This window comes from Rhinoderma darwinii, chromosome 7, assembly GCF_050947455.1.
Source record: "Rhinoderma darwinii isolate aRhiDar2 chromosome 7, aRhiDar2.hap1, whole genome shotgun sequence".
In the NCBI taxonomy this organism is placed as follows: Eukaryota; Metazoa; Chordata; class Amphibia; order Anura; family Rhinodermatidae; genus Rhinoderma; species Rhinoderma darwinii.
In genome coordinates this window covers 31,878,982-31,951,070 of record NC_134693.1, presented here as the reverse complement: position 1 = coordinate 31,951,070, position 72,089 = coordinate 31,878,982, and positions in this window count along the sequence as shown.

The following is a 72,089-nucleotide window of genomic DNA, read 5'->3' as shown; positions in this document are numbered from 1 at the left end:
TTCAATGCAAAAATACATACATTTAATTAAACAAAAAGGCACCAATGGTGTTCGCAGCCTTGAAATGTGTGCTGTTAGTTTTCTTATTATTATAAAGCAACCAAAATAAAGGTGATATAATACTGTCAAACAAATAAGCAGTTTGTTTTTATATCTAATTGTAGCTTAAAGGGAATCTGTCTGCAGTTTTGAGGCCTCAAAACTGTTAACAAAGCAATATAAGAGAGAGGGAGAGCAATGTAAACCTTGTTTTGGTCATGCATGTTGCATGACTGAGAAACAGACATTTAACACCTTCCCGCACCTTGACGTTAATGCACGTCGAGGTGAGCAGTAACTTCGCTCACCTCGACGTGCAGATACGTCTGTGCTTTGACAGTTAACCGTCGCGCGGCGCTACACCGCAGCGGCGGTTAACTGTGCAGGGTGTCTGCCCTGCATTCCCTGTTGCCGATCAGCGGCCCATCGCCGCTGATTTTGGCAGTTAACCCCTTCGATGCAGCGGTCGATTCCGATCGCCACATATAAGGAGTTTAGCAGAGATCGGCAGCCCCCACGTGAAATCACGGGGGCTGGCGATGGTGCCCATGGCAACCGGACGCCAGACAATGCCATGTACAGAAGCCTATGAGGACCAGCTGTAGGGTGGTCGTCGTAGGCTTCCTGTCAGTGTGACTGTCACATCACAATGACAGTTGGAATGCATTACACTATGTAGGTAGTGTAATGTATTCCAGCAGTGATCAGAGCCTCAAGTCTAAGTGTTCCCTAGTGGGACAAGTAAAAAAAGAATAAAAATATTTTTAAAAAAAGTGTCAAAATAAAAGTTATAAGTGACATAAAAAAGAACTGCTTATTTTCCTATAATAAGTCTTTTATTATAGGAAAAAGAACGAACACGTAAAAAAAAAAGTACACATATTTGGTAACACCGCTTTCGTAACAACCCCATCTATAAAACTATAATATTATTTTTCCCGCACGGTGAACACCGCACATAAAGTAAATTAAAAACAATGCCAGAATCACTATTTTTTTGGTCACCACCAGTCACAAAATATACAATAAAAAGTGATAAAAAAGTCGCATGTACGCCAAAATGGTACCAATACAAACTACATCCCGTCCCGCAAAAAACAAGCCCTTACACAGCTTTTTTGACTGAAAATTAAAAAAGTTATGGCTCTCAGAATATGGTGATACAAAAAATAGTTTCTTTTATAAATAAGTTATTTTATTGCGCAGAGCAGCTAAATGTCAGATGCCCGGAAGTCAGTGACAGCCTGGAACCCTGAAGAGAAGATGGAAAAAACTTTCACTGCTTCTATGTTCTCTGATCGTTTGTACACAGCGCTCAATGAGTACTGTGTATAGAATAGAGGCAGCGACTGGTCACATGATCACTGAGATGCCATTCCTGGAAGACTGATTATGGGTTAAACTAGTCCCAGCACAGCCCTAATAGTGACAATATACACTAGAACAGGGCAGATTTCTCCTGTAACTGGGGCTGCTGTGCAGCCCTTGTTACAGTGGAAATACAAGGTGTAAAAATAAAATAAAACTAAAGTCCCCCAAAGGTCTTTTCTGCTCTTTGAGGGACAGACCATCATAATAAAAAAACATTAAAGTAAAATAAAATGCAAAAAAGTGAAATAATAAATACACATAAAATTCCAACCCAAAAATAAACCTTCCCCACGCCAATCATTGTTGTAATGCTAGCCCTGACCCAATTTGCCAATCATTGTCTTAATGCTAGCCCTGACCCAAATAGCAAATCATTATCGTAATGCTAGCCGTGAACCAATTACCCTAAAAAAGACGTGTAATCAAAATTTACGGTTGACAATGATGAAAACAAATAAAACTTCTATTTTAGGGTAAAACTATATTATTTCCCAAAAAATTAGCTGAAATAAATAGAAGCATATTTTTTAGTATTATTTTTAAACTATGAGCCTAAAAATTCTAAAATATCATACGGGATGTATATAAAAATGATTTTAAAAATACCTGCATTGTCTACAAAAAAACATTTGCTAAAATCACATCGCTATAAAAAAAACAATTATAAGCATTTAACTAATGAGTGCTAAAATTGGCTAAACGATGTCTGGTCCGAAATGCTCAAACTAGCCCGTTCCTAAACCGGTAAAATTAAACACAGCAGTGTCTCAGAATATATAGCAAGTTATATAAAGGTTTGTTTTCATTCTTATATTGTGTATATATTTATTTTAGAAAAACCATCCTGTTCATTAACTGCACTGGAAGTGAAAGAGCAAGTTGCAGAGTAAGGACTGTTTCCTTTTTTATTCCATATCTTTAATTAAACTCTTAAATATTTTTTAATAGTTTACGAACATGCATGGTGTAATAAAGTAGTTTACATACCCAAATCAAAATTGATGTTTTTTATTTTTATAATTCTTTTAGAATCATATGTCCTCCTAACTGTCTGAAGGATAATTCTGTGGTTTATGGATCTTTAATCTATGCATCGGTAAGTTCACATTTTTAGTGTTAACATAAACAAATTAAAAATTGCAGTTGTATTTTCACTAATATATTTGCAAAAAAACAACTATTAAAATAAACAAGCAAAAAAAGGTAAACCAATATAAAAAAAAGTTGTATTTATTTGCTTAATTCAATTTGGCACTCATTAAAAAATATATTTCTACTTTTTTCTATAGCCGTCCTCAATTTGCAGAGCAGGTCTGCACACTGGAGTAATAGACGATAAAGGAGGCAGGCTAATATTTGAAAAAGTCAAAGGGCAACCAAGTTATGAAGAAAACACAAGCAACGGAGTAAGGACTTATAAATATGGCTCTTCTATGGCATCCTTTAGGGTTCACAAACAAAGGAATAAGCCTCCATCTGAACACCCAGATAATCCTTCTGTTAAGAAACCTGTAGGGAAATCTGAACTTACTGAATTCTCAAAGACACTAGAAACTTTGGAACCCAACAAAGATACAAAATCTTTATACCCTACAAAAGAATCAGAAACGACTAGACCCGGTGAAAATAAACCTAAGAAGCCACCAGGTACATGTATTTCTAAGAAACAGTTTAAATATGTACTTTGCTCATCATGATAAAAGAAAGTACTCCATACTCAGAAGAACTGACATTTATTGCCATATGAAATCAAAATGTAAGAGGATACACAAATTGTAGGAAGATCACTTGGTCACCAACCGCTTGGATTTACTACTTATCCAACTATGTTCATGCAGTAAATTATCTGCTAGAATGTTCTTTTATTCGACAATATTAACTTTACTTGTTTTCTCGATAGATATAGAATACATTAGGGAAGCACTAGTATGATCTCCTGGTAACACGTGATTTCATGAAAAAAACAGAGGAAAATGTGATTACTTTTCATTACAATTTTATTTATTTCAATATCTAACAAGAGAGTAAAATAAACAATATTTTTAAAGCATTTATTCAGTAAGGAAAATACGAGTGCACATAAAAGAAATAGAAACACTCAATAAACAGATTTCTGTACAGGTAAAAAAAATGATGATTGATTTTTCTCTCTCTTTTCTAAACAGTTAGGAGTCAGTGCTTATCAACTGCTAAACAGTTGGCTGATTCCGTTTCAGAGTAAGTTCAACAAGAGGCTTTATGTTTCTGACTTGTATAGTTTTCTTTTTGTACAACTCTTCTTGTCTGCTTTCTACTTACATTTATATGCACACTTTTCTAGAGTAATGTGCCCAGCCAACTGCAACAGACATCCAAACATGGTGTGGGGCACCGATACCTACAGCTATGTAAGTCGCCCCTGAAACAGAAATTGTATTCTTCGATGACATTTGGTTTGCAACAATCTAATTTATTATTAAACGTCATAGAAGAATACCATGATTAATTAGTCTTGTATTTGCCTTTAGGATTCATCAATGTGCCAAGCAGCAATACATTTTGGAATAATGAATACAGGCGAAAGTAAAATGATAAGAGTGGAAAGAGTTCCTGGTCTTAAAAGTTATAAAGGATCAACCAGAAATGAAATCATAGCAAAACCGTTTGGTGCTGCTCCTTGGTCATTTAAAGTGAGATTACCAAGAGAAGTACCAGTGAAATCAACTCTAGACCCATCTCAAGGTATTCATTTCTGTCTGTTATTTTTCTGGAGCATACACAGTTATATTTTCAGAATAATGTGCTAATGTAAAAAATTGCTAAAAACTCACATAACGTAGAATGACAATAAAGGACATTTGCAGTAAAGGGTATTTGCAGAAAAATATCAATACAAGAATTCACAGAAAAAAGTTTTCGCAACATTAAATACAGTGCAAACATCATGTCTCTAAAACGATACAATAATAAAAAATATAATAATGTATTTAGTTCCCTATCCATAGAATGCCAAAATATGGCTAGGTTTATACTAGCATTATTGTTGCAGCATGTCTTCTTTAAAATTTTTGTACAACTCATCCAAAGTGATTGGACACATTATTTATAAAATTGTATTAGTTTATATAATATTTATTGATATCAGAATATATACATGTTACTTTCGGCATACTGTGGTTTTCCTTTTTATCTGGTTCCCGACTGCCCACTCTATTTATACGGCCGATGGTCGAGGTCCTTAAAACCTGCGTCATACTAGAGCTACAGTGCAAGTTTTAGCTGGCTGTCTGAGCGATAGAGCAGCTAAATGTAAGATGCCCGGCAGTCAGTGACAGCCGGGCACCCTGAAGAGAAGATGGAAGCAGCTTTCACTGCCTCTATGTTCTCTGATCGTTTGTACACAGCGCTCAATGAGCGCTGTGTAAAGAATAGAGGCAGCGACTGGTCACATGATCACCGAGATGCCATTCCTGGAAGACTGATTCCGGGTTAAACTAGTCCCAGCACCGCCCTAATAGTGACAATATACACTAGAACAGGGCAGATTTCTCCTGTAACTCGGGCTGCTATGCAGCCCTAGTTTCAGTTAAAAAACAAGCTGTACAAAGAAAAAAAATATAAAGTTCCCCAAAGGTCGTTTCTGCTCTATGAAGGACAGAACATCCTACAAAAAAAATTAAACTAAAAGAAAATGCAAAAGAGTGAAATAATAAATACACATAAAATACCAACCCAAAAATAAACATTCCCCACGCCAATCATTGTTGTAATGCTAGCCCTGACCCAATTTTCCAATCATTGTTGTAATGCTAGCCCTGACCCAATTAGCCAATCATTATCGTAATGCTAGCCCTGAACCAATTACCCTAAAAAAGACGTGTTATATATCAAAATTTAAGGTTGACAATGATGATTACAAATAAAAGTCTGTTTTAGGTCAAAACTCTAATATTTCCAATAAAATTAGCTGAAATAAATAGAAGTATATTTTTTGGTATTATTTTTAAACTATAAGACTAAAAATTCTAAAATAGCATAAAGGATGTATATAAAAATGATAAAAAAATACCTGCATTGTCTACAAAAAAACTGTTGCAAAAATCAACTTGCTACGAAAAAAACAATTATTGGCGTTTAACTAATCAGTGCTAAAATTGGGTAAACAATGTCGGGTCATAAATGCTCAATCTAGCCCGGTCCTAAACCGGTAAACTTAAACACAGCAGTGTCTCAAAATTCTAAAATATATAGCAAGTTATATAAAGGTTTGTTTTCATTCTTATATTGTGTATATATTTATTTTAGAAAAACCATCCTGTTCATTAACTGCACTGGAAGTGAAAGAGCAAGTTGCAGAGTAAGGACTGTTTCCTTTTTTATTCCATATCTTTAATTAAACTCTTAAATATTTTTGAACAGTTTACAAACATGCATGGTGTAATAAAGTAGTTTACATACCCAAATCAAAATTGATGTTTTTTTATTTTTATAATTATTTTAGAATCATATGTCCTCCTAACTGTCTGAAGGATAATTCTGTGGTTTATGGATCTTTAATCTATGCATCGGTAAGTTCGACTTTTTAGCTTTAACATAAGCAAATTAAAAATTGCAGTTGTATTTTCACTAATATAATTGCAAAAAAACAGCTATTAAAATAAACAACAAAAAAAGATAAACCAATATAAAAAAAAGTTGTATTTATTTGCTTAATTCAATTTGGCACTCATTAAAAAATATATTTCTACTTTTTTCTATAGCCATCCTCAATTTGCAGAGCAGGTCTGCACACTGGAGTAATAGACGATAAAGGAGGCAGGCTAATATTTGAAAAAGTCAAAGGGCAACCTAGTTATGAAGAAAACACAAGCAACGGAGTAAGGACTTATAAATATGGCTCTTCTATGGCATCCTTTAGGGTTCACAAACAAAGGAATAAGCCTCCATCTGAACGCTCAGATAATCCTTCTGTTAAGGAACCTGTAGGGAAATCTAAACTTACTGAATTCTCAAAGACACTAGAAACTTTGGAACCCAACAAAGATACAAAATCTTTATACCCTACAAAAGAATCAGAAACGACTAGACCCGGTGAAAATAAACCTAAGAAGCCACCAGGTACATGTATTTCTAAGAAACTGCTTAAATATGTACTTTGCTCATCATGCTAAAACAAAGTACTCCATACTCAGAAGAACTGACATTTATTGCCATATGAAATCAAAATGTAAGCCGATACACAAATTGTAGGAAGATCACTTTGTCACCAACCGCTTGGATTTACTACTTATCCAACTATTTTCATGCAGTAAATTATCTTCTAGAATGTTCTTTTATTTGACAGTATTAACTTTACTTGTTTTCTCGATAGAAATAGAATACATTAGGGAAGCACTAGTTTGATCTCCTGGTAACACGTTATTTCATGAAAAAAAACTGAGGAAAATTTAATTACTTTTCAGTACAATTTTATTGATTTCAATATCTATGAAGAGAGTAAAATAAACAATATTTTTAAAGCATTTATTCAGTAAGGAAAATACGAGTGCACATAAAAGAAATAGAAACACTCAATAAACAGATTTCTGTACAGGTAAAAAAAATAATGGTTGATTTTTCTCTCTCTTTTCTAAACAGTTAGGAGTGAGTGCTTATCAACTGCTAAACAGTTGGCTGATTCAGTTTCAGAGTAAGTTCAACAAGAGGCTTTATGTTTCTGACTTGTATAGTTTTCTTTTTGTACAACTCTTCTTGTCTGCATTCTACTTACAATTATATGCACACTTTTCTAGAGTAATGTGCCCAGCCAACTGCAACAGACATCCAAACATGGTGTGGGGCACCGATACCTACAGCTATGTAAGTCGCCCCTGAAACAGAAATTGTATTCTTCGATGACATTTGGTTTGCAACAAACTAATTTATTATTAAAAGTCATAGAAGAATGCCATGATTGATTAGTTTTGTATTTGCCTTTAGGATTCATCAATGTGCCAAGCAGCAATACATTTTGGAATAATGAATACAGGCGAAAGTAAAATGATAGTAGTGGAAAGAGTTTCTGGTCTTAAAAGTTATAAAGGATCAACCAGAAATGAAATCCTAGCAAAACCATTTGGTGCTGCTCCTTGGTCATTTAAAGTGAGATTACCAAGAGAAGTACCAGTGAAATCAAGTCTAGACCCATCTCAAGGTATTCATTTCTGTCTGTTATTTTTCTGGAGCATACACAGTTATATTTTCAGAATAATGTGCTAATGTAAAAAATTGCTAAAAATTCACATAACATAGAATGACAATAAAGGACATTTGCAGTAAAGGGTATTTGCAGAAAAATATCAATACAAGAATTGACAGAAAAAAGTTTTCGCAACATTAAATACAGTGCAAACATCATGTCTCTAAAACGGTACAATAATAAAAAAAATATAATAATGTATTTAGTTCCCTATCCATTGAATGCCAAAATATGGCTAGGTTTATACTAGCATTATTGTTGCAGCATGTCTTCTTTAAAATTTTTGTACAACTCATCCAAAGTGATTGGACACATGATTTATTAAATTATATTAGTTTATATAATATTTATTGATATCAGAATATATACATGTTACTTTCGGCATACTGTGGTTTTCCTTTTTATCTGGTTCCCGACCGCCCACTCTATTTATACGGCCGATGGTCGAGGTCCTTAAAACCTGCGTCATACTAGAGCTACAGTGCAAGTTTTAGCTGGCTGTCTGAGCGATAGAGCAGCTAAATGTAAGATGCCCCGCAGTCAGTGACAGCCGGACACCCTGAAGAGAAGATGGAAGCAGCTTTCACTGCCTCTATGTTCTCTGATCGTTTGTACACAGTGCTCAATGAGTGCTGTGTAAAGAATAGAGGCAGCGACTGGTCACATGATCACCGAGATGCCGTTCCTGGAAGACTGATTCTGGCTTAAACTAGTCCCAGCACCGCCCTAATAGTGACAATATACACTAGAACAGGGCAGATTTCTCCTGTAACTCGGGCTGCTATGCAGCCCTAGTTTCAGTTAAAAAAACAAGCTGTACAAAGAAAAAAAATATAAAGTTCCCCAAATGTCGTTTCTGCTCTATGGAGGACAGAACATCCTACAAAAAAAATTAAACTAAAAGAAAATGCAAAAGAGTGAAATAATAAATACACATAAAATACCAACCCAAAAATAAACATTCCCCACGCCAATCATTGTTGTAATGCCAGCCCTGACACAATTTTCCAATCATTGTTGTAATGCTAGCCCTGACCCAATTAGCCAATCATTATCGTAATGCTTGCCCTGAACCAATTACCCTAAAAAAGACTTGTTATATATCAAAATTTACGGTTGACAATGATGATTACAAATAAAAGTCTGTTTTAGGTCAAAACTCTAATATTTCCAATAAAATTAGCTGAAATAAATAGAAGTATATTTTTTGGTATTATTTTTAAACTATAAGACTAAAAATTCTAAAATAGCATAAAGGATGTATATAAAAATGATAAAAAAATACCTGCATTGTCTACAAAAAAACTGTTGCAAAAATCAACTTGCTACGAAAAAAACAATTATTGGCGTTTAACTAATCAGTGCTAAAATTGGGTAAACAATGTCGGGTCATAAATGCTCAATCTAGCCCGGTCCTAAACCGGTAAACTTAAACACAGCAGTGTCTCAAAATTCTAAAATATATAGCAAGTTATATAAAGGTTTGTTTTCATTCTTATATTGTGTATATATTTATTTTAGAAAAACCATCCTGTTCATTAACTGCACTGGAAATGAAAGAGCAAGTTGCAGAGTAAGGACTGTTTCCTTTTTTATTCCATATCTTTAATTAAACTCTTAAATATTTTTGAACAGTTTACAAACATGCATGGTGTAATAAAGTAGTTTACATACCCAAATCAAAATTGATGTTTTTTTATTTTTATAATTATTTTAGAATCATATGTCCTCCTAACTGTCTGAAGGATAATTCTGTGGTTTATGGATCTTTAATCTATGCATCGGTAAGTTCGACTTTTTAGCTTTAACATAAGCAAATTAAAAATTGCAGTTGTATTTTCACTAATATAATTGCAAAAAAACAGCTATTAAAATAAACAACAAAAAAAGATAAACCAATATAAAAAAAAGTTGTATTTATTTGCTTAATTCAATTTGGCACTCATTAAAAAATATATTTCTACTTTTTTCTATAGCCATCCTCAATTTGCAGAGCAGGTCTGCACACTGGAGTAATAGACGATAAAGGAGGCAGGCTAATATTTGAAAAAGTCAAAGGGCAACCTAGTTATGAAGAAAACACAAGCAACGGAGTAAGGACTTATAAATATGGCTCTTCTATGGCATCCTTTAGGGTTCACAAACAAAGGAATAAGCCTCCATCTGAACGCTCAGATAATCCTTCTGTTAAGGAACCTGTAGGGAAATCTAAACTTACTGAATTCTCAAAGACACTAGAAACTTTGGAACCCAACAAAGATACAAAATCTTTATACCCTACAAAAGAATCAGAAACGACTAGACCCGGTGAAAATAAACCTAAGAAGCCACCAGGTACATGTATTTCTAAGAAACTGCTTAAATATGTACTTTGCTCATCATGCTAAAACAAAGTACTCCATACTCAGAAGAACTGACATTTATTGCCATATGAAATCAAAATGTAAGCCGATACACAAATTGTAGGAAGATCACTTTGTCACCAACCGCTTGGATTTACTACTTATCCAACTATTTTCATGCAGTAAATTATCTTCTAGAATGTTCTTTTATTTGACAGTATTAACTTTACTTGTTTTCTCGATAGAAATAGAATACATTAGGGAAGCACTAGTTTGATCTCCTGGTAACACGTTATTTCATGAAAAAAAACTGAGGAAAATTTAATTACTTTTCAGTACAATTTTATTGATTTCAATATCTATGAAGAGAGTAAAATAAACAATATTTTTAAAGCATTTATTCAGTAAGGAAAATACAAGTGCACATAAAAGAAATAGAAACACTCAATAAACAGATTTCTGTACAGGTAAAAAAAATAATGGTTGATTTTTCTCTCTCTTTTCTAAACAGTTAGGAGTGAGTGCTTATCAACTGCTAAACAGTTGCCTGATTCAGTTTCAGAGTAAGTTCAACAAGAGGCTTTATGTTTCTGACTTGTATAGTTTTCTTTTTGTACAACTCTTCTTGTCTGCATTCTACTTACAATTATATGCACACTTTTCTAGAGTAATGTGCCCAGCCAACTGCAACAGACATCCAAACATGGTGTGGGGCACCGATACCTACAGCTATGTAAGTCGCCCCTGAAACAGAAATTGTATTCTTCGATGACATTTGGTTTGCAACAAACTAATTTATTATTAAAAGTCATAGAAGAATGCCATGATTGATTAGTTTTGTATTTGCCTTTAGGATTCATCAATGTGCCAAGCAGCAATACATTTTGGAATAATGAATACAGGCGAAAGTAAAATGATAGTAGTGGAAAGAGTTTCTGGTCTTAAAAGTTATAAAGGATCAACCAGAAATGAAATCCTAGCAAAACCATTTGGTGCTGCTCCTTGGTCATTTAAAGTGAGATTACCAAGAGAAGTACCAGTGAAATCAAGTCTAGACCCATCTCAAGGTATTCATTTCTGTCTGTTATTTTTCTGGAGCATACACAGTTATATTTTCAGAATAATGTGCTAATGTAAAAAATTGCTAAAAATTCACATAACATAGAATGACAATAAAGGACATTTGCAGTAAAGGGTATTTGCAGAAAAATATCAATACAAGAATTGACAGAAAAAAGTTTTCGCAACATTAAATACAGTGCAAACATCATGTCTCCAAAATGGTACAATAATAAAAAATATATAATAATGTATTTAGTTCCCTATCCATTGAATGCCAAAATATGGCTAGGTTTATACTAGCATTATTGTTGCAGCATGTCTTCTTTAAAATTTTTGTACAACTCATCCAAAGTGATTGGACACATGATTTATTAAATTATATTAGTTTATATAATATTTATTGATATCAGAATATATACATGTTACTTTCGGCATACTGTGGTTTTCCTTTTTATCTGGTTCCCGACCGCCCACTCTATATATACGGCCGATGGTCGAGGTCCTTAAAACCTGCGTCATACTAGAGCTACAGTGCAAGTTTTAGCTGGCTGTCTGAGCGATAGAGCAGCTAAATGTAAGATGCCCGGCAGTCAGTGACAGCCGGACACCCTGAAGAGAAGATGGAAGCAGCTTTCACTGCTTCTATGTTCTCTGATCGTTTGTACACAGTGCTCAATGAGTGCTGTGTAAAGAATAGAGGCAGCGACTAGTCACATAATCACCGAGATGCCGTTCCTGGAAGACTGATTCTGGGTTAAACTAGTCCCAGCACCGCCCTAATAGTGACAATATACACTAGAACAGGGCAGATTTCTCCTGTAACTCGGGCTGCTATGCAGCCATAGTTTCAGTTAAAAAACAAGCTGTACAAAGAAAAAAAATATAAAGTTCCCCAAATGTCGTTTCTGCTCTATGGAGGACAGAACATCCTACAAAAAAAATGAAACTAAAAGAAAATGTAAAAGAGTGAAATAATAAATACACATAAAATACCAACCCAAAAATAAACATTCCCCACGCCAATCATTGTTGTAATGCCAGCCCTGACCCAATTTTCCAATCATTGTTGTAATGCTAGCCCTGACCCAATTAGCCAATCATTATCGTAATGCTTGCCCTGAACCAATTACCCTAAAAAAGACTTGTTATATATCAAAATTTACGGTTGACAATGATGATTACAAATAAAAGTCTGTTTTAGGGTAAAACTCTAATATTTCCAATAAAATTAGCTGAAATAAATAGAAGTATATTTTTTGGTATTATTTTTAAACTATAAGACTAAAAATTCTAAAATAGCATAAAGGATGTATATGAAAATGATTAAAAAATACCTGCATTGTCTACAAAAAAACTGTTGCAAAAATCACCTTGCTACGAAAAAAACAATTATTGGCGTTTAACTAATGAGTGCTAAAATTGGGTAAACAATGTCTGGTCCTAAATGCTCAATCTAGCCCGATCCTAAACCGGTAAACTTAAACACAGCAGTATCTCAAAATTCTAAAATATATAGCAAGTTATATAAAGGCTTGTTTTCATTCTTATATTGTGTATTTATTTATTTTAGACAAACCATCCTGTTCATTAACTGCACTGGAAATGAAAGAGCAAGTTGCAGAGTAAGGACTGTTTCCTTTTTTATTCCATATCTTTAATTAAACTCTTAAATATTTTTTAATAATTTACGAACATGCATGGTGTAATAAAGTAGTTTACATACCCAAATCAAAATTGATGTTTTTTATTTTTATAATTCTTTTAGAATCATATGTCCTCCTAACTGTCTGAAGGATAATTCTGTGGTTTATGGATCTTTAATCTATGCATCGGTAAGTTCACATTTTTAGTGTTAACATAAACAAATTAAAAATTGCAGTTGTATTTTCACTAATATATTTGCAAAAAAACAACTATTAAAATAAACAAGCAAAAAAAGGTAAACCAATATAAAAAAAAGTTTTATTTATTTGCTTAATTCAATTTGGCACTCATTAAAAAATATATTTCTACTTTTTTCTATAGCCGTCCTCAATTTGCAGAGCAGGTCTGCACACTGGAGTAATAGACGATAAAGGAGGCAGGCTAATATTTGAAAAAGTCAAAGGGCAACCAAGTTATGAAGAAAACACAAGCAACGGAGTAAGGACTTATAAATATGGCTCTTCTATGGCATCCTTTAGGGTTCACAAACAAAGGAATAAGCCTCCATCTGAACACCCAGATAATCCTTCTGTTAAGAAACCTGTAGGGAAATCTGAACTTACTGAATTCTCAAAGACACTAGAAACTTTGGAACCCAACAAAGATACAAAATCTTTATACCCTACAAAAGAATCAGAAACGACTAGACCCGGTGAAAATAAACCTAAGAAGCCACCAGGTACATGTATTGCTAAGAAACAGTTTAAATATGTACTTTGCTCATCATGATAAAACAAAGTACTCCATACTCAGAAGAACTGACATTTATTGCCATATGAAATCAAAATGTAAGCCGATACACAAATTGTAGGAAGATCACTTGGTCACCAACCGCTTGGATTTACTACTTATCCAACTATGTTCATGCAGTAAATTATCTGCTAGAATGTTCTTTTATTCGACAATATTAACTTTACTTGTTTTCTCAATAGATATAGAATACATTAGGGAAGCACTAGTATGATCTCCTGGTAACACGTGATTTCATGAAAAAAACAGAGGAAAATTTGATTACTTTTCATTACAATTTTATTTATTTCAATATCTAACAAGAGAGTAAAATAAACAATATTTTTAAAGCATTTATTCAGTAAGGAAAATACGAGTGCACATAAAAGAAATAGAGACACTCAATAAACAGATTTCTGTACAGGTAAAAAAAATGATGATTGATTTTTCTCTCTCTTTTCTCAACAGTTAGGAGTGAATGCTTATCAACTGCTAAACAGTTGGCTGATTCCGTTTCAGAGTAAGTTCAACAAGAGGCTTTATGTTTCTGACTTGTATAGTTTTCTTCTTGTACAACTCTTCTTGTCTGCTTTCTACTTACATTTATATGCACACTTTTCTAGAGTAATGTGCCCAGCCAACTGCAACAGACATCCAAACATGGTGTGGGGCACCGATACCTACAGCTATGTAAGTCGCCCCTGAAACAGAAATTGTATTCTTCGATGACATTTGGTTTGCAACAAACTAATTTATTATTAAAAGTCATAGAAGAATATCATGATTGATTAGTCTTGTATTTGCCTTTAGGAATCATCAATGTGCCAAGCAGCAATACATTTTGGAATAATGAATACAGGCGAAAGTAAAATGATAAGAGTGGAAAGAGTTCCTGGTCTTAATAGTTATAAAGGATCAACCAGAAATGAAATCATAGCAAAACCATTTGGTGCTGCTCCTTGGTCATTTAAAGTGAGATTACCAAAAGAAGAACCAGTGAAATCAACTCTAGACCCATCTCAAGGTATTCATTTCTGTCTGTTATTTTTCTGGAGCATACACAGTTATATTTTCAGAATAATGTGCTAATGTAAAAAATTGCTAAAAACTCACATAACGTAGAATGACAATAAAGGACATTTGCAGTAAAGGGTATTTGCAGAAAAATATCAATACAGGAATTGACCGAAAAAAAGTTTTTGCAACACTAAATACAGTGCAAACATCATGTCTCTAAAACGATACAATAATAAAAAAAATAATAATGTACTTAGTTCCCTTTCCATAGAATGCCAAAATATGGCTAGGTTTATACTAGCATTATTGTTGCAGCTGCAGCATGTCTTCTTTAAAATTTTTGTACAACTCATCCAAAGTGATTGGACACATGATTTATAAAATTATATTCATTTATATAATTCTTATTGATATCAGAATTTTTACATGTTACTTTTGGCATACTGTGGTTTTCCTTTTTATCTGGTTCCCGACCGCCCACTCTATTTATACGGCTGATGGTCGAGGTCCTTAAAACCTGTGTCACAGTAGAGCTACAGTGCAAGTTTTAGCTGGCTGTCATAGCAATAGAGCAGCTATATGTCAGATGCCCGGCAGTCAGTGACAGCCGGGCACCCTGAAGAGAAGATGGAAGCAGCTTTCACTGCTTCTATGTTCTCTGATCGTTTGTACACAGCGCTCAATGAGTGCTGTGTATAGAATAGAGGCAGCGACTAGTCACATGATCACCAAGATGCCGTTCCTGGAAGACTGATTCTTGGTTAAACTAGTCCCAGCACCGCCCTAATAGTGACAATATATACTAGAACATGGCTGATTTCTCCGGTAACTGGGGCTGCTGTGCAGCCATAGTTACAGTTAAAAAACAAACTGTACAAAGAAAAAAATAATAATGTCCCCCAAAGGTATTTTCTGCTCTATGGAGGACAGACCACCATACAAAAAAAATTAAACTAAAATAAAATGTACAAAAGTGAAATAATAAATACTAATAAAATAACAACCCAAAAATAAACATTCCCCATGCCAATCATTGTTGTAATGCTAGCCCTGACCCAATTTTCCAATCATTGTCTTAATGCTAGCCCTAACCCAATTAGCCAATCATTATCGTAATGCTTGCCCTGAACCAAAAACCCTAAAAAAGACGTGTAATATATCAAAATTTACGGTTGACAATGATAATTACAAATAAAAGTCTATTTTAGGGTAAAACTCTAATATTTCCAAAAAAATTCCCTGAAATAAATGGAAGGATATTTTTTGTTATTATTTCTAAGCTATAAGACTAAAAATTCTAATATAGCATAAAGGATGTATATAAAAATGATTAAAAAATACCTGCATTGTCTCCAAAAAAACTGTTGCAAAAATCACCTTGCTACGAAAAAAACAATTATTGGCGTTTAACTAATGAGTGCTAAAATTGGGTAAACGGTGTCTGGTCCTAAATGCTCAATCTAGCCCGGTCCTAAACCGGTAAACTTAAACACAGCAGTATCTCAAAATTCTAAAATATATAGCAAGTTATATAAAGGCTTGTTTTCATTCTTATATTGTGTATATATTTATTTTAGACAAACCATCCTGTTCATTAACTGCACTGGAAGTGAAAGAGCAAGTTGCAGAGTAAGGACTGTTTCCTTTTTTATTCCATATCTTTAATTAAACTCTTAAATATTTGTAAATAATTTACGAACATGCATGGTGTAATAAAGTAGTTTACATACCCAAATCAAAATTGATGTTTTTTATTTTTTATAATACTTTTAGAATCATATGTCCTCCTAACTGTCTGAAGGATAATTCTGTGGTTTATGGATCTTTAATCTATGCATTGGTAAGTTCAAATTTTTAGTGTTAACATAAACAAATTAAAAATTGCAGTTGTATTTTCACTAATATATTTGCAAAAAAAAAACAGCTATTAAAATAAACAAACAAAAAACAAGGTAAACCAATATTTAAAAAAAAGTTGTATTTATTTGCTTAATTCAATTTGGCACTCATTAAAAAATATATTTCTACTTTTTTCTATAGCCGTCCTCAATTTGCAGAGCAGGTCTGCACACTGGAGTAATAGACGATAAAGGAGGCAGGCTAATATTTGAAAAAGTCAAAGGGCAACCAAGTTATGAAGAAAACACAAGCAACGGAGTAAGGACTTATAAATATGGCTCTTCTATGGCATCCTTTAGGGTTCACAAACATAGGAATAAGCCTCCATCTGAACCCTCAGATAATCCTTCTGATAAGGAACCTGTAGGGAAATCTGAACTTACTGAATTCTCAAAGACACTAGAAACTTTGGAACCCAACAAAGATACAAAATCTTTATACCCTACAAAAGAAGCAGAAACGACTAAACCCGGTGAAAATAAACCTAAGAAGCCACCAGGTACATGTATTTCTAAGAAACTGTTTAAATATGTACTTTGCGCATCATGATAAAAGAAAGTACTCCATACTCAGAAGAACTGACATTTATTGCCTTATGAAATCAAAATGTAAGCCGATACACAAATTGTAGGAAGATCACTTGGTCACTAACCGCTTGGATTTACTACTTATCCACCTATGTTTTTCATGAAAAAAAAACTGAGGAAAATTTGATTACATTTCATCACAATTTGATTTATTTCAATATTTAACAAGAGAGTAAAATAAACAATATTTTGAAAGCATTTATTCACTAAGGAAAATACGAGTGCACATAAAAGAAATAGAAACACTCAAAAAACGGATTTCTGTACAGGTAAAAAATAATGATTGATTTTTCTCTCTCCTTTCTAAACAGTTAGGAGTGAGTGCTTATCAACTGCTAAACAGTTGGCTGATTCCGTTTCAGAGTAAGTTCAACAAGAGGCTTTATGTTTCTGACTTGTATAGTTTTCTTCTTGTACAACTCTTCTTGTCTGCATTCTACTTACATTTATATGCACACTTTTCTAGAGTAAAGTGCCCAGCCAACTGCAACAGACATCCAAACATGGTGTGGGGCACCGATACCTACAGCTATGTAAGTCGCCCCTGAAACAGAAATTGTATTCTTCGATGACATTTGGTTTGCAACAAACTAATTTATTATTACAAGTCATAGAAGAATACCATGATTGATTAGTCTTGTATTTGCCTTTAGGAATCATCAATGTGCCAAGCAGCAATACATTTTGGAATAATGAATACAGGCGAAAGTAAAATGATAAGAGTGGAAAGAGTTCCTGGTCTTAATAGTTATAAAGGATCAACCAGAAATGAAATCATAGCAAAACCATTTGGTGCTGCTCCTTGGTCATTTAAAGTGAGATTACGAGGAGAAGAATCTGTGAAATCAACTCTAGAACCATTTAAGTTACCTGCAGGTAATCTTTTATAGCTACAGTTGTTTTTTTCTAGAGCACACAGTGTTGTATTTTTGGATCAATGTGCTTATACTTATAATTGTTTAGCAATTACTTTGGGTCAAAGAACATTAAGAAGCAGTAATAAAAAAAATCTTCACAGACATTTATGACTATCTTAACTTGAATTAATTATAATTTGAGACCATAATTTAGAAGAGAACTTTACATTTACTATACCAGAGAGCCTCTCATTATATTCATTTTTTCTAGGCCATGCAGGTGGATAGCGGTTCAGTCCCTACAGATCCCAGCCTGTGCAGATTGGTCCTGCAATCACAATGCTGGAGGAGTGGAAGGAAGAGTTAGGGCACACTCAGAATTGCTGTTGAATTACGCTGTGGACAGTCCGCAGTCCGTTTTTTATATGTTTCTATATATTTTTAGGAAACTTAGTTCAGACATTGCAGAAAATAACTGTGCGGATTTTAGGCTGCAGTGCAGAATTTTCCCTCCACAGCATGCACATTATGTTGTGGAGAAGCAGCTGAATTTCACTGTGGATTTTTGCCTTTGCAATGCAAAAACTGAAATCTGTGGCAAGTCCGCTGTGATATCTGCAACGTCTGAATTACCTGTCAAATATGAAAATGTTGCTGCAAATCTCAACGAATCTGCAGCAACATTTGCAGCGTAAAAAATTCTGCCACGTCTGACCATGCCCTTGTATGATTGACGATAAATGGATGAACTATGGCGCCTCTTAGGCCATGTTTACACTCTGCATATTTTTTAAAATTTAGCAAAATATTTTTCTCATAATTACTGGTCTACCCTTTTGAATTTCCTTTGTGTGGAGTCGAAGGTTATTTTTGCTGCTAAATTTTCACTATAAGTGAGGACGCCATTTGCATTGACAATTTTATCTCTGTCATTCTGTTCCACTTTTTATATAGAGACACATGGAGACACATTTGTGTTTATGACCCCATAAATTTTAGTGATGTTCTCCTGATGGCAAATGCCTAAAGTAGGCACCAATTAGCCTCTGTTTTATTAAGCTTGAGTTGCAGTTGCTGGAAAAGTAGTTCAGTCTGCTATATTTTTTTAAGCTGGCTAAAAAAAAAAAAAAAACCTGATGACAGACAACAGAGATATGTGTCTATGCAGAATGCATCTTAACTATCAAGCTTTCTGTTTTAGAAACTTGGAAACGTGACATAGTGTGAACACAACTTAACTGTACAAATTGAGCTGTAAGACAATGATGTGTCACACAGTCGCTTATGCAGCATGCATGTAGTATGTGCTTATATACAGTGGCGGATCATCATTAGGGCGGTTTGGGCGGCCGCCCGGGGCCCAAGGCTCCCAGGGGGCCCATGGCCGCCCGAACCCCCTCATGCCTGGTGGCATCGCTAGCACCAGAGGGACCGCCTCTCATGAGGCGAGGGGAGCTTCTGTCCTACTTAGCAGCCGTGGTCTGTGCTGCGCTCTCTCCCTGTGCTGCTTTAGAAACTCCCCCTCCAGCCCCCCTTCCCTGCTCTACACATCTCTCCTCCTGCTGTTAGCAGTCGGGACATGGGGGAGGGGAGACTGTCGGTGGGCTCTGTGTCGGGCTGTGAGCAGGAGAAACGCTGTGTGAAGACTCACAAATATCCTACATAAAAGGTAAGTGCATGTGTGTTTACAATGTGTACTTTATATGTGTATAATGTGCATATTCATGTGTGTTTACAATGTGTACTTTATATGTGTATAATGTGCATATTCATGTGTGTTTACAATGTGTACTTTATATGTGTATAATGTGCGTATTCATGTGTGTCTGTGATGTGTACTTTATATGTGCATAATGTGCATCAATTCTGCAGAAACTATCAAAAATTCCGCTGCAGAAAAAAAAGCACAATTTCCTGCATATTTGCTGCAAAAAATGGTGCGTATTTTGCTGCGTTTTTCTCAATGTTGGGAGATGGTGACATCTCCTCTAAAAAAAACGCAGCAATTCTGTCCACTTTCCGCAGCAGGAATTGGCATGCTGCGGTACGAGAAATACGCACCGCAGGACAAAATGTCTGGTCGGAAATTTTACGCAGCGTCTGGATGAGATTTGGTAAATCTCACTCACTTTGCCACTACTGTATTCTGCGTATTTTCCGGGCGGAAAATACGCAGCAATTCCGTTAAGTGTGGACAAGCCCTAATAGAGTAGCAGCAGAGTAGATTAGATGTGAACAATTCTCATCACACGCTGCGTAAATGATAAGTGGGGAAAAAAAGCTCAGAAACTGACCTGCGGCACGGTTTTTTATTCCGCAGCATGTCAATTGTATTTGCGTAAACGCTGCTCATTTGTTACGGGTTTTCCTCATTTAATTCAATGGGGAGGTAAAACCCGCAACAAATAACAGATGTTATGTAATTTCCCAGAATTCTGTTTCTTGGTCCGGGCTGGCCTCCTGGGATGACGTTTCACCCCATGTTACCGCTGCAGCCAATCACAGACTGCAGCAGTTATATGGGATAAAATGACATCCCAGGTCTGCACTGTAGCGACGCTGTGTAGCACTATATACAAGGGGGGGAGCACTGTGTGGCACTATATATAAGGAAGGGAGCACTGTGGGCACTATATACAAGGGGGAGTGCTGTGTGGCTCTATCTATAGGGGGCTGTGTGGCTCTATCTATAGGGGGATTTTGTGGCTCTATCTATAGGGGGCTGTGTGATGCTATCTATAGGGGGCTGTGTGTGTGGCTCTCCCTACAGGGGGTTGTGTGTGTGGCGCTATCTACAGGGGGTTGTGTGTGTGACGCTATCTACAGGGGGTTGTGTGTGGCGCAATCTACAGAGGGATGTGTGTGGCGCTATCTACAGGGGGTGTGTGGCGCTATCTACAGGGGGTGTGTGTGTGGCGCTGTGTACATGGGTGGTTGGCGCTATCTACAGGGGGCACTGTGTATGTGGTGCTTTACTTTACAGTGTGTGACACAATTATATTCAGGGGAGCAGTGCATGGTGATCTTATATTTAAGGGCTGCTGAAATGGCGCATGGCCAGGAGAAGTCGTCATGAGCTCTGGACCGGATGGAGAAGAAAAGAGGAAAAAAACGACTAGCATCTGAGACGTCGTCACCTGTGAGTCACTGGATTTGTAGAGAATTTGTTGCCTCTCCTGACTTGTTTATTATAGGAAATCCTTGTATTCCACATAACGTCTTTGTGCAGTCCAGGACTGATAGAAAAATTGGTGTTACCAATCCCCTTGTCAGGAGGATGTGTCCCTGCACAGTGTGATACTGTCAGTATGTAGGGACACAGCCCTGTGAAAGGGGAATCGTAACATTTGTTAATGCTTGTTAATGCTTGTGCAAAAAGGTAGTGTTAGCAATAGTTACGGCGCGGCAGGGTGGCGGTGGTTAAGGGGGGCCCAAGTTTGGGTAATAGCCCAGGGCCCATGGTCTTCTTAATCCGCCACTGCTTATAAATTATGTATATGATATACGACACAAAGATCTGCTTAAAGGGAAACAGTACATTGTGTTTTGGACAGCATGTGTGATAATGAACAGTAATTGGGGGAAGGAACTATTATAAAAGGACTGCCTCATACTTTGTGTGCTTTTATTCTGGCCTTGTCAGCACCATAGCATTGCTTATTAGATGCACCCACCCGTAAGAACTATTGAGCTCCGAGGCTGCAGTCATTGGATGATCGCTCCTTCTTCCTCCTATTTCACAAAACAAAAAACAAGAGCAGTCCATCACCCATTCCCATGGCAATTTAAACCAACCAAATCTGTTTAAATTTCCGTTATTCAGAGAGTTGTAGAAAACTCAGCACTTGTTCCTTGCGTAGTATTCTGTAAATTGCTTTGCAAAAGTAGAAGTTTATTTTAATTGTTTTAAATAAGATGCTTTGTAAATGTGCCTTTTTATACACAGTAAAACTAAACAGCATATCCGACCTAGAAACCGATGCACATTCCGTCCGAAAAACTGCACCACATTGTGGTGCAGTTTTATGAGGTGGAATTTCTGCAACGGAAATTAGCACTAGAAAAAAAAACTTTCATACTTACCCTGGCCGTAGTCATGGCGATGTGTCCCTCTGTTCACGTGCAGTCTGGACCAGAATGACGCTAAAGCCCATTTGGCCGCTGCAGCCTGTGATTGGCTACAGCCATCACATGAGATGAAATGTCATCCCAGTAGACTGGTCTGGAAGAAGAACAGAAGATATCGTCACTGTGACATTGCCCGGTTGGTAAGTATAAGGTTTTTTTCTTTTGTGGCAGAATCGCTGTGATTCTGCCGCAAAAGTCGCAACACTTGACTATTTGTTGCGAGTTTTACGTCCCCATTAAATTCAATGGTGAAATCGGGAATTACACAGCTACGTTTATGCTATGTGGGAACCAAGCCTTAGTGTGTTGATTTTTATAAATTCTTTATATCTTCATTTCTTTCTTAGAACAATCATCATGCTTTTTAACAGCAAAGGATTTCGAGGAATCTGTTGTAGAGTAAGTTACAATTTTTTTCTGTTCTCTGCTTTAGGGCTTGTCCAGAGAACCTATAGAGAATAGTCAAAAAACTAATACAAATATAACTAATAAATAGAAGTTCATTTTATTAACAGATAGATACAAACAAGATTAAACAGAGTCATACAATGTTAAAAAATGGTGTCAACCGATTGTGGGACACAGATAATACATATAGGGTATAAATAAAGTGCTGGGAAATAGGATGACAGCATGAAATGTACTGGTTATGCCTGATATGCAACCAGATAATTAGATATGAAGTGCTCTTTGACAGTGATGGTATGTTAGTAAGGCTAATGTGCTCTGGAAAAGATATAAGTGCAGAGCACTAATGAAGGAATAAATGGATACAGGCCAGGACATATAGAAAACACCAGTACATTAGTACAATGTAATACACATTCATGTCAGAAGATGGTGCTGTTTAACCATCCCAGATTGTGTACCATCAATATGGAGTAGTAAAGTACGTACCCAGATAAGTTGAGTGATCCCACATGCAGGAGACTTGTCCACACGCAGGGCTTGTCCACACGTAGCGGAACTGCTGCGTATTTTCCGTCCGGAATTGCAGACGGGAAATATGCAGCAGAATACAGTAGCAGCAAAGTGGGTGAGATTTAACAAACCTCATCCACACGCTGCATAAAAATTCAGACCAGAAAATGACCAGCGGTGCGTATTTTTCGGGCCGCAGCACGTAAATTCCTGCTGCGGAACATGGCCAAAATTGCTGCGTGTTTCAGAGGAGATGTCCCAACATTGTGAAAACGCAGCAAATTACGCACCATTTTCTACAGTAAAAAATGCAGGAAATGGTGCATTTTTTCCGCAGCGGAATGTCTGCTACTTTCAACAGAATTGATTCAGAAATTTTCTGCAGCAATTTCATTACGTATGGAGAAGCCCTCACTATTGCAAGTCCTGATGGAAAGGGGAAATGGAGGTCACATATGATGTCGACTTAAGCAAAATAGCACCATGAAATAAGCCCAGTTTACAACAATATGCTTAATCCTTTATTTAAACGTCCATGTATTTTTTGTATGGCATGTGGCCATGTTTTTAGGGCAACCACACCTAATACAGTGAAGGAAATAAGTATTTGATCCCTTGCTGATTTTGTAAGTTTGCCCACTGTCAAAGACATGAACAGTCTAGAATTTTTAGGCTAGGTTAATTTTACCAGTGAGAGATAGATTATATAAAAAAAAAAATAGAAAATCACATAGTCAAAATTATATATATTTATTTCCATTGTGCACAGAGAAATAAGTATTTGATCCCTTTGGCAAACAAGACTTAATACTTGGTGGCAAAACCCTTGTTGACAAGCAAAGCAGTCAGACGTTTTTTGTAGTTGATGATGAGGTTTGCACACATGTTAGATGGAATTTTGGCCCACTCCTCTTTGCAGATCATCTGGAAATCATTAAGATTTCGAGGCTGTCGCTTGGCAACTCGGATCTTCAGCTCCCTCCATAAGTTTTCGATGGGATTAAGGTCTGGAGACTGGCTAGGCCACTCCATGACCTTAATGTGCTTCTTTTTGAGCCACTCCTTTGTTGCCTTGGCTGTATATTTTAGGTCATTGTCGTGCTGGAAGACCCAGCCACGAGCCATTTTTAATGTCCTGGTGGAGGGAAAGAGGTTGTCACTCAGGATTTGACGGTACATGGCTCCATCCATTCTCCCATTGATGCGGTGAAGTTGTCCTGTGCCCTTAGCAGAGAAACACCCCCAAAACATAATGTTTCCACCTCCATGCTTGACAGTGGGGACGGTGTTCTTTGGGTCATAGGCAGCATTTCTCTTCCTCCAAACACGGCGAGTTGAGTTAATGCCAAAGAGCTCAATTTTAGTCTCATCTGACCACAGCACCTTCTCCCAATCACTCTCAGAATCATCCAGATGTTCATTTGCAAACTTCAGACGGGCCTGTACATGTGCCTTCTTTTGAGCAGGGGGACCTTGCCGGCACTGCAGGATTTTAATCCATTACGGCGTAATGTGTTACCAATGGTTTTCTTGGTGACTGTGGTCCCAGCTGCCTTGAGATCATTAACAAGTTCCCCCGTGTAGTTTTCGGCTGAGCTCTCACCTTCCTCAGGATCAAGGATACCCCACGAGGTGAGATTTTGCATAGAGCCCCAGATCGATGTCGATTGACAGTCATTTTGTATGTCTTCCATTTTCTTGCTATTGCAGCCAACAGTTGTCTCCTTCTCACCCAGCGTCTTACTTATGGTTTTGTAGCCCATTCCAGCCTTGTGCAGGTCTATGATCTTGTCCCTGACATCCTTAGAAAGCTCTTTGGTCTTGCCCATGTTGTAGAGGTTAGAGTCAGACTGATTAATTGAGTCTGTGGACAGGAGTCTTTTATACAGGTGACCATGTAACACCGCTGTCTTTAATGCAGGCACCAAGTTGATTTGGAGCGTGTAACTGGTCTGGAGGAGGCTGAACTCTTAATGGTTGGTAGGGGATCAAATACTTATTTCTCTGTGCACAATGCAAATAAATATATATAATTTTGACAATGTGATTTTTTTTTTTTTTTTTTTTATATAATCTAACTCTCACTGGTAAAATTAACCTAGCCTAAAAATTCTAGACTGTTCATGACTTTGACAGTGGGCAAACTTACAAAATCAGCAAGGGATCAAATACTTATTTCCTTCACTGTATATACAGTATCAGTGCATGTATTTAATCTTCAATTATGTTAAGTTTTTCCTGCACAATATCATAGTAAATAACTCACTATATGACAAGTGCTCATGCTTTGCAAGAAATAATCATCATCATCAAAACTTCCAATTTTTGACTTTAGTTAATATTTTCTAGAATCCCATGTCCTCCCGATTGTCTTAAGGAGAACCCTATTATTCAGGAAACTGGGATCTATACATATGTAAGATAAAGCATTTACTAAAACTTTTAAACTACTTTACATGAGATTTTACATATCTAATTTGAATTTGTTATATAATTTAGGATTTATCCATTTGCCAAGAAGCTATCCGTGCTGGAGTCATAACTAAGGAAGGTGGCAGAGTGATCATAGAAAAGATACCAGATCAAAGCAGTTATGATGAATCCACAGAAAATGGAGACATAACTAACAGGAATAGAATTTGGTCCGGATCATTTGTGTTCCGTAAAACTTTTGATATTTCAAGGGGCACACCTCCTATATCAACTTCCACTCAGATGCCAAGTCCTGCACAAGAGCCAGTGCTGTCTAATACAAGTCCCTTACAATCCAATTCAGAAATAGAGAAACCACCTTCTTCTGCTGAAACCATATCACAAAACGCTACAGAAGTTGAATTGTCTTCTCTTCTTCCAACTGTATCATCTGAGCAAATAATTATTAAATCCGAATTAACATCTTCACTTTCAAAGGACGGCAATACAGAACCGAATTCAAGTATAGAACTTCCAACCAAGATTAACTCAATATTACCTTCCGGCACAGGAGAAATGTTCAAAAAACTCCCAGGTATATTTTAATTTAAGATAAAGTTAGACTTCTTTAAAGGCCATGTACACCTTTGAAAGGGATTTTTTGTTAAAAAAATACAATAAAATGGGCAATCAGTTTTTTTGGGTGCAAATTTATAAATCGTTTTTATTAAAAATTAGTTTTATTTTTTGAGATACAGCTGCAGCTGTATATTTCACTGAATCCTGTACCTGTCAGGTCCACGGGACTGATGAGTCCAATGAAAGCAGATCCTGCGGGTCTTTGACACACAGGATCCACCTGTTATCCATCATATCTAAGTTCATAAGATGTAATAGATTACAGGTGGATCCTGAGTGTCAGAGACACGCAGAACCCACTGACACTGAACCCGTCAGGTCCATGGGACTGACGGATTCAGGTCTTAGCGTACGATACATCTGCTCTGTATACAGAATACAGAGCAGCTGTATCTCAAAAAGTAAAAGTATTTTTTATAAAAACACGAATTCTAAAGTTGCACCAAACACACTGATTGACCTTTTTATTTATTTTTTTTAAATCCCTTTCAAAGATTTACATAGCCTTTAAATCAAAAGGTTCATGAAAAATTATCCTTTTGATTTACAATTGCTATTTCTGAAGTTAGTATTTTTGGATATATTTTGTAAACAGTCAGAGCTTTTACAATGATTAAGCAGTGACATATTGTGAATTGGCATTTTCAACAATCGATATTAATGATATAAATTACAGATGAGGCAGAACTGAGCATGTCATTTGCTTCCATCAGTTGTTGTTTTTTTTCTTGTTTAAGAGAAATTGTTCTGGAACATTTTTCTAGAACTGCTACCATGTTTTTTTTTATACATTTCAAAATGAGCTTTTCTTCACATCCATGCTATACTAAGCATTAAGCAGTGTTCTCTTAATTTCTTATTTAACAAAGATTTTTTTTATTATTATTATTATTATTATTATTATTATTATTATTATTACACTTGTTGTTTCAGCAACTTGTTCTATGACTGCTGCAGACATAATGGAAAGAATAACAAGGTATGTTTTATTAGTTATAAAAATTAAAGGAGCCGTCCTTTCCATAAAAGGTGCAGTCATTTGTGTTGTTTTTTAGTTATTGTTATGAAAATGCAAAAATACCTTTGACATTGTATTTTCCAGAGTAACCTGCCAAGAAGGCTGCTTAGATCATGATGCTCCAGTCCGGGGTGCTGAGATCTACACAGATGTAAGATAAAATCGAAATATTTACACCAAACATAGCCATAACTTCTGATGTAAATTAATAATTTTTTACTGCTCAGACGGTTGTGGATGTAGTCTGAAGTGTCCATCAAGGGTTTGACGTTCCCCCAGCTAGCATGCAGAAAGAACGATCCAAATTTCCACTGGTGTGTATATCTCGCTGGTACTTGTGGTTCCACACAGAAATGAAACTGCAGAAATGCCACTGCTTGCTGTGTATATCCTCGTACTTAATGTTCTAAATCTCCAGCAAGGGAGAAAAAGGAGATAGTGCACTACCTTTGGGAAACTACAAATTCCACGAGTTTATTCCATACTTACAAACACAGATATTGATAAAAGCATTAGACAATCTCTTGTAACACGCCAAATAATGCAATCCGACCTTGGTTTTCGCCCTTCCGGCTCCCTCTGGGGCATGACGGAAGGACGAAACCCAGGGTCGGGGTGCATTATTTGGCGTGTTACAATAGCTTATCTTATGCTTTTATCAATATCTGTTTTTGTAAGTTTGGAATAAACTCGTGGAATTGCCAAACTATCTTCTTCGTTTCGGGCTGCCATTACGTCACGTGACCCGCACTGTGATTGTCCGAATCCTATAGCATCTGCTGGGAGGATCGAAAGTCACTGTCACTACAAGACTCACATTGAGTATCTCATAGGAATGCATAGTGGAAGTGATTTCTGATTCGTATAGCAGACACAGTAGGGTTCGGGCAGCCATGGTGCGGGTCAAGTGAAAAAACATGGCCCAGAGAAGGGAGCTTGGCAATAAGGCACCCGGTAAAGTAATTACCTGCCCTTCTTTTTACCAGATGTACTTTTTAAATGGGGGCAAAGATAAAAAAAAAATCCTTTACTGTTCCTTTAAAATATTTTCGACCTCTGTAATTCAATTTCTGCAAAATTCCTTAGAGAAATCCCAGGAAGTAATAAAGATGTTGTCCTTTTAGGATTCTTCCATTTGCCGATCTGCAATCCATAATGGGAAACTTAGTAATTCAGGAGGGGATATCGTCATGGAGAAAAAGTCTGGCCTCGCCGAATATAAGGGCACAACAAGCAATGGTATCAAGTCGTCTAAATACGGAACATGGTCTGGATCATTTGTTGTCCATTCAATATCAACACCATCTTCTGAAAGCACTAAACCATTACTGAGCACATCCAACATCCCTCCTAAAGACATACCATCAGGTAGCATTTTTAAAACAGTTCATGGGGGGGGGGGGGAAATATTATATACATCAGATCATTTATAAATTGGTAAATATTTTGTGCAAATTTGCAGATTATGTGAATGGTTTTTAATCTCTATATAATATCATATTATAGCAAGTTCACTGCTAAAACTATAAAAACATCTAATTTTTCTAAAACCACGTACAGTTATAGAGGATATTAGATTCTACTATAATTTGAAGGAAAATATTGAGGTAGAGATGTTGTTAAATTGTGTATTTATATTTTATTTAATCTGTAAACATTCCCTTACTAAAACCCATTATCCTAAAAGGATCTGCAGCCCATGCACCAACAGTCTTCATTATGTAATACCTGAATCTTAGCTATTAGGGTATGTTCACACAGTTCGGATACGCCGTAGAAAGGTGAGCAGCGTATCCGACTTAGAACCCACAGGGAATTGTGTCCGAAAGTTCGCACCAAATTGTGCCGCTGCGGAAAGTAGAGCTGAGAGAAAAAATAAATACTTCACTGGCGCCAACTCATCGGGTCTCCGTGCAGCCCGACCTACTGTGATGACACTGCAGCCCATGTGACTGCTGCAGTCTGGAATTAAAACGTCATCCCAGGAGGCCAGCAGCAGGGAAAATAGCCTGGGGAACAAGGAGCCTTTGCTATGGCAACACCAGTAAATGAAGTATTGACTGTTTTATTAAATAAATACTTTTTTCAGATTTGCGATTTATGCAACGGATTTGCAGCTTTTCCGCCGCAAAAATGGCAACATTTGTTATTTGTTGTGAATTTAAACCTCCCCATTTAACTCAATGGGGAAAATCTGCTACAAAAGGAAAACTATTCCGAAGCATAAATCAACATGCCGCAGATTAAAAGTCCTTACCGTAGGTCAATTTATGCACGTTTTATGAATGTGGATCAGCTTTGTTCAATTCTCTTCAATTTTACTGCTGTATACAATGACCTAAATGTAGGCGCTATATAAAGTAAGAAATTGAAGTGTTGGTTGGTTTAATGAGATAGCTCTCTGTCTAGTATAGTTAACATAAGATATCATTGCACTACCACAAGTACTACTATTCGTATATGGGGCAGACTTTTTTTAAACTTACATAGGTGGAGGATTATGTTCAGACCTCTTTGATCAAACTATCATATGGTAAATTATTTATTGTGCTAGAACAAGCAATAATATAATAGATAATAGCTTTTCTTTTTTGTACTGCAGTTTCAGGCACCTGCTCCATGAATGCAGCAAAGTTTACGGAAACGTTTACACAGTATGTATATCAGTGAATATAAAATTTAATTTCTGACCTACTGTCAATGGGTGGAAAACATATTTTTTCTTGCTTATTTTTAGAGTAAAATGTCCCAGTGAATGCTTAAGCCAGGATAGTCCTGTTAAAGGATTCATGGTCTATACTGAAGTGAGTAAGAAATCTCAAATGTGTTAGAATTTTTTTTAAAGAGAAATTGAAAAAATTACATTTTAATATTGACCTTTATTTGTCTGCTAGGACTCATCTATTTGCCTTGCTGCTATCCAACTTGGCATAATAGACGATCAAGGTGGATTTGTTGTTATTCAAAAGATACCAGGACGAGAAAGCTATGACGAATATAATATGAATGGAGTGAAGTCAACCAACTTTGGAAGCTGGCCGGGGTCCTTTGAATTCTTTACACCCTCATCATCATTAATTTCAGAAAAAACTCCTGTTCAGCCTAATGTTCCAGAAATTCCAACATACAGACCACCAGAGGGTAACATACCTTAAAGTTAAAAAAAAAAAATGTAGAGAAGCAGGTTAACTAGTTCCAATATTGTAAAGTTTCTTTATCTATGTTAAATTTTAAAGAACACATAAAACAAATACAGAAATAAGTTTAACCATACTGCACTTAAAACCAGGACTGCTTGATCATGATTCTTGCATTGTTACAGAATATGTACTGTATTTCGATAAACAGTTTGACTAATTTAGTGTTATGGCGTCACCACCAAGAAAACCTGGGAGGATGCCAGAAACCACTGGGCTTTTGAAGCTGATGATTATCTGGTTATACATGTTCTAAATTTGTCAAATCTAGAGTGGGGTAGACAGGGGAGCCAATGTGACTCTGTATCCCAAGGGCCCACATATACCTGGTAGAGGCCCTCCCCTGACACCTACTAGTAGGATACTATAGTGCTATACGATAAAGTGGACACCTGTGTTAAAGAGGCTCTGTCACCACATTATAAGTGCCCTATCTCCTACATAAGGATATGGGCGCTGTAATGTAGGTGACGGTAATGCTTTTTATTTAAAAAAAACAATTTATTTTTACCACTTTATTAGCGTTTTTAGATTTATGCTAATGAGTTGATTAATGCCCAAGTGGGCGTATTTTTACGTTACCCTGTTTGTGGTAGTTACAGCAGAGGAGATTACGCGGTAAATGACAGGTTACAACGAGATCACGCTTCCTCTGCTGTAACTTACATAAAAACAGTAACGAAGCGCAGAGATTGTGAATAGACATCCCGTAGAATGTCTATTCACTGTCTAAACACTTCAGTATTGTTAATGTGTTAGTATAAGACAGCACATAAGGATCTAGCAGGATCCCTATGTGCTGAGTAAATGAATGGAGAGGAGTGAATGACGCTGATTGGTCAGCGTCATACACTCCCCTGTACAACGCCCACTTGGTCTAAAGTAAAAATACGCCCACTTGGGCATTAAGCAACTCATTAGCATAAATCTAAAAAACACTAATAAAGTGGTAAAAATAGATCGTTTTTTAAAATAAAAAGCATTACTGTCACCTACATTACAGCGCCCATCTCCTTATGTAGGAGATAGGGCACTTATAATGTGGTGACAGAGCCTCTTTAAATGGTGCATACATTGTCTATTACCTGTGGCCATTAATTTATACTAATGCCCAGACCCTTAGAAACACACACAACACCTGTGTTGTGAAATATATCAGTACCTTATGAGTACCTTATATAAGTACCTTATATCTACATGGTAATTAGGGACTGTTTTAGGATTTTATGCTATTGGTAATTTATGAGTTAATGACATATAATAATTTATTTTATTGCTCCAGTAACATGCAAAACAGGCGGAAATAAGATACCTGAAAACATGTCAGAGTAAGTTTTTTGTCAGCTATTAATAAGTGCATTATTTCAGAAGTAATACTATGAAAATTTAAATATATGGAGGCAACCATGCATCACGCTGTGTTTCCTATATACATTATTTACCAGAATCATATGCCCATCTGGATGCCTCAGTGGAAAATCTAATGTATGGGGATCTGGTGTCTACAAGGAAGTAAGATTACATTTCTTATCTGATACCTAATTTAAATACTTTAACTTGACTATAAATTACTTAAAATGAGTTCAATATGTGCAGAGTTCATGCCTACAATTATGACTATGTCTTCATGCATGTATCTTCATAAACTCACCAGAATCAGAGAGAGATGAAAAATCAGGATTTTCGCTGGAATTTTTTTTTAAATTAAATTTAACAACCTATAAAATACAGGAATACCTTAAAAAGTGAGTGCACCCCAAACCCTATATATTTCCTGAAAGCAGACAACCTGACAAATGCAATTGTCTAGACATGCTGTTGGCCTCCATGTTCGCCTTCATGTAACTTTGTGAGAAACAGGAATTACTGTAAGAAAGATTTACACACAAAAACAATGTAAAAATAATAGACCAAGATGCGCAAAGTTCATATTTACCCCAAATGTCTACAAGAGCTTGTGCTAGAAAAACGCTGAAACAGAGGCCATACAATCTTTGGCCATCATCCACAAATGTGTTAAAAATATATACTGCACGCAGCAAACAGCTACTATGTTAAATAAGTATTTTTACAAGACCAGAGCATACCATGTTGTAAAATAAAACTTGATAATTTATACACACATCCACCTCCACGCAACTTTGTATCAAACAGTGATTATAAGCAAAAATTACAGCAAAATTTCTATTTGTGACAAAAATGCGTACTCAAGCAGACCCCCTTATGCAAACAAAATGAACATTTTGCATACCACACATGTACGTTCAAAGGTGTGTGTGTTAAAGAAACGCCAAAACTACAGGATTGTACAAACCCATTTTTGCATTCAAATTAAATTGTGGATTACATAGGTATATAATTTTCCACCCCGTATACAACCTCTAAGGCTGTGTTTGCATGTTGCGGTCAAATCACATTTTTTGACACAATTTTAAAAAAATGCAGCAAAGCCCCTCTTGTTACGATTCTGCAAAAATTGCTGCAAAAAAACCCCAAATTGACCGCAACGTGTGAACTGAGCCAAACTGTAATCAATAATTGCAATTTTTTTTTTAGTGGAACTAGTTGGAAAAGTTTGGGTATGGGTATGTGTTTGGGTTCACACAGACTATTTACGGACGTAATTCTGGCGTTTTAGCCCCGAATTACATCCGAAAATACGGCTCCAAAGCGTCGGCACACATCTGCCCATTCATTTTAATGGGTTTTACGATGTACTGTGCCGACGGTAATTTTTTTTAAGCGCCGCTGTAAAAAAGACGGCGCATAAAAAAGACGCCCGCGTCAAAGAAGTGCCTGTCACTTCTTGAGACTAAATTGGAGCCGTTTTTCCTTGACTCCATGGAAAAACAGCTCCAATTATGTCCGTAATGGACGCAGCGAAAAGCGCCTGCACTTTCCATTACGTCTGAAATTCCAGAGCTGTTTTCTCCTGAAAACAGCTCCGTAATTTCAGCCGTAACGGAGGCTGCCGTGTGAACATACCCTTAGTGACAATGTCAAATGTACAAACTTTATTGATGTTTGTGTGTGGTGCAAGTGCTTGGTACAACTTATTTGACTCTGTGATCCGGACGCTGGTAAATGTTCTGGTCATAGAGTCAATAAATAGTATGATTAGGTGCAGAGGGTTAATGAGATGAGCTACTTCTCATCTTCTCACTCCTTTTCTGAAAACAGAAAAACAAAACCGAGAGCAATTATGTTATTTCATGGAAAATTCATGTATTTGCAAAAACTTATTTTAAGGAAAGTTTTATATATATATATATATATATATATATATATATATATATATATATATATATATATATATATATATATATATATATATATAAGGGCTGTGAAAGTACAAATTTGTGAAATTATTTTTTGTGTTCACATAACACTTTTTAGGACTCATCTATTTGTCGAGCTGCCATTCATGATGGAAAAGTGTCTTCATCAGGCGGAACAGTTTTACTACAAAAGATACCTGGTGAATACAGTTATGAAGATGCTACAAGAAATGGAGTGAGATCTTTCAAACATGGAAGCTGGCCAGCATCATTTAAATTCCACTCTGCAGAAATTAAGCAATCTCCAGAAATCCGAAAGCAAAAGATTAAAGCTGCTACAGGTACTTTTATAGTTTGAGATTAGTAGGCTGGATATGAAATCAACAACTGCACATAACTTGTTCGTAGTCATCCTATCAAATTGTACATTTAATAGAACTGTTTGCAATCTTTATATTAAAGTCACTATTACAGATAGATTAGATAGATAGATAGATAGATAGATAGATAGATAGATAGATAGATAGATAGATAGATAGATAGATAGATAGATAGATAGATAGATAGATGATAGATGGATGGATGGATGGATGGATGGATGGATGGATGGATGGATAGATAGATAGACAGATAGATAGATAGATAGATAGATAGATAGATAGATAGATAGATAGATAGATAGATAGATAGATAGATAGATAGATAGATAGATAGATAGATAGATAGATAGACTTGAACAAACAAGATTTGAATAATGTGTTTTTGAATGACCAATATCATACCATCCAATATAGAAATTGCTATTAAATTACACAGTGTAAGTTCTGTACTTTGTCACTGCTGCAAAGTCTCCTTTGGCCATGTTAATCCATATAAGAATATTATACAGAAAAATACAGAATATACAGAAAAATAGCCTTCTCCTTATTGCTTATTTTATTACAGTTAATGATTATTATTTTCTTTACATATGTTACATTACAATATAATCATCTATTCTGTTGTTTCATACAGTGGCAGCTTCATGCGTAATGCCGGCAAAATACCTACCAGAGACATTTAATGAGTAAGTAAGCATGTATTAATTGGTAATTTAATGTCATTATTTCCCTATTTATCACTTTCTTATTGTTCAAATATTAAAAGATTATTGTCTAGAATGTGGTGAAATAGTAAAAAAATGTATGAAAAAAATTCTGATCTGCAAAACAGTTATGAAAATACAAGTATAAAATTCATGCATTCAAAAATAACTGAGCTAAACATAACTAACTCTTATGCATAAGGACACGAAGAGCATTTCAACATGGACAAATCAATCAACTTCATTAGTTCACATGTACTAGTAAATCTATTAGTCGGAGCAGAGAGCCACTGCACAGTGCAACCTTGAGGGAAAATATAAGTGGTCATTTGTAGCTATTCCTGGCGATAAAAGGTCTATTTTCTGAAACCCCAGTCCATACACGTCCCCTGCAGCAGCTGTGTTGCAATGTTACATTCCGGCCATTCAGTGGAGTGGTCGACCCAAGACATGTCCAGGTTGGCTCCACCACAAGAGAGAGCAGTTCTTTGTTAGCGGCTCTCCATTCTGGCTAATAGAGTAGATCATATGGCACATGTAAAGGGGTTATCTTATTGAGACTACCCCTTGAAAACACCTATCTGATCACTGATAAAAGATTACCAGCAAAACAAGATTGTATAGTTTACATAAAAAAGATAGTGAGTGGGAATTGGATTTCTGTCCACAGATTAGCACAGGTACTATTTTCAGGGCAGTGTCCATTCCACAGAAGGTGAATGTTATGACACTTGTTCCTTTCCGTTCTAGATGTGTAGTAGCTGTTCTCTTTCACTACATCCATCTATGTGCATTATTACACAGTAAAGGTATATATAGCAAGATATATGGAGTTGTACTAAGTTGCATGAGAGATTCATTTCCCCTGAAAAATAGATATGCAATGCGATTTTCAGGTTTATTAGGAACTACTGTATCTCAATGTTTTATACTATATATCCTGCTACATTTTATTCCCCCTATATATACATATTTTTTTATATATATTTCTAGAGTCATATGTCCAGAAGGATGTCTAAAAGAAGTAGTTGCCATATGGGGAACAGATGTTTACATGGAAGTAAGTAGCTTTTAACCCCTTAAGGATACGGCCAATTTGATTTTTTTCATTTTCGTTTTTTCCTCCCCGCATTCCAAAAGCCATACGTTTTTTTATCACTTTATCGACATAGCCATATGAGGGCTTGTTTTTTTGCGGGACAAGTTGTAGATTTTCATGGCATCATTTATTGTACTGCATAATGTACTGGGAAGCTGAAAAAAAATATTTGTGGAGTGATATGGGCAAAAAACAGCGATTACTCCATATTTGGGGGTGTTTTTACGGCATCCATCATGCGGTAAAAACTACATATTCACCTTATTCTACAGGTTGATACTATTACGGCGATACCAAATTTATAGGTTTTATTTTCTGTTTTACCATTTTCAAAAAAATTTACTACAAAAAAATGTTTTGTGTCGCCCTATTCTGAGAGCCATAACTTTTTTCTTTTTCCAGCAATTTAGTGGTGTGGGGGCTTAAATTTTGTCGTTTTCACCAATACCATTTTGAGGTACATATGATTTTTTGATCACTTTTTATTACATTTTTTGGAGAGCTAAGGTGACCAAAAAACAGCAATTTGCATGTTTTATATATTTATTTTTTTATGACGTTCACCGAGCGGGTTAAACAATGCTATATTGTGATAGTTTGGACTTTTATGTATGCGGCGATACAAGTTATACAATTTTAATACTTTTTTTAGGGAACATAAAAAAAAACTTTATTTAACTGTTTTTTACTTTTTTTATTATTTCCCCCTAGGGGACTGGAACCAGCGATCGTTGGATCGCTTACATGATATACTGCAATACTAATGTATTGCAGTATATCGTGATTCTGACAGTCTCCTAGACCTGAGGGCCTTCATTAGGGCCCCAGGCTGCCATGGCAACCATTTTCACGGGGGGGCGCGATGGCGTGTTTAAGGAGGTGGTCCCCTGATTCTAACAATTTAAATGCTGCGGTTGCGATTGAGCGCAGCATTTAAGGTGTTAAACGGGCGGAATCAAAGTGATCTTTGATTCCACCAGTTGCAGTGAGGTAGCGTCTGTATAACACAGCTGTCACCTGCTAAGTATGGAGCGAGCTCAGCCCATGAGCCCACTCCATACTTCCCCTTAACGGCTGTCACGTACTAGTACGCGACATGACGTTAAGGGGTAAATTGAAATTAGGTATAAAACAATAAAATTATATAAGAGCAATTTTAGCTGATTTCAGTGACCATTTATTTGTTTAGTGGAAGAAAAATTTGAAATAAATTTAAAAAAAATACAAATTTGACTGATGAGCCACAATTTATGTCAACTTTCCATAGGAATCCTCTGTGTGCAGAGCTGCAATACACAATGGAAAACTAACAGATGCTGGAGGAATCACTTGGGTGGAGAAAAAGCCCGGACAAAACGGTTATAAAGAATCCACTAAAAATGAAGTGAAATCTGGAAATTATGGAACATCAACTGGGTCCTTTGTGTTTCACAAAGATCATCCTACGTCCAGTGCTACTAGTCCAGCTGATATTTCCGTTCTCTATCAGTGTAAGTATTTCTTTTAAACCTTACATTTAATATATGCAAAAAAATAAGTATTTTTTAAAATACGTAAAATATATTAAAGTGAAGCTACATTTGTGGAGCTGTACGCAAGGGCCATAAGGGTAGTAAATGCAGCTGCTATAAGGACCCTGAAGAGAGCACCTTTTAACAGGCCAACACATATAGAAGTATGGAGAATTAACCCAAGGATCCTGAAAAGCAGATGGGGCGGACAAGCATTAAGTCCTACTGCTTCAGGGGTTACAGGTGTGGTTGTTTTACCAGGATGGGCCCCATCTTTGCTTGGGACCCTTCACTATGTGTATGCCTCCGCCTGTAAGTAACATACATGGGCTATTTATCACATAACTACATTTTAAAAATGGCTGGCATTCTCCCATTACAAGTTCTAGAATCCCTGCCAGGCAAGTTCAGGGTGTGGAGAGAGTAGTGTTCACTGGCTCCAAGATGCTGAAGTCAGAAGGAACTTAGTAGTCCTATATCTGAACTGTAACTGAGTACATCATTGATGACAAGCAGGGGCGTAGCTACAGGCTCATGGGCCCGGGTGCAAGAATTCAGCTTGGGGCCCCCCTACCACTCCTCAACACCATCATCATCATCAGACCCCTGCGCGCGCTTATGCCCAGACGCCTTGCCCAACAGCCCCCATTGTATAATGCCCCCACACAGTATAATGCTCCTATAGCTGCCCCCACACAGTATAATGCCCCCCATAACAGCCCCATACCGTATAATGATCCCCATATCAGCCCCCATGCAGTATAATGCCCCCCCCCCCGCAATATCAGCCCCCATACAGTAAAATGCCCCCATATGTGCATAATATAAAAATAGCATAATTACTTACCTATCCCCATTCCCACGTCAGGTGGAGGATCCTTCGCCTCCTCCGGTGTGTGCTATGCATGACTCAGCGCAGGCAGGCGCGATGATGTCGCTACATCCCGCCTGCCTGCGTCGAGCCGCTCAGGGCACAGTGAATGCTGGATCAAGGCGATGTCAGCTCCTTGCTCCAGCATTGAATGGAACCGGGACCTCGGTGAGTGACTTGCGACCCCCCAGAGGTCTTCACACGAAGCCCCGGAGGTCTTCACACGAACCCCCAGGGGGACGCGACCCACAGTGTAGGGATGTCATGATACCAAAATTTGGACTTCGATACCGATACTTCGTTTACTTTGCCAACAGTAATAAGTTCTTTTGTTTTCTAATGTGAGGCACGAGGTGTGATGATGAATTTTGAATGTGCCTCACATTAATAGTAATTAACCCCATCATTTTTCTCAGTCGTAATGAGTTAACGTGTAAGGTACATGATGGGGTTAATTACTATTAATGTGAGGCACATGGAGGTTAAATTCATCATCGCACCTTGTGCCTCACAATTAGGCCCCATGCACACGACCGTAAATAACCTCCGTTTTTGCGGACCACAATTGCGGTCCGCAAAAATGGACCCATTCACTTTCATTGAGCGCGGACACATTTCCGTAGCGCTACGGGTGGGTGTCCGTGCCGTAGAAATGTTCAGAAAATTATGGAACATGTCCGTTCTTTTGCATTTTGTGGGTCGTGCTCCCATACTTTGTATGGGAGCACGGCCCGAAAATGCGGGTGGCAGTCGGCGGTCGGCCGTGCCCGCAATCGCGGGCCGTGATTGCGGGCACGGTCGTGTGAATGGGGCCTAAGTGATAGAAAGCAGTTTTTATTTAATTTTTTTACAGCGTACACATCATAAATGATGCAAACAAATTGTTGTGCAGGTTATTACGGCCGCGCCAATACTGAATGTGTATATTTTATGTATTGAGACTTATTTTAATGTTTATTGTAAAAAAGGTGTATGTGTATTTTTTTTAATTTAACATTATTTTGTTTTTACTATATTTTTAAACTTTAATATACTGGCCTATATCTATATACTGATAGTACAGAGGCAGTTAGGACATACCTAAGTATGCCCTAACAACAGGACCCTGGGCTGTCTGCTTATATATGGTATGTCCCTTAATCGCGTCACAGGAATTCCCTGTGACGCGATCCAAGGGGCATCCCCCCTTCTCATTTTCCCCTGAATGCTCCAGTCAGCTTTGATCGCAGCATTCAGGCGAATAGCGGCGGAGAGGAGAGGTTTTTCTGATCTCCGCCGTTATAGAGCGGGGCTGCGGCTGTGTAATACAACCATTGCCCCGCTCCTGACAGTAAGTGCATGCGCGCGGTCAGCATGAGGTGATGCGGCCGGCGCTGCACTAATGAGCGGTGGTTCAGGCACTGAAGACAGAACATGGGGGTGTTTTGCAGTGCGCCCGCCATGTTCTATTTTCAGTGCCGCAGACCATTAGTGCAGCGCCGTCCGCATCGCATAATGCTGACGGCGTGCACTTGTCAGGACTCAGAAGAAGCAAACTGGAGACCCCTAGTGGCTGGCAGGGATAAATATATTCAATACAAAAAACAAATATGCCAAGGCATAATAGTCCCAATTTCCAAACCACTACTAAGTAGTATGAATGGTTAAAACATAACTTTTAATAATGTAGTTTAAATAGGGAACGTACAACAAGAAAGGGTTCAAATTATACAGAGACGGCCAGCATGTTAATGAAGATGGATTGTGTGGATAGCGTGTTGCTAACATGCAGGGTAACTGACTCGGTCAGCAGCTGCAGACTGCCGTTTAACCATAGGTCACACTGGAGTGAAATAGATTGCTTAGCCGTCAGTGAAGGATTAAAATAACAATAGCGCCCCTGACATGTTTCGCTGCTCAAGCAGCGTCCTCAGGGGATAAATAAGGGCTAGTAAGGGCTTGTCAGGACTCAGGAGCGGGGCAGTCACTGTCTTACACAGCCGCAGCCCCGCTCTCATAGTCATGTGTTACTATACTGTATTGTGTTGTATTGTGCAGTTTGCGGTGGAGAGAGGAGGGGGGGCTGTGATTTAACGCCCCCCCTCTCTCCACCGCAAACAGCACAATACAACACAATACATTACAAGGCATCACAATACATTACATTGAAACACAATACATTACAACACAATACATTACATTACAGCACAATACATTACATACTGCAGCTTACCTGGAGTCCTCCGCACCGACTCTTCCACTGCTCTATCTGGAAGACGTGTCACGTGACAACACAGTCACATGGTACACTAAGTATACCATGTGACCGTAACCAGGAAGTGCCGGCTTCACGGCACAGAAGATTTAGTTAGGAAACATTCTGTATGGCATTGGGGTCCGTGGGCCCCCAGGCTTAGGGGCCCGGTCGCAACTGCGACCGCTGCGACCCCTATAGCTACGCCACTGATGACAAGAATCCAAAATGTTAACTTCAAAGAGCAACTTTTTTTGTGAAAAGTCAAGTTTTCACTGGCAGGCCTGTTGTGCTAGTTCAGGTTATGGAGATATTGATTTACTAAATTGTTTAGGATCTCAATTGATCCCAGGGTTCCATTGACTTTTGACTATCAAATATCAAGAACCAACAATGTAACATTCACACTGTAGGTATCATTTAACATAACATGTGAAGAGGGAGATATTTGTTTTAAATGGGGCATACTATATAAAGTGCAGCTTTTAGGGTATGTTCACACGGCCAAATTTCAGACGTATACGAGGCGTATTATGCCTCGTTTTACGTCTGAAAATACGGCTCCAATACGTCGGCAAACATCTGGCCATTCATTTGAATGGGTTTGCCGACGTACTGTGCAGACGACCTGTTATTTACGTGTCGTCGTTTGACAGCTGTCAAACGACGACGCGTAAAAATACAGCCTCGTCAAAAGAAGTGCAGGACACTTCTTTGGACGTTTTTGGAGCTGTTTTCTCATAGACTCCAATGAAAATAGCTCCAAAAACGGACGTAAAAAAACGCCGCGAAAACGGCGCGAAAAACGCCGCGAAAAATGCGAGTTGGTAAAAAACCGTCTGAAAAGCAGGGTCTGTTTTCCCTTGAAAACAGCTCTGGATTTTCATACGTTTTTGTTGACTACGTGTGAACATACCCTTATACTCGACACTTGATATAAAGTATACAGATAAATTACATTAAAAAAAACACTAATATGTGAACACAGCTTATCTTTTCTTTAACAGATACTGCAGAGTGTTCTTCTCAGGCACAAAATGTAGCCCATGAACTTGTAGAGTAAGTATTATATTTTTACGTCTTTTCCATTTTCTAGACTATCTTGTAGATTTCAAATAACATAGTAATAAGGTATTTCATTTTGCAGAGTTACCTGCCCTAAAGGATGTAGAGATGTTCCAGCTAGTCTCTGGGGGTCTGGGCCTTATACAGAAGTAAGTCTTGGAAAATGCATATTTCTGTATTTTCACAGTATAATATATATGGTAGCATGAGAATAGTAATGATATCATTTATCCATGCTGTTAAGTACAGGACTGTAATGTAAGTGGAGCATTCCTGATGTGTAACAGAAGTCAAAACTAACCATTCCTGGCCTTTATTTGTTCCATCTTGGTCACCTGCTGAAGCCTTGGCCAGGCCCTCCCTTTTTCAGTCATGTAGGTTAATTTGTAGTTCCTCTTTTTGAGTTCCCCAAGCTACTTGGTCAAAGCAGTTTGGTGTAATAAAACCTAGGAACAGAATATTACAGATTTCATAAAATAATGCTACAATAAAAAAAAAACCTAGAGAGACATCCAGCTCATGTACAACATTACCATTTTATCATTTTATCATTTTTTTCAAGAATTTTAACAGTAATGCAACAATTCCAAGAAATAAATTATTTAATATATATTTTGTAATTAATAAAATTTTTGCTTCCTAAATGCTTCTCCCAAAAAATGTACTAACTCTGAATTTATCTGAATGCTTATAGGGTTCTTCCATGTGCCAAGCTGCCATTCAGTCAGGATTAATAAACAATGATGGAGGTATTATAGCTGTGTGGAAGAAACCAGAACAAACCACATTTAAAGGGTCAAGAAAGAATGGAATACAGTCACTTGATTACAATGAATGGTCTGCATCATTTATAGTTAGCTCTCCAACTAAAGGCCCTCCTAACACAGGTTCATCACCTTCTTCTTCAATTAAGCAACCTCCAAGTCAGCTACTATTTCCAAATCAATCACCTCCTGTAAGCCATATTTCCATAAGCGAGCCATTTTCTCCAAACCAACCACCAGCTATTAACCAGCCACAATCTTCAAATCAACCTTCAGGTATAAGCCAACCACCTGCCTCATCCCAAATATCTGCACAATATCAGCCACCTGCTGAAAACTTGCAACCTGGAGAAGACCAACCATATGGTTCAAATATACAAGCTGGTGGAAGCCAACAACCTAATTTATACCATCCTCCTCATGCAAATATAAAGCCTGGTGGGAACCAATCAACTGATACAGACCAACTACCTGGTATAAATGTGCAAACTGGAGAAAAATTGTCACCTGATGTAAATCAATCACCTTTAGTAGATATACAATATGGTGAAAACCAACAACCTGGCTCAAACCAGCCACCTGTCCATCATGGTGAAATCCTTCCACCTGATGCATACCAGCCATCTGGTACAAATATAAAGCTGGGTGGGAACCAACAACCTGCTGGATACCAACCCCCGACTGCATATGAAAAACACAAAGAAGACGAAGCAATTAATCAGGAGCTTATTATAAGACAACCAGAATCATCCAGACCTCCAGGTATACATTAGTTACATCAAAGGGGTTGTCTAGTTTAGACAACCCATTTTCATACACCTAATTAGGAGATTCTGAGTTCATTGAAGAGGGTCCATAGTTCAAGATTCTCATATTGATTTGTGTAATGCTTCATTTCCCCCGTGGTGGTGCTGTAGGTAAATTGAACACTGCCAGGTTTCCCCGCAGATTACAGTTGATTGGTGGGGTTCTGAGTAGACAGTTTGTAAACAGCTCGCTTTCAAGTGACCCTTCTAGTCAGTAGGGATTATCCAAAGTGACAAACCCTTTAATAGTTTTTTTTGTGGTCTGAAAAACTATCAACTCTGAAAAAAATATTGATTATTCTAAAAAAATTTGATTATGCTAAATAAATAAAAATGGGGAGAAATAAAATAATTACTACTAATCATAAGAGATTTATTTTAATAAAAGATAATCATGTAAGAGAGTATTCGTCATATCTATTGTATTTTTAGTAAATGATGAATTGAACATAGTGTTTTTTTATTGTTGAAACAATATTTCATTGAAATTACTAAAAGGTTTACTTGTGAGTAGATGAGGTTTTTCAGATATTGCAATGAGAGTAGCAAAGAAATTAAACTACTTGGGAATATGTCAGAAAAGTGGGCAGGACGTCAGAGTTGCGCTTAGTGTGACTTATTTACGAATGATCCCCAACACTACTAAGAAATGTGTCAGAAAACTCAGATCAATGGGTTTTGTAGCTGGATCAACCACTGAGCCCAAGAAGAGTATGATTTTCAAGATCAGTGGGTGTGCCAGCTACCAATCATACACAGATTAGACATTTTTCATTGACATGTAAGTAATTTTTGTTAGAACTCCCCCCTTAATGATAAAATATATAACAAATATACAAATAACAGTGCAGTTTTCACTTAGAGGCAATATATATTTTTCAAATATGCTGTAGTTAACAAAGCCCTGTTTCTACTAGTGACGGTATACAGTGGAGGATTTTAAAAGTAAAAAATATATGACGTATTATATTCTATTCTATTATGCAACTTATTTATTCTCCATTTCAGTCACAGCTTTATGTTCATCCACTGCAAAGCATCTAACCGCACCTGTAACTGAGTAAGTATTTGTATAAAAAGACTAATAAATGGAAACCAGAACCTGTATCAATAAAACAAAGTGAAAGAACTGTGTATTTTAGGTTTTTTTAATATTTAAAAATAATGCTCATGGTAATCTTATTACATATTTCTTTTAATTTTATGTTTTTCTAAAAAATGTTAGACATTTTAGAAATTTCTAAATTAGCCTCATATAATTTAGAACATTTGTACTGCTCCAATGCAACCAAAAACAAAATCAACTTTGCAAATAGCGTTGATTCAAAATACTTAAAGGGGTTGCCCAGGATGAGTAAAAATTATCCACAGTGACTGGGGCTGAAAAATCTAAAATAAAAATAAAAAAATAAAAATAAAAAACTTTTTTCTATGTCTGGACAACCCCTTTAAATGTAACACCATGCTGCTGAGGCAGCAGCTTTTGAGGAACAGCCAAAACGTCTACAAGCCCCAAAGTTCAGACTGAATGCAAAATAGGCCAGTAATAATTGTTTTAATAAAATGCTTTCCTTTTGTTTTCTAGAATCATGTGTCCATCTAACTGTGTCGAAGAAGAAGATGAATTGTTGTGGGGATCTGATATTTATACAGATGTATGTGCTAAGTAAACTTATTGTTAAAAATTTTAAAACAGCGCACATTCATTACAGTAAAGCGGTGCATTGTAGACTATAGTAACCTTTAAGATTTTTTCTTTCATTATTTTATTTTTGGAAGTTAGAATCCAATCAATATGGAACACCTCAATATCAAAGCATGTACATGCTAAACACCAAGGCCGTGCAGCATGTTTAAAGTTTCAAGCAATTGAACTCATTAGACCCCCTAAAAGAGGAGGCGACTGGGACAATTTAATTCTACGCAAAGAAGCCCAATGGATCCATAGATTGGCATGCATACAACCAGCGGGTTTAAACGAGCAGACCAATTATACGTGTTTTATTTAATATGCAATTCCATTCCTCTTGAGGCGGCCGGTTTTCACCCTGGGCTGCCTTTTTGGGTGAGTGGTGTATTTTTGTATTTTGCATAGTGCATTTTGTTTTTGATATGGCCATTTTGGCCAGGCAACAAATTAAGAGATTTTTTGTCAGAATTTCTAAGTGGGAGGGACCCCGCATTTTTGTCCACTCAACATGTGTTTATAAACTATAGAGTTGTTTTTTGAGGTAGTCCACTTGCGGTGGGTAACTGTCCCGCAAGACATACTTTCAAATCAATTATCGTTTTGCTCTTACCTTCCTCTAACTTGGCAGTCCGGGCGATATGTCCTTGGCTTCTACTGCGCCTGCGCGGTCGGTTTGATGCGGTCGTTGATGACCCCTGGCTGTCAGCTGACGGCGGGGGGTCACATGGGCAGGTGTCACGAATCGTGAGGGCGTTGTGATTGGTCAGTTCATGTAGCGCCGCCAAATACGAGGGGTGGAGTCTTGGTGCTTATAGTAACCCAGCGCCTGTAATGAAGTATGCCGTTGACATCGATACGAGCATCTTCCCGTGACGCACAGCAGAATATCTGCTGTTGAATATTATTATCGCTGGCGACGAGGCCAGAGTGACCAAGATACGGACCCCTGAGGATGAGTATCTGAAACGCGTAGGGTCTTTCATTGTACATGGAATGTTTGCATAGGGGACAGTAGCATTGTGTTACACCCAGCGCTAGGAGATCCGGTGTTTGCTCATGGACACTGGTGCTTTTTGGGGATTGTACTATTGCTGTGCCCAGGACAAATGCTGGTTCCAGTAAAATATTGTTATAAACACTGAGATATATTTATCACAATGACTCAGTGTTTCTTGTTTAATTCATTTTTTAATTTACACGGTGGGGCCTATTTCACAGTGGTGTGTTACCCCTGGTTTTAAAACGAGTTACTAATAAAAGGTATATTTTACTCAGTTCTCACTTCAGTGAACCCTTGAATTTTCTCATATTGTGGGAGCACAATTATATTTATATCAATTTATACAGTGAATTTACAATATGGAACACTTACAGTATTAGTACAAATTACACAGTGTTATTATAGTTCCAAGGCATACACCAACCAACCAGGATACACTTTCATATCATGTTAAAATTAGGTTGATTTTCTAATTGCAGTAAAAAAAAATGTCTTATTTTTTTTATAAGGATTCTTCCATTTGTCGAGCTGCAATTCATTCAGGATGGCTGAGCCATAAAGGAGGTCCAGTATTTCTAACAAAGATGCCAGGGCAGGATGCATATGAATCATCTACTAGGAATGGTATAAAATCATTTGAAAAAGGATACTGGAGGGGTTCATTTACATTTATCAGTCCAGAAGCAGCAGCCAAATATACTACAGTAACTCCAAGTCCTTCAAAGCCAAAGCCAGCACCGAAATTACCAGTTGGTAAGTTTCATTCTACATATCCATCTATGTCACAGTTGGAAGCTTCCTAAGCTTACTTGTAATCAGAATACCAAGGTCCTTCTTCTTTTGGGGATTTCAATGTTGTTTAAGAACGTAAGCTTTTTGTTTTCTGCAGTTACATTTGCAAACTTTATTTCATTTGAATATTTCCCGTTAAGATCGTTTTAAGTTTGGAAGCTTTTTCAAATCTTTGTTTTTGTCTTATTATCTTACAAACTACTACTCAGCCATAATGATCTCTTTTTGTTTCTAGATAATTTGTTAGCAGAGGATACATAAATTGACAAAACAATTAATTAAATACACTGTATGTTTTTTTTTAAAACCCACATTTAGTTTCTGTATTCCTTTTTTCAAGTACATTATCCTAATCTACGGAACTAATTGTTTCCCTTAGTTGATAGAATTTTGCTTTCCTAAAATTCTAGGTTTTTGTAGCTCCCCTCTGTAACGTTTCCTTCAATATTATTTTAAAACTTACCATATTATGTCAAATAACTACACTATCAAGCAAGATAATTTCTTTGACACATGTGCAGCTTGCCGATCTTTCCCTCAGTGAAGAATTTGGTGAAGAGGGTTAAGCAATACTATTTACTTTTGAGAAAAGTAGCAGAAAATCTTGACAAATAAATCACATGAGCACTCCTATCGGGCAAAATGGCACATGGGCTCTATAAATATTGTCCGAACAGCATATTATTTAATGTATTTATAGCAGAAAAACATAAATCTAATTTGGTATCAACGATTGAAATTAAACTTTTACTATTGTATACGTTAAAATTGGGCTAATTGCCAAATTCACTGGTATCAGGCTAAAGCAATTTACCCTATTTATCAGATTAATAGTGTCATAATTTGTTATCAACTTTTATACATTTTCCCCATATAATATGGACATCTTTTCAATTTTTTTAATATCTGAAACAGAATTTGAAGATGATTGTTTTTTTCGGGGGGGGATACCTTTTTTTCAAAATTTCCAGATTTCCTTGTTCATGTGGATTTCATGATGTTTTGAAGTATATGTTATGATGAAGAATCATTTACAATTGAGTTTAAAATTGTTTGTCAGCTAGTAAATATTTAATCTGTCTTTTTAGCTGAAGTCTTATGTTCTTCTTCTGCGATCCATCTAACTGCACCACTTACTGAGTGAGTTTTTCATACTTTTATTACTTATTATTTATAAAGCACCAACATTGTAAAACAATGTAATCTCATCAATTTCTGTCCTCCTTGAGGATCTTAAATAATCTAAAATCCATGTCTTACACACTCCAATAAGGAAAATTGCATAGAAAAGCAGTCGACCTAAACATGTTTTAAACGTGTGAAATGAAAACTCAAGTAAATTTTGATCTGATCTAATTTCATCTCAGGAAGCCTACGCTGCAGAACAACACTGATAGCCACATACTCACCTGCACCAATATAAGCAACATGTAAAAAATAAATAATGTAATATAACTTTCGCTAAAGTCACAGAGTTAAAAACCGATGATGCTTTATCTTTCTAGAGTTATCTGTCCTAGTGGATGCATGGATGAGTATGGAGAAATATGGGGGACTGGAATCTACACTGATGTAAGGCTAAGTAGTAGTAGTTTGTAGTAAATAATGTATTCTATTACTAATAATCCTCTTCAGGGAAAAGAATAAAAGTGGAAAAAATTATCTCGCAAGAATATATATTTACTTGTGACTATAAAGCTTCTCGTTTATTTTCTTTGCGAAGCTGAACAAATTATTATTGGAATGTTTGATGTTTTTCTTTATATAGCTAGTTCAGGACTTTCAATCATAGAGGCTGATACATAAAACATCAGAAATCCTGGGATTTGTCTAAAATTAGACTCAGAATTTTCGTTCTGATGCATTATTTTAAATGTTATATAAGAATCCGTGATCTGCTTAGACTTTCTCCTATCCATTGGTGCCTGGTCTCTATTTGGTCCAGACTGCCGTCTATCAGCCACCATGGAGGGGTGATGAAACTGGTTATTTAAAAAAAACTAAAAAAATAATTCTTGTAGCTTGCTGCGTTCTTCATCGATGTGCAAGCCAAGTGATTCATCACTAAGAGTTGTGTCTGACTCTGGGCGCCCAGCACATTTACATTGTAAATGGAGTTTAAAAAAAAACATGTAGTGAACTGCAGGTATTGCTATACTGTATATAGGCGAAAATGTTATATAATAGTAGTTTTGGGGTTTATTATTTTTCTGGAAAAAATCTAATTGGATGAAAGATAAAGAAACTGTATTCATAAACAGAAAACTGAGACATTTATTTCCCAGATAACTATTAAGATTGTAAAGCAAAGCTCCTGGTATACTTAACTGTATTTAGAAAATTCTATACTTCTACTATTCTATCGGTGGCATTCATTGATATGTTCATTTTATGTGTAAGTGTACAGTATTTGATTAGGTGCAAATCATAAACGTAATAAGATGATTTTTGACTGGAACTCAGAATTTATTATAAGGTATTGCCAAGCTTCATGCACCTCAGCTTCCTATTCACAATTTTTCTTAGGCATGTATATTAACATACATTAAAATCCTCAAATATTAAGGCGCAGAATGATAATATGTAGTTAATTTAACGGACTGTTCATAAGCATTTATATAGCTTCATGGTTTTGCTGTCTTACAGGAGTCTTCCATGTGTCGAGCTGGAATTCATGACGGAAAACTACCTTTCTCGGGAGGCACGATAATTGTGCAGAAGAAGCCGGGTGAAAAGCAGTATCATGCATCCATGCGGAATGGAATACAGTCATTACAATACGAGGAACGGTCAGGTTCCTTTGAAGTAATTGCTCATCTTCCTGTACCACCTGCTACAAATCTACTATCTACAGAAAACCCGTCAGAAGCACCCCTGACTCCTGAAGAAAATCCACTATATGCAACAAACCCACCATCTGCAGCAAACCTATCATCTGCAGTAAACTCATCATTTACAGAAAACCCACCATCTGCTATAAATCCACCATTTGAAGCAAACCCACCATCTGCAGCAAATTCACTACCTGCAGTAAATCCACCATTTGCAGCAAACCCACCACCTGGAGTAAATCCACCATCTGCAGTAAACCCACCATCAGTAGTAGATCCACCATCTGCTGTAAACCCACCATTTGAAGTAACCCCACCATTTGCAGTAACCCCACCATCTGCAGCAAATTCCTTACCTGCAGTAAATCCACCATTTTCAGCAAACCCACCATCTGCAGTAAATCCACCATCTGCAGTAAACCCACCATCAGTAGTAGATCCACCATCTGCTGTAAACCCACCATTTGAAGTAACCCCACCATTTGCAGTAACCCCACCATCTGCAGCAAATTCCTTACCTGCAGTAAATCCACCATTTTCAGCAAACCCACCATCTGCAGTAAATCCACCATCTGCAGTAAACCCACCATCAGTAATAGATCCACCATCTGCTGTAAACCCACCATTTGAAGTAACCCCACCATTTGCAGTAACCCCACCATCTGCAGCAAATTCCTTACCTGCAGTAAATCCACCATTTTCAGCAAACCCACCATCTGCAGTAAATCCACCATCTGCAGTAAACCCACCATCAGTAGTAGATCCACCATCTGCTGTAAACCCACCATTTGAAGTAACCCCACCATTTGCAGTAACCCCACCATCTGCAGCAAATTCCCAACCTGCAGTAAATCCACCATTTTCAGCAAACCCACCATCTGCGGTAAATCCACCATCTGCAGTAAACCCACCATCCGTAGTAGATCTACCATCTACAGTAAACCCACCATTTGAAGTAACCCCACCATTTACAGTAACCCCACCATCTGCAGCAAATTCACTACATGCAGTATATCCACCATTTGCAGCAAACCCATCACCTGGAGTAAATCCACCATCTGCAGTAAACCCACCATCTGTAGTAGATCCACCATCTGCAGTAAACTCACCATCTGCAGGAAATCTTCCAACTGCATCACATCCACAATCTGCAGCAAATCTACATCCTGCAGTAACATTTTGGCACGGTGAAAATCCACAATCACCTTTTAGTCCTCCAAAAAGTGAGTTAAGCATTTTTTTTTTTTTAATGTCTTTTTGTGTACAACTGTAATTGTATATATATATTAATTAACAACGAAAGATCGAAAAATCAATAGGAAACAGGGTGTTTAAATAGATACTGCTGCCATGTTAAAATGACTGCATTGCAAAATCAGATCTAATATCTATGGTAACTTTCGTCTGCTAACCATTAAAGTAGCATAAAGTAAATTACCTCTTACCACACTTAGTTCCAAAGGGTCTATATTACTTCAAATTATAGGAGCAAATCTAATTGTCCAATCAAATTGGTGTACTTAAAGTTATGGTCATTGAAAAAGGCTGACAATCTCATAGTCTTTTATCTAATCTGAGTACATTTATGTGCCAAAATATCAAGCTCTATATACGTACAGTATATAAATAGCTTTATAAACTATTTAATCCAGTTCAAATATTTTAAATTGTAGAAATTTGTTTGATGTTTTGTATTTATCAGAGTGTATTTAAAAAAAAATTCTCTGCAGTATCTGTGTAAATGAAGTATTTCTATTTTTTTTTTTTGCCCACAACTGGTATAGGTAATCAACCACCAATAGGTAAATCATTGTTTACTTATATACATTAGATTGCAAAATAGCACTATGGTTCTAACTGCAGACAAATAAAAAAGTTACTGATAGTAAATGACATCAGGTACATTGGGGCATATTTATAAATACTGGTGCACCGTGCCGATTGTACGGTTACACCTGGCGCAAATCACTGCCACTTTTCTGCTCAGAAAGACATTTCTAAACAAGTCACCTAGTGTGCGACTTGAAAACCATGCCTTCTATTTTCTAAGACTTACAAAAAAGTTGTAGGTGTGAGAAAAATAGGTGTGAGTGCTTGATAAATGTGGCATATAGAATAACAGAAAACTAGTGAAATTGCATTGATCGATATTACCCATTGAACCAAGTGCTAAACTCATCTTTGCTATATTGGCTAACAATTCTGCTACATATGTATGTATCATGTTCATTCAATGTTCAGTTTGTAATGGTTAGTTGTACAGTCAGTATCTGGTTCCCATTGGTCAATAATACATTCATCCTCTGGTCAATAGTGGTCAGTGCTACGTTCTGTCTCTGATCTCTGGTAGTGAGTGATAGATTCATAATAGAATGAATGTTCAGTATTGAGTGAATTTATCTTTTAAATAAGAAAGTTGCAATCCAAAGACAAAAACACTTGGCTTTTTTTCCTACTGTACCATTTGCATTTACAGCTTTTACATTTTTATTTACACTTTGTATCATTTTAATTTTTTTACAGAAAATGCAACAAACAAAAATTTACCTGAAGGTATTTTCTTTCTTTCAAGCTAGTGCTGTTTTTCATGCATTTATTCTCTGCTCTTGGACTGTCAGTTGTTTCAACCCCAGCTCTACACTTGCCTAACTTATTTATTGTCCATCCTCTACAGCAGTGTTTCCAAAATGTATGTCTATGGGGAACCTTTACAATGTTTGTTTCATGGTTAACCACTACTTGCATTCCACATGAGTCACCACCACTTTCCTTCCTCGAAATTTGGTGTAGGAAAAGTAAAATTCCATAGTTCTTGCCCAGTACTGTATTCTGGCCCCGATGTTGCTTATTTTGTAAAAAATAAAATTTAATAATGGGAAACCAGTTTGATAAGCTTACTATAAATATAACTCGTGCTGCCTGTTCTATGGTAACACTTACAAGTCCCCCAGGAGTGTTAGGGAACCCTGGTTGGGAAAAACTTCTCTACAGTAAATCATGATTAATACCAAAGACTTAATACAGTAAAAACTAATACTTCACTTTATTCCTTTAGTTACAGCATCATGTTTAATGACTGGAAAGGAAGTGCTTGTAACAGTAGCAATGTAAGTTCAACAGCCAAAACAAAAAGGAGAACAAAATCTATAAACGTAGCATCAAAATGGCATACTGCATTGAGAACAGTACTTGTTGCTTCTATAGGGTGTTTTTTGCAATATGGTAATAATGCTACACTATTTACAATATGGGTTCATAAAATTGTGTGTGTCGTATTACACATCCGTACGACAAGTAAGTTGACAACTGCTTTAAATATGCAAGCTGAACGTCTCCAAACATCTGCCCATTGATTTCAATTGGAAAAACTGCCCCGTAAAAAAACGTCACTTAATGTCACTTCTTGAGCCGTTTTTCATTGGGTCAAAAGAAAAACAGCTCCAAAAACGGCCACAAAAAATGTCTCAAAAAACGTTTGTGGTTTTAAAAATGGCTGAAAATCAGAGGCTGTTTTCCTTTAAAAACAGCTCCGTATTTTACAGCCGTTTTTCGTTTTGCATGTGAACATACCCTTACATAACTCCAAACTCCAAAGAAACACAAAAGTAAGGCTTCCTGTATACAGGAGCCTGTGCAAGTTATTTTTCATTGTACAGTTCACAGAAAATGGTGCTAACATGTTTATATTAATATTCTGATTGATAATAAACAAGATATTTAATAATTGTACAGTTTGCCAGGTAAAATGACATTTATATATATATATTTTGTACAATCAAAAACAACCACACATTAATGCAATGTGTTAAAAATAAATGTCTTTGGATATGACTTATTCTTTACTGAAGCTAATATTTTTTCACATCTTCTTAGAATTGTTTGTCCTGAGAACTGTCAGAACTATCCTGCACAAGTCTGGGGATCAGAAGTCTACGCAGATGTAAGGAGAAAGCACAAAATAAAACCTGATTTGAAGTGAAGGTACCAATGTTTCTCAGTTCAAATGTGTATTCATTTCTGATCTTCAGGATTCCTCAGTTTGTCAAGCTGCTATTCATTTTGGACTACTGGATGACGCTGGCGGACCAGTGATAATACAGAAGAAGCCAGGACAGAGCAGCTATGACGAATCCACTAAGAACGAAATAGAAACTAAACATAAAGGTCCTGCATCTGGATCATTTATTCTCAGCCTGTCTTATGAATACCAAACCAGCACATATACAGAATATTTCTTTACAGTGCCACAGAAAGGTATGCTGGTGACACAAGTTTAATTAATCAGACATTTCTCTATATAACTATCAAGAATTTTATAAAATAATAATACTCTTTATTGTAGGAGTGACCTGGGAATCCAAGCCATCTAATAGCTCATCTTTTTTTTATTATTGAATGCCATTATGCCAGATGGGTTAAAATATTAGATTTGTATACAGGCAAATGAATCATTGAAGGTCTATGTTTTGTAAATTGAATCAACATTTGGAAAACTGCATCCCATCAATTTACACTAAAATTTAAAGAACCTTACAAGCCCTAGTATGGGAAACCACACGGCTGTAAACATTTACATTGAAGTTGTCACATGTTGACTCTGTCCGCAAGATCTCATGGCTACCGTCTTTATAGCAACCATGATGTTTATGATGTATCAGTTATGATCTGTCATGATCCAATATGATCTGTTTGAAGGATCCGTCATGATGTTTTTGTATCAGTTTTTTTCCCACTATTGAGACCGTTAGGTTTCCTTGAGGTATCTGTCTTTTTACTGAATAGAATACATTACTATTAAAGCGCTGGAGCTTTTTTTAAACTCAATAACTTGCCGTAAAATTAAAATTTTTACGATTTTAACAGGGATTTTGGAGCATGGGATTCTGATATATTAGAGTTTTACAACTGTTTATATACTTTTATTTTGATTTATACATTTGTTTGTTGTTTTACCACAGTTTCAGCCCACTGTGCAATGTCTGCAAAAGAGTTAACTGCACCTATTACAAAGTAAGTTTGTCTAATAAATCAGAGTTTATGGTACTTAAAACATTTAGCAATAATGCCATTCCTAAAGTTCCACTGTCTAATTATATTCTCCTGCTACACTCCTTGGGGTGGAAAAATAAGGCCCTGTTAACACCTGCATTCGGGTTTCCGTTGTTCTGCTCCGTCAGAGGAGCAGAACAATGAAAATGCTGGAAGCACAGGCTCTGATGAACAACAGAGACAACTGTAGACCAACAGAGCCCATTGACTTTAATGGGTTATGTTGCGTTTCCATAGGGGGTGTCCGTGGATTTACCGGAAACAATAGCGCACGGAATCAGCGACGGAGGCCCCTAACGGAGCCTCCGACCAAGATGTGAATAGACCCTAATGTGGTCACATGGTTTCGCCACCATATGTTGTAACTGGTGAATTGTACACTATGATGAAATTATACATTATACAGTAAAGTAGAAAACACTTTTTGTGGCCAGGTTCACACAGGAAAGTTGTGCCCCATGTGCCTCACATGTAGGATAGAGAAGTATAAAGTAACATGTAGAGCCATTTAAAGAACCAGAGAATTGGTTTAATCATTAAGCTATATGGAAAAAAATACCAAGTTGGCTATGTTAGAAACAATTAAAAGTGCAATGGATACTCTATAAAAGTAAGTAAAATCCCTTTTAGCCATGTATGATAATCCAGAAATTGTGATAATCGAGCACTTGTTTCAGTAATTTAGAATATTTATTAATCAGACACTAATCCATTTTTATTAATGAAGGATTAATGGAATTTAACGAACAGGACATAAATGGATGTGCCATGATAAATGGATGTATTTGCCATATACTGAAATAGCCTGTAATCTTTAGTGTGAAACATTTAATTTGAGATGTTTCACAGAGTTTATAAAATGACAATCGTGCCATTAATTGGAATACATGAAACAAATTTTTCTGCATATTTTACTTTACAGAGTTATTTGTCCTGATGGATGTGAAATTCAGAAGGAAATGATTTGGGGCTCGGATACCTATGCACAAGTGAGAATAAACAAACAAATTCTAACATTTGCAAAGTCGGTTTTATATACAGTATAATCCAGATTTAAAGTGTAGTTTTGCTTACAAAGATTTCCCTCAGAAGAATCTAAAGCCTCAAAATCTGTTGGACGTCCACATGCTGTAGCTGGTGTTAGCTGACAAGCTGCTACATCTGTCCCTTTCGATATTCCTGAATTACTTGGGACACAATAGGCTGTGCCTGATTCTAATCAATATCTTTTACTCTGTTTGGAACTGCATTTAAAGAGGCTCTGTCACCACATTATAAGTGGCCTATATTGTACATGATGTGATCGGCGCTGTAATGTAGATTGCAGCAGTGTTTTTTATGTAGAAAAACGATCATTTTTTACCTATATTAGCTTTATGCTAATTAGTTTCTCAATGGACAACTGGGCGTGTTTTACTATATGACCAAGTGGGCATTGTACAAAGGAGTGTATGACACTGACCAATCAGCGTCATGCACTTCTCTCCATTCATTTACACTGCAGATAGCGATATATCTATATCGCTATTTGCAGTCACATAAACACACTATAACGCTACTCATGTGTCATAACAATGAATATACATTACCTCCAGCCAGGACGTGACGTGTATTCATTCTCCTGACCACTTCTGTAGCGTCTCTGTGATTTACAACACAGCAGGCGTAGTCTCGCGAGATTACGCTGTAAACTGTCATTCACAGCGAGATCTTAGTAAAGCTAATATAGGTCATAACTCAGTCAAAAATGACCGTTTTTCTAAATAAAAAAACACTGCTGTAATCTACATTACAGTGCCGATCACATCATGTACAATATAGGCCACTTATAATGTGGTGACAGAGCCTCTTTAACCCCAGTGCCTCACTCTCACCCACTAAAATGTCAGTCACAAGAGATCCAGAAAGAAAAGAGAGCACACATAATGTAAGTCCAAATTTTTAGGAAACTGGGAATACTTTTCCAAAATACTCAAGTTTACATAATATAGAATACGAGAATCATCTTATATAACATGATCTGTTTGAATATGAACATGGTCCTATAAATAGCAGCATACCCTGTCACTTATTTAACTACTACCTTGCTGTTTGTTCCATTAGGAATCTTCAATATGTGCTTCAGCCATTCATGCAGGGAAAATACCAAGAAGCGGGGGAAGTGTCATGGTAGAGAAGAGACAAGCGCAGAAGAATTATGCCTCATCTACAAGAAATGGAATAACATCAAAGAGCCTGGAAGAGTCACTTGAGTCATTTGTGTTCAGTGCGTCATTTGACTTCCAGAGCTCAACAAACATAGAAACAATATTTAATATGCCAGAATCAGGTAATGTTTTAAGAGTTCACTGATTTCCTAGCGTATTTATTCCAGACATCTTCTTACATTTCTTGATGCTTTTACACTCATACCAGATAATAGACAAGGGTTCAAACTAAACACAGGAACATTTCTATTAATTTGGTTATTTGTTTGACTTTGCAATACAACTGTCCATAAAAATTAAATAGGCAATAAATAAGGGTGAAGTAAATTCATATATGATTATTAATAAGCTTACATCGATAGAAGAGCACAGAAAAAGATATGATATATTCAGGAAGAACCTTCGTAAGTAGTCAACGACAAGCCTTTATAGCAATTATAGTGCAGAATCTTAAATATGTAAAAGGAATGTACTATCAGAGACGGACATAATCATAATTATGATTTTCTTCTGAACATATTTTAAACACTGTCGTGGTATTTTTGATTTTTTGTTTTTATATGACTATCCATATTTTTAAAAAAATAAAAAAATCTTGCAATTTTCACACTGGCCACTGGAGCATACACAATAGGTTGACATTTCCTGTTTTATGTTTCCTATTTCTCATGCTTTATGTGTAGATGGGGGCAGGAGAGTCATCTGATTTTCAAGGCAGGGTTTTAATGATAGATGGCAACTTTATTGTACTGCTGAAGGTCCAGATAAGGCAGAATAGAAACACTATATACACAAATAAGGCTCGGTTTACATCTCCCATGCCACTCCCTGGTCTATAGTGGAAGGTCTGTTATTCATTATTTCCTGGAGACTGTACAATTTTATTAACAATTCTCTGACCATTAACTTTGATTCATTGTAGCTGCCATAAAGCACACGCACACACACACACACACACACACACACACACACACACACTGCTGCACTGTCTATACAGACAATACAGGAAGGAATTGTTTGCTTCCAATATGACAGCCCCCAGGGAAGTGTTGAAACGAAAAAATAAATAGGCACAAAAAAAATATTAAACATATTAGGGCAGATTTACTATTCAAAAGGCGCTAGAATTCTGGCTTAAATTGAGGCAGAATTATGTCGCACATGCCATGCACCAAATTTATTAACTGTTTAGACACTTTTTTCACATTGTCCAACAAGGCACATCGTCCAACATGGATGAACATTTGGCACAAAAAACTGGTCGTAAACTAAGCCGACCAAGAGGTGGTACAAAGAAGAGAAATGTGTCTAACATGTCTAACAAGATGTACCAAATTTATCATAAAGCATGCACTACGGGGATAAATTTGTCACATCTTAGTAAATCTGCCCCATTATTTCTCATACTTACATTTATTTAATTTAAACTATAATTTAATTCATATATTCCTATTAAAACAATTAAAAACAGTGTAGAAATAGTACATTTCTTTATAAAAATTCTACATCACTAAGTAATTTAAAAATGTATACTGCCCAATCTAACGATCTCTTGAAGGTCCAAATCAAAGCTCATCTCTATTAGGTGTATGTTTTAGGAGATTTTCTGATGAGTATTTCATTCTCATTCTACGCTAAGAAAATATTCAATTAGCTTGTTTCACCTCATTAAGTACCATTAAATCTCTTTGTTAATATTCTATGGTAGTTAATTCAAATCCTATTTTCCTTTTTTAGTCACAGGCAGTTGTAATCTAAAATCGAAGCAATTACCTGCACCAATCACTATGTAAGTATGACTATTTTATTATGAGCTCTAAACTAGTGCCAGAACAAAAAATATACAAAAGAGACAAAAATATATATGTTGATTGATTGCCAAAGAAAGGGATACTTTTTATATCTACTTAATATAAAGGGTATTAGAATAAATGTGAGCATAAACTTTTTGCTTTTAGTGTTAAATTGTTTACTTACCTTCAAAATGAATATTTTTGCTTACAATAACAGAGTGGTTTGTCCTCCTGGATGTGTGAAAGGAGACCTGTGGGGATCTGATATCTACACAGATGTAAGATCACAGCTTTAAAACATATCAAAGGAAATAATCTTTTAATTTAGCTGTAAAATGTTTATTAAAGAGAACCTTTCACCTCCCCATACATGTGCAGCTGAGTACAGCGTGTAATGGGCAGGGCTGCACAAACCCTGGGGCACTTTACATTTTTTTTCTACCCTCCTCCGTTATTTTAGATATCGGTGCCATTAAATTTGGTGCCCGATATTTAAATAGCCCCCTGAACTGCCAATGGGGCGTGTACTGGCAAGGGGGCGTGTTACTATGGCTGTGACACTGTCCAATTAGACAGTGTTACAGCAAAAGGGAGGATAGAGGAGAGAGTGTGCGCGTGCGCGTGCACGCTCTAATTCTTCAGCTTTCAAGATCAGCCTTCTGCCGAACTGGCAAGGGGGCGTGTAACTGCTATGGACAGTGTAAGAGCTGTGGAGAGGAGAGCGAGCATGCCCGCTCTCATCTCTTCAGCTCTTGCGAGAGATCAGTCTTGTACTATCTTGAAAGCTGAAGAGTAAGAGCGTGCGCGCACACACACTCTCTCCTCTATCGCTGCTCTTGCAGTAACACTGTCCGTATCTGATTAGACAGTGTCACAGCCATAGTAACATGACCTCTTGCCAGTACACACCTCATTGACAGTTCAGGGGGTTATTTAAATATCGGGTGCCAAATATAATGGCACTGATATATAAACAACGGAGGAGAGTAGAAATTTTTTTAAAGTGCCCCAGGTTTTGTGAGCCCTGCCCATTACATGCTGCACTCAGCTGCACATGTATGAGGAGGTGAAAGGTTCTCTTTAATATCTATATAATTTATGTGCACATTACTATAGGAATCTTCAGTCTGTACAGCTGCTACACATGCTGGAATTGTCACATCAGAAAGTGGAGGAGAGGTGGTTGTACAAAAGAAGCCAGGACAAGACAGCTACATAGAGTCCACTAGAAATGGAGTATCTTCGAGGAGTCAGGGACCATGGTCTGGATCATTTGTATTGATAAAAATGAATGAATATCTATCACTATGGCATAAAAACACTCCACACAACTCGTTACAAAAAGGTAATATCGCAGACTGTTATGGACAGTAGAAAGTTAAGAAAATTATTTTAAAAGATGTCAGAGTTTTTAAATAGAAGTCTATATTACTAATGTTGTTTTTTCTACTTTAAAGCAAATCTCTTGTAAAGCATATGCACCACAGTGTCTAAGTTCAGGTTTCTGATCTGGAACTAAAAAACGCATGATCTATGCTGTTTGGTAGCTTAATTTATTTGCAGGCTGCACACTTCATTCATTTTCAAATGGCGCAGAGTAAAAGGATACTTAAAGTACTGAAAACCTTTACTTTCTCCTGCTAATTATCCAAACAGCTTTCTGTGTGCCTGTAGGGGGAACTTTCTAGCTAATAAAGTCCTGTAATCACAGCAGCATCAGCCCTAATTCAAGAAGGCAGTATCTCTTTCTACAGAGAGGGCAGAGGGCAGTTAAGTGCAATGTGAGCCAGCAGGTATGTAGAAAGAAAAGAGTGTTTGGGACCGGGCCGCAGCTCCACTATACCTGTAACATTGTAGACAAAGATTACAACATCCTTTTAGTGAATTAGGAAGAAGGAGACAACTGTAGCCAAAACAGCTGAGCTTTGAATTGAAAGGTTTCACAATGGCACCACGCATGATGATCTAAGAGGACTGTAAAGTTTTATTCTGCACTGGAATTACATTTTAATTGATTGGTTTAGTAAAGATAAACAATAAAAACAATGTGGTTTTTTTTAACAACATGTAACAATACAAATTTATTTGCTTAAACTTTCTTGCTAAGTATGCCCATTTGTGCTTTTGGGTATGTGTAAGAGAATGTTATATGACATGACAGACATCTCAGAGCTGCAATTGGAAGGTTAAGCAATGAATAATGCTGGAATAGTTTTCTGGCTTGGACAAGTTCTTTTTTACTTATTAAGCTTACTTTTATAAAAACAATGCAATAATTCTCAGCAATATGAAAAGGAATATAATGTTCATTGCAGGGTTTTCCTTTCTTCATGTTTTTAATTAAAAATCCAAATGTCAACAAGTCCTAAGATGATTGTGATAAGGTCTTCGTTCTCAGAGCACCTGTTAGCTGGTTCCACAGTGAAGCTGTGATGTTCACTTCCAAATCTCTCCTTTCTGTGCAATAGTACAGGTCCTTCTCAATGAATTAGCATATCATCAAAAAGTTAATTTCTTTCTGTAATTTAATTCAAAAAGTGAAACTCATATATTATATAGATTCATTGCACACAAAGTGATCTATTTCCAGCATTTTTTTTTCTTTTAATGTTGAAGATTATGGCTAACTTTTAATGAAAACCCCAAATTCAGTTTCTCATAAAATTAGAATATTGGGGAAAAGTTGAAGATTGCAGACTCATGGTGTCACGCTCTAATCAGATAATCAACACAAAACACCTGCAAAGGTTTCCTAAGCCTTTAAATGGTCCAACAGTCTGGTTCAGTAGGCTACACAATCATGGGGAAGACTGCTGTACAGAAGACAATCATTGACACCCTCCACAAGGAGGGTAAGCCACAAAAGGACTTTGCTAAAGAAGCTGGCTGTTCACAGAGTGCTATATCCAAGCATATTAATGGAAAGTTGAGAGGAAGGAAAAAGTGTGGTAGAAAAAGGTGCACAAGTAACATGGATAACTGCAGCCTTGACAGGATTGTCAAGAAAATGCCATTCATGAATCTGGGGGAGATTGACAAGGAGTGGACTTCGGCTAGAGTCAGTGCTTCAAGAGCCACCACACACAGACGTATCCAGGACATGGGCTACAACTGTCGCATTCTTTGTGTCAAGCCACTCATGACCCAGAGACAACGTCAGAAGCGTCTTACCTGGGCTAAGGAGAAAAAGGACTGCTCTGTTGCTTAGTGGTCCAAAGTTCTGTTTTCAGATTAAAGTAAATTTTGCATTTCATTTGGAAATCAAGGTCCCAGAGTGTGGAGGAAGAGTGGAGAGGCGTCAATCCAAGTTGCTTGCAGTTCAGTGTGAAGTCAGTGATGGTATGGGGAGCCATGTCATCTGCTAGTGTTGGTCCACTGTGTTATATCAAGTCCAGAGTCAGCGCAGCGTCTACCAGGACATTTTAGAGCACTTCATGCTTCCCTCTGCTGACAAGCTTTATGGAGATGCTGATTTCATTTTCCAGCAGGACTTGGCACCTGCCCACACTGCCAAAAGTACCAATACCTGGTTTAATAACCACAGTATCACTGTGCTTGATTGGCCAGCAAACTCGCCTGACAAACCCCATAGGGAATCTATGGTTATTGTCAAGAGGAAGATGAGAGACACCAGACCCAACAATGCAGATGAGCTGAAGGCCGCTTTCAAAGCAACCTGGGCTTCCATAACACCTCAGCAGCGCCACAGGCTGATCGCTTCCATGTCACGCCGCATTGATGTAGTAATTCATGCAAAAGGAGCCCCGACCAAGTATTGAGGGCATATACTGTACATACACTACCGTTCAAAAGTTTAGGGTCACTTAGAAATGTCCTTATTTTTGAAAGAGAAGCACAGTTTTTTTCAATGAAGATAACATTAAATTAATCAGAAATACACTCTATACATTGTTAATGTGCTAAATGACTATTCTAGCTGCAAATGTCTGGTTTTTAATGCAATATCTACATAGAAGTATAGAGGCCCATTTCCAGAAACCATCACTGCAGTGTTCTAATGGTACATTGTGTTTGCTAACTGTTTTAGAAGGCTAATGGATGATTAGAAAGCACTTGAAAACCCTTGTGCAATTATGTTAGCACCGCTGTAAACAGTTTTGCTGTTTAGAGGAGCTATAAAACTGACCTTCCTTTGAGCTAGTTGAGAATCTGGAGCATTACATTTGTGGCTTCGATTAAACTCTCAAAATGGCTAGAAAAAGAGAGCTTTCATGTGAAACTCGACAGTTTATTCTTGTTCTTAGAAATGAAGGCTATTCCATGCGAGAAATTGCCAAGAAACTGAAGATTTCCTACAACGGTGTGTACTACTCCCTTTAGAGAACAGCACAAACAGGCTCTAACCAGAGTAGAAAGAGAAGTGGGAGGCCCCGCTACACAACTGAGCAACAAGACAAGTACATTAGAGTCTCTAGCTTGAGAAATAGACGCCTCACAGGTCCTCAACTGGCAGCTTCATTAAATAGTACCCGCAAAACGCCAGTGTCAACGTCTACAGTGAAGAGGCGACTCCGGGATGCTGGCCTTCAGGGCAGATTGGCAAAGAAAAAGCCATATCTGAGACTGGCTAATAAAAGGAAAAGATTAATAAGGGCAAAAGCACACAGACATTGGACAGAGGAAGATTGGAAAAAAGTGTTATGGACAGACAAATCGAAGTTTGAGGTGTTTTGATCGCACAGAAGAACATTTGTGAGACGCAGAACAACTGGAAAGATGCTGGAAGAGTGCCTGACGCCATCTGTCAAGCATGGTGGAGGTAATGTAATGGTCTGGGGTTGCTTTGGTCCTGGTAAGTTGGGAGATTTGTACAAGGAATAAGGGATTTTGAATAAGGAAGGCTATCACTCCATTTTGCAACGCCATGCCATACCCTGTGGACAGCGCTTGATTGGAGCCAATTTCATCCTACAAGAGGACAATGACCCAAAGCACACCTCCAAATTATGCAAGAACTATTTAGGGAAGAAGCAGGCAGCTGGCATTCTATCTGTAATGGAGTGGCCAGCGCAGTCACCAGATCTCAACCCCATAGAGCTATTGTGGGAGCAGCTTGACCGTATGGTACGCAAGAAGTGCCCATCAAGCCAATTCAACTTGTGGGAGGGGCTTCTGGAAGCATGGGGTGAAATTTCTCCCGATTACCTCAGCAAACTTACAGCTAGAATGCCAAAGGTCTGCAGTGCTGTAATTGCTGCAAATGGAGCATTCTTTGACGAAAGCAAAGTTTGAAGTAGAAAATTATTATTTCAAATAAAAATCATTATTTCTAACCTTGTCAATGTCTTGACTATATTTTCTAGTCATTTTGCAACTCATTTGATAAATATAAGTGTGAGTTTTCATGGAAAACACAAAATTGTCTGGGTAACCCCAAACTTTTGAACGGTAGTGTAGATACATGTGCATAAACATAGGCATACACACTGAATAACATAACACAATTATAACATATCTTTTATAGATAGGAAAGAATTACAGTCCCCCATAAAGTGTATATTGCTGATAAGATTGACAGCAGCTGATAATTTACATCAAGGTTAAAAAGGGTACAAATGAATTAGTAATATACGGTATATTACATAATATATATTGTAAATGTACAAATTTACTGGCATAGACTAAAATAAATTTGTTGGGCAGCTGTGGTCCTGTCCCTGTTGGGAAGCCATGCCGCTTTTAACAAAAGAGGCCAGGTTGGCGTACAAAGGCCAAAAGTCGCAATTTGCAAATTTTGGGCCCTTTTGCGACTTTTATATGCCACAAAACTGGCAAAACTAATCTCATTACATTCTATGAAAATAGTCAATTCGCTTGTTTCTATGGTTAATAGGGTAAGAAAAAATGCAGCTCTCTAAAATAAAATCACCTAATTAAGTAGCATTACATCTCTTTGTTAATATTAATAATCATGTAATACGTTCTCTATAGCAGAAAATACAAATCTTTCTTTTCTTCCTTAGTCACAGGTAGTTGTAATCTAAAATCAAAGCAATTACCGGCACCAATCACTATGTAAGTATGACTATTTTATTACGAGCTCTAAACTAGTATCAAAACAAAAAATATACATTTGTGAGCAAAAAATAAAAGGGATAGTATTCAGAACATGTCTACTCAATATAAGGGACATTAGCATAAACATTTTGCATAGTGTAGATCTTGATACTTTAGTGTTGAATGTTTTACTTTCCTTCTAAATTTAACATAAAACTTTTGCTTACAATGACAGAGTGGTTTGTCCTCTTGGATGTGTGAAAGGAGACCTGTGGGGATCTGATATCTACACAGATGTAAGATCACAGCTTTAAAAAAATATCACAGAAAATAATCTTTTAATTTAGCTGTAAAAAGTTTATTAATATCTATATCATTTATGTGCACATTACTATAGGAATCTTCCATCTGTATAGCTGCTACACATGCTGGAATTATCACACCAGAAAGTGGAGGAGAGGTGGTTGTACAAAAGAAGCCAGGACAAGACAGCTACATAGAGTCCACTAGAAATGGAATAACTTCGAAGAGTCAGGGACCATGGTCTGGATCATTTGTATTGATAAAAATGAATGAATATCTATCACTGCGGCAGAGAAACACTCCACACAACTCTTTAAGAAATGGTAATATCGCAGACTGTTATAGACACCAGAAAGTTAAAGGGGTTATCCAATCTTAGACATTTGGATATGTCTGTGGATATGCCATAAAAGTTCGATGGATGCGAGTCCCACCTCTGGGACCTGCACCTATCCCTAGAACGTAACCCTCTAAACCCTGTTCTAGCTTACTCGGCTCCCGCTGCCTCCCGACAAACATCCTGGTTAAATGTTCAGGAGTTATGGAAACAGCCGAACTCACTGAGCTACGCTATTTCCGTAACTCCCATAGAAGTGAATGGAAATTACGGAAACAGCGTAGCACGGTGAGCTATGCTATTTCTGTAGCTACCAAGTTCGGGAAACAGCGTAGCTCACCGTGCTATGCCGTTTCAGTAACTACCATTAACTTCTATGGAAGTTACGGAAACAGCGTACCTCATCAAGCACTCGGCTGTTTCCGTAACTCCTGACCACCTAACCAGAAAGTGGCCAGGAGGCAGCAGAGCCAAGTAAGCTAGAATGGGGAATAGGGAGCCCCGTTCCGGAGAAAGGTGCGGGTCCCAGAGGTGGGACCCGCATCTATGTGACATTTATGACATATCCAATGGATATGCCATAAATGTCCAAGATGGGAAAACCCCTTTAAGATAATTATTTTAAATGCTTTTTTAATGTGTTACTAAACGATTATCATTACTAATTAAAATAATTATATCATCAGTACAAGAAAAATCTTTGAAAACACAAACTTTTGTATGAACTAAATCATATTCATGATGGGTTTTAAACCTGTAAAATTACAATGTTGTCATTCTACCATGTTAGGATCAGGAAGTGTAGGGGAAGGGAGGCAGAATTTGTATTCCCTGCCTTCCCTTTATATAAATAATCAGTGATCGTAGTGATCTATGAATACGTAACATTTTCTAAGCTGATTTGGAAAGACAGAATTGGGAATTTGATTGAATCTTATGCGCCACACCTTAAGTATTGAGCGGTTTCAGGCTTTGATACATGAGGCCAACTGTGTTTCTAAAATGCCTAAATTAACCTTTTTGATGCTAATAGATTTTGTCTTTTTTCTTCATATCTTGGCAGGAACTGATTGGGACGCTTCCACACAAACAGGTAAACATGTTACTGCAATAAAACCTAGAATATATATTTTTGTTTAACATTTTGAAATCTACTGAACTTCCATTTACCTTCAGAGGAATATTTAGATCTTGGCAAATGCTTATGCCATAAACATAATTATTTGATGACACTTTACAGATATATTTGTAAATTTCTCATATAGCATATCCATAATATATGTGTCATAATAACTATCAATCTACATCAAGATGGATAATGTGTCCAGGGAATCCAGACAAGCTGATCATGAACTACACCAGTGAGGGCCTCAAATACAGCCATTGTGTAAAGGATTTGCCTGACACAGCTTCTGTGTCAACGCCCGTGGTTAATCAGCCTGCATCTGTGCCTAGGTCTCTTAGAGTGACTCGATCTGCTACCACTCAGGCTGGGAGGCTGAGGAGTTGGAGAACCTATCACAGCCTGGCCAGACGGAGCTAGCTCCCGCCCTCGGTCTATTTATACCTTCATTTCCTGCTCCTCCTTTGCCTGTGATTCTGTCTGGTTTCCTGGCTCTGCTGCTCCTGCTAGTACTATTGACCTCTGCTTCAATTTACCCTGGCTTTACTGAATACTCCACTGCTCTGCGTTTGGTACCTCGTGCACTCCTGGCTTGACTCGGCTCGATCACTACTCTTGTTGCTCACGGTGTTGCCGTGAGCCACTGCCCCATTTCCCTTAGCTTCTGCGTACCCTTGTCTGTTGGTCTGTCGTGCACCTATTGAGCGTAGGGACCGTCGCCCAGTTGTACGCCGTCGCCTAGGACGGGCCGTTCAAGTAGGCAGGGACTGAGTGGCGGGTAGATTAGGGGTCACCTGTCTGTCTCCCTACCCCGTCATTACATATTGTCTCCATCAAACACCTACCTATCACTTTCAGCCAGGCCCAGGTCAAGGACTAGTCACACGCACATATATTATGTTTTTACACAGCCATATTAGTGATAAGTGTTTTCTACATATATTTTATTTAGCTAAAAATAGATCTGTTTCAGTTTTTGGAACAATAGATATGGAGGGCAAGCAGACCACAACTAGAGGTACGTATAAAAAAGCCCACACATAGATACATGTACATAAATAGACGTACACACATCATAACTTAATAACATAACAACATTATAACATATCTTTTATAGATAGGAAAGAATTACAGTCCCCCATAAAGTGTATATTGCTGATAAGACTAACAGCAGCTGATAATTTATATCAAGGTTAAAAAGGGTATTCCTACAAAAGCAAATAAACCGACAGAAATGAATTAGTAATGTACATAATATAATATATTGATATGTACAAATTTACTGGCATAAATTAAAATACATTAATTGGGCAGCTGTGGCCCCGTCCCTTTTGGTAAGCAAAGCACCTTTTCAAAAAGTTGCAAGGACGGCATAAAAAAGGCCAAAGGTCGCAATTTGCGACTTGGGCAGTTTTTCTACCCCCCCCCCCCCCTTCGTAAGCTGGAATAGAAAGGTTGATAAATTCCCCCCTATGCCTTTCATTCTCATTACACGCTATGAAAATAGTCAGTTAACTTGTTTATAAGGTTGTGTAATAGGGTAACAGAAAATGTATCTATCTAAAATATAATCACCTTATTAATTACTATTACATCTCTTCCTTAATATTGGTAAACATGTAACACATTCTCTATGGCAGAAAATGCAAATCCTACTTTTTTTTTTGTCACAGGTAGTTGTGCTCTAAAATCGAAGCAATTACCTTCACCAATCACTATGTAAGTATGACTATTTTATTGTGAGCTCTAAAATATATATATTGATTGCCAAAGAAAGGGATACTGTTCAGGACATATCTACTTATTTAAAGTGTATTAGAACAAATGTCAACATAAACTTTTTGCATAGAGTAGATCTTGATATTTTAGTGCTGAATGGTTTACTTTTCTTCTAAATTTGACATAAAACTTTTGCTTACTATAACAGAGTGGTTTGCCCTCCTGGATGTGTGAAAGGAGACCTGTGGGGATCTGATATCTACACAGATGTAAGATCGCAGCTTTAAAACATTGCCACAGGCAAGAATCTTTTAATTTAGCTGTAAAATGTTTATTAATATCTATATAATTTATGTGCACATTACTATAGGAATCTTCCGTCTGTATAGCTGCTATACATGCTGGAATTATCACACCAGAAAGTGGAGGAGAGGTGGTTGTACAAAAGAAGCCAGGACAAGACAGCTACATAGAGTCCACTAGAAATGGAATAACTTCGAAGAGTCAGGGACCATGGTCTGGATCATTTGTATTAATAAAAATGAATGAATATCTATCATTGCGGCAGAGAAACATTCCGCACAGCTCTTTACAAAAAGGTAATATCGCAGACTGTTACGGACACCAGAAAATTAAAGGGGTTTTCCCATCTTGGACATTTGGATATGACTGTGGATATGCCATAAAAGTCCGACAGACACCTATCTCTAGAACGAGGCCCCCTAAACCCCGTTCTAGCTTACTCAGCTAGAAGTGAATGGGAGTTCCGGAAACAGCATATATCGCTGTGCAGCGCTGTTTCAGTACCTCCCATTCACATCTATGGGAGTTACGGAAACAGTGTAGCTCAGCAATCACTCAGCTGTTTAGCTAACTCCCGACCACCTAACCAGGAAGTGGCCAGGATGCAGCAGAGCCAAGTAAGCTAGAACGGGGATTAGGGGGCCCCGTTCTGGAGATTGGTGCTGGTCTCACAGGTGCGACCCGCATCTTTGTGACATTTATTACATATCATGTAAAAATTACACTGCCCCCATAAAGTGTATATTGCTGATAAGATTGAAAGCAGCGAATAATTTAGATCAAGGTTAAAAAGGGTATTCCTACAAAAGCAAAAAAGCTACACAAATGAATTAGTAATGTACATCATATAACATATTGTTATGTACGAATTTACTGGCATAAATGAAAATAAATTTGATGGGCAGCTGTGGCCTGTCCCTTTTGGGAAGCCATGCACCCCTTTCACAAAACTTGCCAGGTTTGCGTAAAAAGGCCAAAAGTCATAATTTGCGCATTTTAGGCCCTTTTGCCACTTTTATATGCCAGAAAACTGGCAAAACTATTCTAATTGCAATCTATAAAAATAGCCAATTAGCTTGAGTATTTACATTACAGGGGTTGTCTCACCATGACAATCCCCTTTTAGGAATGCAGATGGCTCAGTGATCAGTCGGATTGCTGCAGTTCTGTGTTCAGAAACCCCTGCCGATCAGTTGTCATCGCCAGGGGGTGGGTTATGGGCAGCTCCACATTTCCCCTGCAACAAGTATCTGTATAGCAGGTGGGAGCTACTGATATGTAGTGGCTCTTCGCTCTGGCCCATAGAGGGGGACCCAAGATGTCCATATATCTTAATAGGTCATATGAAGAGGATGGTCTTGGTGAGATAAACCCTTTAAGGTTAAAAAGGGTATTCCCACAATATCAAAAATTTTACATTAATGAATTAGTATTATACTTTGTGGATTCATCGTTTTGGAGACTTTCCCTTATAATCATTGCATGGGATGTTTATGTCCGGGAGAGTACATTTTCTGCCATAGTAATGTGATGGTCACAAAGGTGCATGGCGTGTTACAGTACAGCAATCACATGACCAAGACAGGTCTTCAGCCTCTGGAAGTAAGGATTGAAGGTCTTTATTCAATGACTGCAAGAGATCTAAAAGAAAACAATGTGGAATTTACGCACAAAGTATATGAGAAAACTGCATAACTTTTCACTATACAATGATTAAGTATTATTTGCTTAAACCAAAATACCCCTTTAAACAGGTGACATTATTTTTCAAACGTAGTAGTCCAATTCTGTTCTCTGGTCTATAATAAATAGTTAAAAATACTGTACATCTTTAACAGAACACATTTGGTGGTTTAAAGTTAATCTTTATAAATATAACAAATATATTTATTCTGTATTTTAGATGACATGAAATGGGATCTGAATGCAGGAACAGGTAATAGATCACAATTCATTTTTTTACTCAAACTGTAAAGCAATTGAAGATACTTAGAAAAAAAATATTTATGATTTTAAAATTCTGACAGGAATGAATTGGGATGCAGCAGCAGGTAATATTGCAATTTAGACACTTCAGATTAGATGGGGGCAGTCAGTTTCCTTACAGTTGACAATTTTTGGGGGGGACATAGGGGTTTGCAGTCAAATGAAAGGGGGACTATACAGTAGGCTGCTAGAAAGTACAGAAGATGCTGCTTTCTCTTTATAAGATTTATTACAATTATTTATGATACATGAATATGATTTATTCCAAATATTATGTTAACATTAGGTTCCCATATCTGTGAGTTTGACACTCTAAGGCTATGTTCACACGGAGTATTTTGGGGGAGGAATATCTGCCTCAAAATTCCGTTTGGAACTTTGAGGCAGATATTCCTCTCCCTGCACGCCGATTTTCGCGGCAATTATCGCGCCGTTTTTCGCCCGCGGCAATTGAGCGCCGCGGGCATAAAACAGCGAGATATACGCTTTCTCCTGCCTCCCATTGAAGTCAATGGGAGGTCGGAGGCGGAAGCACCCTTAGATAGGGCATTTTGCTTCTTTTTCCCGTGAGGCAGTTTTACTGCTCGCGGGAAAAAGCCGCCGACGCCTCCCATTGAAATCAATGGGAGGCGTTCTTGGGCCGTTTCTGCCGAGTTTTGCGACGCGGTTTCCGCGTCAAAAAACTCGGCAAAATACCCCGTGTGAACATAGCCTTAAGGGAATCATTTTAAATCCCACAAATGTTTATTCCATATGTTAACAGATAAATGAGGTTTGGCAATATGGGGTCAGGTAATATTTCACTGTTTATTTACTCAAACTGTAGTGCAATTATATTTTACTTAGAAATAAATCAGAAATACTTTTTTAATGTGTTACTAAATGATTATCATTACTAATTATAAGAATTATATCATCAGTAAAAGAAAATTCTTTGAAAATACAAACTTTTGCATGAACGAAATCATATTCATGATGGGTTTTAAAACAAACCTGTGATATTACAATGTTGTCATTCTACCATGTAAGGATCCGGAAGTGTAGGGGAGGAGAGGCAGAAATTGTATTCCCTGCCTTCCCTTTATATGAATAATGGGTAACAGTGATCGTAGTGATCTATGAAAACCTAACAATTTCTAACCTGATTTGGAAAGACGGAATTGGGACTTTGATTGAATCTTATGCGCCACACCTCAAGTATTAAGCGGTTTCAGGCTTTGATACATGAGGCCAACTGTGTTTCTAAAATGCATAAATTAACCTTTTTGGTGCTAATAGATTTTGTCTTTTTCCTTCATTTCTTGGCAGGAACTGATTGGGACGCTTCCACACAAACAGGTAAACATGTTACTGCAATAAAAACTAGAATATATATTTATGTTTAATATTTTGAAACTTCCATTTACCTTCAAAAGAATATTTAGATCTTGGCAAATGTTTATGCCATAAACATAATTATTTGATGACACTTTACATATATATTTGTAAATTTCTCTTTTAGCAATTCTATAATATATGTGTCATAATAACTATCAATCTGCATCAAGATGGACAATGTGTCCAGGAAATCCAGACAAGCTGATCATGATCTGCACCAGTGAGGGCCTCAAATACAGCCATTGTCTCCATCATACACCTCCCTATCACTTTCAGCCAGGCCCAGGTCAAGGAGTAGGCACACACACATATATTACGTTTTTACACAGCCATATTAGTGATCAATTTATTTTACATATATTTCATTTAGCTAAAAATAGATCTGTTTCTGTTTTTCTCACAATAGATATGGAGGGCACGCAGACCACAACTACAGGTAAATATAAAAATGCTCACACATAGATACATGTACATAAACATAGACATACAAACTTTAAAACTGAATAAGATAACACAATTATAACATATCTTTTATAGATAGGAAAGAATTACAGTCCCCCATAAAGTGTATATTGCTGATAAGATTGACAGCAGCTGATAATTTACATCAAGGGTAAAAAGGGTACAAATGAATTAGTAATATACGGTATATTACATAATATATATTGTAAATGTACAAATTCACTGACATAAACTAAAAGAAATGTTTTG